The sequence below is a fragment of the Uloborus diversus genome, chromosome 9 (genome assembly GCF_026930045.1).
Source record: "Uloborus diversus isolate 005 chromosome 9, Udiv.v.3.1, whole genome shotgun sequence".
Lineage (NCBI taxonomy): Eukaryota > Metazoa > Arthropoda > Arachnida > Araneae > Uloboridae > Uloborus > Uloborus diversus.
This window is the reverse complement of record NC_072739.1, coordinates 65761815-65833903: the sequence shown is the minus strand read 5'-3', so window position 1 is coordinate 65833903 and position 72089 is coordinate 65761815. Positions and strand designations below refer to the sequence as shown.

At 34.7% G+C, this 72089-nt stretch overlaps 2 protein-coding genes across 2 annotated transcripts; one reads left to right on the top strand and one right to left on the bottom strand.

Annotated features, from left to right (window-relative positions):
* Positions 1 to 46839: 46839 nt before the first annotated feature.
* On the bottom strand, positions 46840 to 47483 carry LOC129230281 (tigger transposable element-derived protein 6-like; the record flags this gene model as incomplete). Its single annotated transcript, XM_054864681.1, is given in 3 exon segments — positions 46840 to 46989; positions 46991 to 47308; positions 47310 to 47483. Coding segments are annotated over 3 exon segments (642 nt in total), but the record flags the coding sequence as incomplete, so codon positions are not given.
* A 2850-nt stretch (positions 47484 to 50333) lies between these two features.
* LOC129230280 (phenylalanine dehydrogenase-like) lies at positions 50334 to 69599 on the top strand. The gene is made up of 6 exons (XM_054864679.1): positions 50334 to 50434; positions 55668 to 55789; positions 59944 to 60069; positions 62727 to 62819; positions 66743 to 66849; positions 69522 to 69599. The coding sequence occupies exons 1-6, from the start codon at positions 50343 to 50345 to the stop codon at positions 69597 to 69599; spliced, it is 618 nt and encodes a 205-aa protein (XP_054720654.1). The 5' UTR covers positions 50334 to 50342.
* The last annotated feature ends 2490 nt before the right edge of the window (positions 69600 to 72089 follow it).

Genomic DNA, 72089 nt, shown 5'->3' with positions numbered 1-72089 from the left:
GGATCAGCGCATAACTCGTACCAGAAGTTTTTAACAATTTGTTATTCCATCTTTACTGTTCATACCATTCGGTGTAAAAGATGGTTTGGGCTTACACATCTTTACAGATAGTAACTACTCTCGCAACAGAAGCTAAAGACATAACTGTTTACCTCCTTTGCAAAGAAATGCCACAAAATTGTTTGCCTTCAATATCCTTTGATGTTACTACCGAACGTTAAAGGTCTCATCGCAACTCATCTTATCATCAGCGAGCAATACCACTACCAACTTGAGAGGGAAGAAACTTCTGGGGCTTTAGAGAAGGATTGTGATTTCCAAAATGAGAGACAAAAAGGTGTAAATATTTAGCATTCTATTGTTGTATTGCTCATTGCTCTCATCAAGACTTGTTCTATCGTTGAATCACTACAGGTTCTAGACCACCTGAATTTGTCACTGCGTTAGAACGTTTGATAGCTGATGTTTTAGCTGATGTTTGATGTGACCAATTTTTTTTTATCGCATAATTTACTCAAAAGTTTGAGATAGTGTTTCAAGTGTATGTCTGCATATTTAGCATAATTCACATAACCAGCTGCGTAAAAGAGAGGTAGCTCGGTGTTTGCCAATGAGAACGGACCAACTGACTTAGAGGGTGCAGAATTGCCCGTCTCACTATTGGCAATTTCGGTTTGTCCCCCCTTACAGTGATGGCAAAAGATCGTAGAAAAGTCGAAGTAAGTTAATCAAGAAGAAGTAGAGAAACTTTGGTCAATTTGGACTTTTTTTTATGCTGCAGAGGAATTGTGTTTTCTAGCGCTCTAAACAGTTTAATAACTCCAATCACAAATAATTTGGTTACTGAGCTCGCTTAGATCTTTTAGAATTATCATTCTGACATTACCATATCATTGTGTGGCATTTTGTACTTCGGAAAAGTTTAAATCAGGGAAATTTTTCGTAAACTTCACTGCAATAGTTGATTTTAGAATCCCCCCCCCCCCCAAAAAAAAGCGATGGCACACCCCTTAAGTGTGACGGAGTATCCATCCAGAATAAAAGCCCTCAAAAAAGAAAGAAATACCCCTTGAAAAAACTGCCTTAAAAATTTCAATGACGCAAAGCTGCTCCATGAACCCCCCCCATTCCCCCCCGCCTGTGCACCCCTGTTAATTAGAATTTTTTTCTGTGAGAGTTTATTATTTTACTATTATAGAGTGGTTTCTGCGAGGTTTGAGAATTTTTTTCAAGTAATAAAAATTATTTTTATTTAAATAGAGGATTATTTCGTTCCCCCCCCCCCTTCCCCCCAAAACCCGACGCGCAAAGTGCTGGGACTTTTTACCCATTCTTGCTGAAAGGGTAAGAAGTAATTTGTAACAGGTTTCACCTTTTCTTTTTTTGATGTTTGGGTTTGGCCATTTTTTGGCCTAATTTTACTGTACTATAAGTCTGATGATACCCGACGCATTCGAATCCCGAATGTTGGGCTCATCAAAGGACGATGGAGAAATAAAACAACATGAGTTGGATTAAAAATATGGAGATGTATTGGATGATTAGTGAAAGGTTTTGTTTTAAAGTAAAAATTTAAAGAAAGTTGGAGACGTCTATTGTTTAGAGATTGTTCATGTGCTAGAATATGAAGGCTATTTATAGGTGAGGTTCGGAAGGCTCCTGTGCAAATGCGCAGTGCCTCATTATATATTGGATCCAGGGCTTTCAGATAGCTCTTAGCCGCAGAGCCATAAATTTGACATCCATAATCAAGTTTTGAGCGTATAAGAGCCCTGTAAATTCTCAACAGACTCTGTATCAGCACCGAAAGATGTGTTTTAAGACTTTCAGGATATTTAGTTTCAATTAACATTTTTTTCTCCGCTCTTGTAAGTGCGGTAAAAATTTGAGTTTTTTATCAAGTATGAGACATAGGAATTTTCCCTGATCCTTTACAGCTATTGGTTGATTATTAAGCTTAAGATTTGGATCAGGATGGAGACCTCTTTTTACGACAAAAATGAATACAGAAGGTTTTTTGAGTAGAGAAAGAGAAGCCATTTTCTTCCGCAGATTGTGATACTCTATTGATGGCTATTTGAAGTTGTCTTTCAATGATACTCATGCTCGATGAAGAAAAAGAAATTTGAAAATCATCAATGAACATGGTACCTTTTACAGCAGGAGGCAGTTGATCAATTAAGCTACTGATTGCGATTATGAAAAGAGTTACGCTTAGCACACTTCCCTGGGGGATGTTGGTTGGTTTAATTAATTTTAATGGCACAAGAGCCCTTGAGGGCTATACTGCGCCAAACGTTTTCTTTATTTAATATTAGTTATATGAAGTCATGATATTGTAAAAGTACTCTTGTTTTGAGGTAAAAGGTATAAAACTTTAAAATAAGTAGTAAAGAACATGTAAATATTAAAAGCATTTAAATGGATAAAACAACAGGTTGACAATAAACTTGTTTAACAAGAAAAGGACAAAATCACATTTTGACGACACAAACACTAAATTAAAAAGGAGAAACCTATCTCCTGGAGGAAAGAGAACAAATTGCGAAGGGGTGGGTCCCCCAGCAACTCCTTCAAAGATGGATTAAAATAATTAAAATATTTAAAACGAACTTGTGGTTAAAATTTGGGCAGCTACTTAAAATGTGCAACACTGTCTGATTTACATTACATGTAATGCATGTTGGAACTGGTTCACGACAAAAGAGGTACTTATGGGGTAAATCTGGTATGACCGATACGTAGCCGATTTAATAAAACTTGTTCTCTCCTGGTAAGCTGCATTGATTTGAAACCTGTAGTCGAGGGCTGGATCAAATGCAATTTGTTTTGTGTTTGAAGATTCCAGTTCTGCTGCCAATGTGTATTAAGACATTCACAAATGGCTTTTTTAATATCCTCAAAAGGGACACTGTCATTGGTTTGGATACTTGCAGCTCTGGCAGCCAAGTCGGCTGCTTCATTGCCGGCAATGCCCCAGTGACCAGGGATGCAACAAAAGATTACGTGAAAATGGTTTTGGATAAGAGTTTTGTATAAATGATATGACTGAATGACTATGGGGTGGCTATTATTATTGCAGTGGGTAATGGCTTCCACTGAACTCTTCGAGTCAGTGTATATTACCCATTTTTGTTGATTAGATTGGGCTGTTGATTGAAGAGATTTAAATATAGCTTTTATTTCTGAGGTAAATACTGAGCAAGATGGGTTTAGTTTTTCTGCGGTAACTTAATCGTTAATTATTGTAGCAAAGCCGACGTCATCGCTTGCTTTTGACCCGTCGGTGAAAATGGAATTGTATTCAGAATACTTGCTTTTTATGTCATAAAATATTTGTTGATTGACTGTATCGACAGTAGTTTGTTTGGAGAATTTAGAGAAGTCACTAATTATCGAGGGTATTACTTCGAACTATGGTTCAATTACTTTTACTGTGCTGCAGTTTTGAAATCTGGTACCTGCAGGTCTGACAGTACCCACCGCATTCGGATCCCAAATGTTGGGGTCATCGAAGGACGATGTAGAAATAAAACATTAGATTTGTGAAAAATATGGAGGTGTAACGGATGATTGCTACAAGATTTTATTTTGAAATAAAAATTTAAAGAAAGTATAAGACGTCTATTGTTCAGATGCGAGATTGTTCAGATGCAAGAATATATAGACTGTTGATAGGTGAGGTCCGGAAGGCTCCTGTGCAGATGCGCAGTGCCTGATTATGTATTGGATCCAGGGCTTTTAGATAGCTTTTCGCTGCAGAACCATAAATTTGACATCCATAATCAAGTTTTGAGCGTATCAGAGCCCTGTATATTCTTAACAGAGACTCAGTATCAGCTCCCCAAGACGTGTTCGCTAAGACTTTAAGGATATTTAATTTTAATGAACATTTCTTTTGTTAACTCTTGCATATGCGGTATAAATTTAAGTTTATTATCAAGTGTGAGACCGAGGAATTTTCCTTGATCTCTTACAGCTATTGGGTGATTATTGAGGAGAAGATTTGGATCAGGATGAAGGCCTCTTTTACGGTAGAAATGAATACAGAATGTTTTTTGAGCAAAGAAAGTGAAGCCATTTTCTTCCGCCCATTGGGTTACTTTATTGATTGCAATTTGAAGTTGTCTTTCAACGATACTCATGCTCGTTGATGAGAAAGAAATTTGAAAATCATCTACGAACATGGTACCTTTTACAGCGGGAGGCAATTGGTCAATTAAGCTATTGATTGCTATAATGAATAGAGTTACGCTTAGTACACTTCCCTGGGGTACTCCTTCTTCTTGAATGAAGGTATCCGACAGAACAGACTTGACGCGTACACGAAAAGAACGATGTTTCAGAAAATTGGAGAGAAAAATGGGTGAATTACCTCGCAACCCATACTCGTGCAGGGTTTTGAGGATCCCATACCTCCAGGTACGGTCGTATGCTTTTTCAATATCGAAAAATACGCTCACAAGATGTTTTCGTTTAAGAAATGCTTCTCTTACTGATGTTTCGAGAAGCATTAGATTGTCTATTGTGCATCTGCCACGCCTAAATCCACTTTGATATGAGGATATGAGATGGTGTGACTCCAGAATGTGCATCAGTCTGGCGTTTACCATCCGTTCCATGACCTTACATAGGCAACTAGTGAGAGCTATAGGTCTATAGCTCTCAGGTTTATCACATTGTTTATTTGGTTTAAGGATAGGGATAACTATTGCTTGACTCCAGGATTTTGGGAATCTATGTTCAAAAAAATTCTATTAAAAAGCTGCAGAATATTTTCTAATGAAGACCTGCTTAGATTTTTTAACATGCTATTGTGTATTTCGTCAGAACCAGGTGATGTGTTTTTTGATTTTTGTAAAGCAATATTTAGTTCATGAAAGGTAAATTTTGTGTTGTATTGATGAATAATGTTTGAATTAAAATCAAGAACTCTTCGTTCTTTATGTGATTTGATAGCTAAAAACTTAGAACAGTAATTATTTGCGCTGGAGACTTCAGCCAAGTGAGTCGCCAGGCAGTCAGCTACCTCTTCGTGATCAGATAAAAGTTGACCATTTTTCTCCAGAATGGGAGCACAAGATATGCTATAGTTTCCAGCGATTTTTTTTATTTTACCCCATACAGTCTTGGAATGGGGTGGACGTCGTGATTGTGCTGACATAGGCCTGCCACGAGTCCCGCTGGCTTTTTCCGTCGAATCCTCCGAGCTTCAGCACGAGCTCGTTTAAGTGTCACAAGATTTTGTGTGGTCGGGTATCGACGAAATGTGTTCCATGCTTTTTTTTTTTCTTCTGAGCTTCTTGGCAAGCAGAGTTCCACCACGGCTTAGGATATTTGATCCTGCCTTTAGAGGTTCTTGGTATAGCAGCGTTCGCTGCGTTTAAGATGATGTCGGTTACTCGCTTTACCGCTACATCAATATCAATGTCAGTCACGTCTTCCGATGTTATTTCTGCCAAATGGGTAAATGCTGCCCAATCAGCTCGATCAATGCGAAGACGGTCTTGCTGATGCTGCTGATAGCTGCAGCGTCCAGTATACAGGGGTCTGTCCAGGATTTTTCACAGGGTCCGTTTTTTGTGAAAAATCAAATAATTTTGTGAAAAATGAATTAATTTTGTGAAAAATCAAATAATTTCGCAATTTTTTTTTTTTTTTTTTGTTAAAACGAAATTTTAGAATGATGGCACAAACTGCATCAATTAAACTTAAAGTTGAGTGTTTTCCTCTTCTATGTCGAGAAAATCATTCTGGAGTGGTCTGATATTTGGCGGGGGGGGGGGGGGACATCGCTCTCTCAAGTATCAATATTTATCTACCATTCTACATTATATTAAATTATACTAGAAATATTTCGGTACAGTATTTAAAATAATTGTAACAAAAAAATAAATTAAAAAAATAAAATTCAGAATAGGGTTCAGCATTTAACTTTTTGACCCAAGACACTCTTAAAAAGCACAGAATTTCGTTTAAAACTTATAAATTCCGTGATTTTAACAAAAATAAAAAGATATTTTAATTGTTTACCTCTTAACAAAGCGTAACAATCATCAAAAATTCTAAAAATCGGATTCCCGTAGCGGATGCAAAGAGATCGCAATTCTCAAAGTGAAGGCATCAAAAGTATAAAAACGGCTTGTGAAAGAAATATTTTTGATAAAATTATTTTAAAATTGCATTTTAGAGTCCTATGATAAACATTTCATTAATATCTGTGGAAACAGTTGAAGCAAAAAAAAAAAAAAATAATAATAATAATAATAAATAAATACATAAATAAATAAAATAAAATAAACCATCTATTCAGCATTTTAATTTTGACTTAATAACAGAAAATGGAATTTTGCTTTAAAAATTTGAAATAAAAGTTCTAACAGAAATAAAAAGACTTTTCATTTATTTGCATCCTAATAAAGCGAAGTCAGCTTGAAAAAAGAACAAAATATGATTCTCATATCGGATGTTAAAAGATTGCATTTTTCAAAATGTAGACTTCTAAAATAAAAAAAAACGGTAATTAAAAGAGTTTATTTAAAGTTAATCATCCTTGTTAGCATCGAAAAATCAAAACCCATATAATTTTCTCCCAAAATAACAATTAAACATCGCACTGCAATCACCGTAAAAACGCAAATATTGACAAGCTGGTAAAATGATGAGAATATTTTCTAATCGAGTCATTATAAAGGTTCAACGCCAGACGCTAAGTGGTGATAATTTTGAAGTTGGTAACCCTATCTGAAGCGATCATATTTTTCCCCACCCTTACTATCCCTTTGCAGTTCTAAGTTCATTTCGCAGATATATATTATTATTGTTTATTAAATCATGAGAGGGGAGAAAAGTGCTTACCAATGCCTTTTCAGAAAAGCTTACAACAGGACCGCTGCTAATTAGCTGTCATAAAACAAACAACCATTATATTTATTTGGCAGTTGCAATTATTTATCGCTTGAAGGAGCATCGCAAGAGTGTCGATTTTTTTTTTTTTTTTTTTTTTAATTTTTCAAAATTAGCCGATTTTGTATAATCTGATCCCTGTAATTTGACTTGAAAAAAGGTTCAAAAAATTATCGGTTTATACACAGAAATATGCGTTATTTTACTTTCAGATTTGCTCTTTCAATAAACAATTTGTGAAAGATTCGATCTTGTTTATCAGAATTTTGTGAAGGGTCCGTTTTGTTTGATCGGGATTTTGTGAAAGGTCCGTTTTGGTTGATCGGATTTTTGTGAAGGTCCGTTAACGGACCCAAATATCCTCTGGCCAGACCCCTGGTATATGTTATTTTGATTGGAAAGTGGTCACTGGTGTAGAGACCACCCTGCACCTGGAAATCCCAAAGTGGTAGGAAGGAAGGTGAGGATATTGCAAGATCGATGGCATGGTAGGTTTGCGTAGGAAGGTGGAAATAGGTATTTTCACCGTCGTTAAGAACACATAGATCGTTGTCTTCAATCAAGTTTTCAATAATTCGACCTCTGCTGTTGGAGTCTGAACTCCCCCCAGAGAGGATTATGGCCATTAAAATCCCTCAAGATGACAAATGGGGGAGGAAGTTGATCAACCAGTGTCTGCAACTCCACGCTTCTCAAGTCGTAAGAAGGTGAACGCGCGCAGCTACTGCTTGCAGGGATGTGTTGATATTAAGCTGGCGAGATGCGCAATCAGTAGAGATTAGCAACGCCACTCCTCCACAACGACGGTCGCCTGAAAAGCTGTCCTCGCGGTATATGTCAAAACCTTTCAACCTCGGTCTATCAACAGGGGACAGAAATGTTTCTTGCAGACAGACTATGGCCGGTTGGTGATATTCGAAAAGATCTTTTATGTCCGTGACATTATGCGAGTAACTCTGACAATTCCAAGAAAGAATGCTCAGGGCCATGAAGAGAAAAGAAAGGAGAAACGGCCGGGAGAAGAGGAAGTCATTCGTGAAGGAAAATGGTCCGTCCATCCTTCATCGTCAGATGGCGGAAGATCTTCGAATTCGACATCCTCATCTTCCTCTTGGGGAGGAGGTTGTTGGTATTTTTCGATTTGGGATTTAGTCAATTTTACTTTCTTGCTAGAAAGTAAAAAGTCCTCTTTTTTAATATTATGAAATTTTGGGGGCCTCTGGCCTACCCCAATTTTTGCGCGCGTTTGGATAATTTTCTTTTTTTCCAATGTTTTCTTTTGCTTTTGCTCGGTTGGTTTGTTGGAATTCAATGTAGCTGAGTAACTTGTACTCGGATTTTGTGCAGTTTGTATTTTAATTTCGCTACGATTTTTTGGTGGTGGCTTAGGAGTATTGAGCTGTTTATTTTTTTGGTTTAGGTGAATTAGTTGATTTAGAGCTGGTTACTGTGTTAATTTTAGGGTCTGTTTGTGGTACTGGTGGAATTGAATACTTTTCTTACTGCTGCAGCATATGAAAGTCCAGATGAAGGTGTACGAGACTGAACTATTTTTGTTGCGTCGGGGTATGATATATTCTGAGTAGTTTTGATTACCTGTATTTCTTTTCAGAGAGCCATTTTGAGCATTTTCTAGAATAAGAGGGGTGGTCTCCTTTGCAGTTGACACATTTAAATTCCTTATTGCATTCATTGCTATCGTGGCCGGCTTCAGCACATCTGGTCACAAGTTTCAGTGCCACGGCATGACAGCTTGGAATGCCCAAAGCGCTGGCACTTAAAGCACCGTAGCGGGTTTGGAATACAGTGGCTCCCAAAAGTCTTCGTACACCTACGACTTTCAACGAAATAGGCCCCAATCAATTGGTTAGAATTAATATTTCGGAATAGGTATTTAATTATAAGATCTATGATCAATTTTTAACAAAACTACATGAAAAGTTTTTAAAAAATATTGAAACTTAATTTTTTAAAAATCAAAAATCAAAAAGTGCCGGAAATTTTATCTCACAAAAGTCTTCGTACACTTTATAAAATGTCTGTATATTATTGAATAATCTAACTTTTGATTAAGTTATTAATTAGTAGAATATCATACAGTATTCATAACACCTTTTAAACGTCTGCGAATAGATTTCATTCTTTTTCTTTCTTTTTTTTGCGTAATTTCTGAGTAAGTGTTCTACCACACTTTGAGTCTTACTGTTTCTAGCTCTATTTTCGTTTTAAAGCCCTATTTTCGTAATCTAACCTCCAGATATCTCTAAATACGTTACATTAAGTTAAAATCTGGAGATTTAGGGGGTATTTTCTAAACTTTAGGACAATTTTCGTGGCACTAGATGCAAATGTTGAAAACCGTGTGCTTCTTATCGTTGTCTTGATAAAAAACAAAGTTGTTTCCAATGACCAAATTTTTGGCTAAGAGTTTAAAATTGGTTTTTAAAATATTTAAAGGAACATAATGATTCATTATTTCATCAAAAAATTACAAACTACCAAGTCCTGATGCTGATATGCACCCTCACACTAGAACACCTCCACCGTCCTGATTAACTGATCCAAATAAGTTCTTAAGATTAAGTGCCTAATTTTTTCTTCTACTTACAGTTATACAACAATTTAACCAAAAATGTTAAATTAATTTTTATCTGTAAGTAAGACGTGATTCTAAAACGTTTTTAGCTTATTTATAATTGATTTTGCGACGAAAAGCGTAAGCTTTCTGTTTTTCGTACGATCAAGAAAATTTCTGCGGGAAGAGGTCCCATTTAATCCAGCTAATCAGAGAACTTGACGAACAATTTTAGGTGAAAATTAAGTGTAATATGTTTCATTTAACTCTGCAGAAACGTTTACAGCACTCAAATGTGTATTTTTCATAATTTTTTTAACTTTAAATCTCCGATCACGTTTTGTTAACTTTGCCGGTTGACCTTTTCTTACCTTGTTTTCGGTCCGATTCCTTTCTTTAAAGCATTTTATCAAGCACTTTACTATACAAACAAATAAATTAACTAATTTAGAGACATTTCAAACCAATTTACCACTACTGTGGGAAAAAAATTCAAATTTTGAATGGTGTTTGCGGTTTTTTACGAATACCAGCCATTTTACACTAATAAGCACAATATTAAGGAATAAATAAACAAAAAATTAAAGCCAAATGACTTAAAAGGATCAACACAATGCAAAAATATTAATAAAACGGCATATGATAATTTTAATCATGAATTTATTCGAAAATATTTGAGTGTACGATGACTTTTGTGGCGTGTTATTTCTCTGTATCTTCGTTTTCTGACTCATTTCAAAAAGAAGATGCGTCAATATTTTGAAAAAACCAATAGGTTGTATTTAGAATGATATAGGAATGATGTGAAAAAATATTGGACTTCATATTCGAATTCAGTTTCGCGTTATTTTGGTTTTACTAAAAAATTTCAAAGTGTACGAACACTTTTGGGAGCCACTGTATATGGTCTAACAGGGTATGAGAGATAACCAGCTTTGACACGTGAAGGGAGGATAGGTGTACTAAAGGTCAGAATGACATGTTTCGTATTCTGCATTACGCCATTGCGTTTAATAGTTATCCTCTTCACTCCACTTACGTGTTGGTCCTTCAATTCTTCTAGAATTTCCTCCTCTGGTGTAAATCTGGCTCCGAAATGATTCCCCGAGAAAAGTTTAATGTTGAGTGTGGCGAAACTGTACAAAGATATGGGCCTAATTGTTTGATATCTAGAATATGCTGAACTTGTTTTGGATGTTTTATTTCTACTAATAATTCACCAGTACGTGTTTTTTTTTACAGATTGAAATTCACCGATAATATTTACTAAAGCTTTGTTTATTAGAAATGGGGAAACAGCAATAAATGTGAGATTTTCGTTTCTTTTAATAACAAAAAATTTAGCGGATGTAAGCGATTCTCTCTGCTCCCCACTGGGGGGGAGAGGTATTCTTTATGTTATCATCCATAAAAAAAAAACCTGAGAATTGAGGGGGAAAACTGGGGTCTAGCCCCTGTGTAGCCCCCCTGCACAGGGGTAAGGCTTTTACACCAGGGTTCGCCTGCTATCCCTGACGTCAACCGTTTGAGGCACCGACTACCCCCGGTACCACGCAGCCACGGGCACGGTAGATACACCTTGGCTTAGGGGGTTCTGTCCGAATTTGGTAAGTGTGATGAGGGAAGGAAGGGGTCAAAAGTCCCTTCCCGTCGATATTGTTTGAGCAACTGGGGGTTCACGACTCCCCCCAAGAGCTCGCCCCGAACTCACCACACCGAAGACATTTATGAGAAAAATTTGAAAAATTAATGTAACCAATTCCAAATTTTTCTCCCGTTTTACTTTCTAATAGTGTTACTTCTTATGATGCACTTTTTTTCTTTTTTTACATTTATGTAGTGGCAGGGTTTGCAAGGTGTTGGACACTATGGTAAAAACCACGGTAAAAACCCTGGTTTTTACCGTTTTGTCCAAAACCCTTGTGTCCAAAACTATATTTTTAGGAAAATTGCATTTTGTAAGAAAACATCAAAAAGTTAATAAAATGTATCAAAGTAATGTTTTATATTGAACAATTATTCAATGTGAACTTTCAACTTATTTATGCAGCTGATTTTAATCTAGTTACATAGAAGTTGAATTCTTGATCATAATTTCAATGTGGTATGCTTGAGTTTATTTATTTAAAAATAGTAACCAAATTTCCCTATGTTTACGCATGTGTGCAAATGAAAGCAGGTTTGCCAAGGTTTTTACCGTCCTGTTGAAAACCCTTGTGTCTGAAAGTGTCCAAAACTTTAAGAAACTATTTTGTGAGAAAATATCAGAAACGGAACAAAATGTGTCAAAATTGTTTTTTTTTTTTTTTTTGACTGTTTAATATATTTATTCAAAGTGAACATTCAAGTATAAATATATATGTAACTTATTGATACAGCTGATTTTAATCTAGTTACATAAATTAAATTCTTCATTAAAAATTTTAATTTGTACGCACCTTTTTTTTCCCCATAAAACAAATTTTTCGACATTTATGCATATGTAAGTAGGGTAATAATGCCTGTTCTGCAACAAGAGGGGCAGCCGAGCAGCTGGCTGCTCCTCCCACCCCTTCCCTCCCCCGCCGCCGTCCCTCCCCACCCCCTGACGATTGCGCCTCGAACTTGAAGAAGGTGACGAGGGTTTTTCCCGCGTCCACGTTTTTGCCCACCCGCGTTTTCGCTCGGCTACGTTTTCGCAACATGAAATATTATGAGGGTTTTTGCGCATTTTTGAATATTTTGGCGCGCTTTTGGACTTGTCGTTTTTTCTTTGTAACCTTATACGATGGTTTTCGAGTGGCAACCTGATTAGGGTATGGCAAAACGTCGCAATTGTTGTCATAACAATGTGCGATACTTTTTGTCATACCATCCCCATAAAGTTGTACAGAGTTATTTCGCGTTTATTTGGACTTTGTCGATTTTAGATGCACCCACCATTATAAATAATGATAGCATATGTATTTCTATTTTATTCTTAAACATGTATTTTCGAAGACAAGGGTTTACTGATTTTTTCTAAAATATTACTCAAACTAACTTCATTAATCATTACAATTTATAAAAAATATTACTCAAACTAACTTCATTAATCATTACAATTTATAAAAAATATTACTCAAACTAACTTCATTAATCATTACAATTTATAAACTTTCAGTTTCACTTACTATTTTTTTTTTTTCATGTAAGCAAATTTCACGCTCAAGTTAGATTTTATCAATACATACACTTTTCAAGAGTTTCATTTAATTTATTACATTTAATTAACTCTAATAATTATTTTTTTTTCATTAGTATTTTACTTAATCATTTTATTGCTTAGTATTTAACTTAGCTATTTTGTTGCTATTATTTTACTCTATCATTATTATTCATACAAGCGCTCTGTTTAGAATAAAACTTTCATGAATTAGATTCACTTTGTCTATTTCATTTTCACAATAATATTTTATTTTAGTTTATCATATGCGTTAATATTTTTATACATTTAGTTTTCCGAAATCAAGTGAATTTATTTTTTTTTCCACACACACACACACACGCGCGCACACACATCTATAAAACTTTGCCAATTATCATTTGTGTTTTCCTTCCATGCATAATCAGTCGTGATTAAATTAGCTTTGCTGTCAAATTATGATTCATTGAATTCACTCATCACAATTCAAAACTGAAATTGATTATTTCTAATCATGTAAAATGTTTTTAAGATTTTTTTTTTCTACTAATAAAAATAAAATCAAAGATTTTTCCCCCCCTAAAACTTATAAAAAATATCATTTTTCAAAAACGCTACTTTTCTTTTCTGACAGTAAGAAAAGAGTTGAACAATTGCAGAGGGGTAGGATTTTCTTCAACAGGACTTGTCATACCTAGAAAAAGTCGCTTTGTTAAACGCTTCCCCCATCCTATTCAAAGCGAAGGGCAAAAATTCGTTCATTCTACAAAATTGTTCCGAAATAAAGAAAACAATCGCGTGTTCATGTTTCGATCATTATTTTGGAATTCCATCTGAAATAAAGAAAATTCGTTCATTCTACAAAATTGTTCTGAAATAAAGAAAACAATCGCGTGTTCATGTTTCGATCATTATTTTGGGATTCCATCTGAAATAAAGAAAATTCATTCATTCTACAAAATTGTTCTGAAATAATGAAATCAATCATGTTTTCATGTTTTGATCATTATTCTTTTTTTTTTCCTACTGCAATAAAAGATCGCTTTATGCAATTTAACTGAAAAACCCTTACATTATATTCATCAAAAATAAATAATTGATATATCAAACTTTTTTTTTTCCTTCTACGATAAATAAAACACTCTCTCATTCATGTTTTTGATTATAATTGTGTTCACATTTCCATCATAAATATTAAATTTGATAATTAAAAATAAAATTAACCTTCTCAAGTTCTCAAATTAATTTTAATTAAAAATAATATTAAAAAAATTTGCTGTTTATACAATATATTAACTAATATTCATTAAAAACTATTTACAATATGGAAAAAAATAATAATGCAATATGGGAAAAATGATGTTTAATAATAATTCATTAAAAAAACTATTTACAATATGGGAAAAAAATCATACAACGTGGAAAAAATAATATATAATATCTTATAATAACAACATTTTTAAAATATTACGATAATTACAATTATCGTTTATGATTCTATCTATGAAATGTAAATATGCCGTATGATACACAAAGTGCGCATGCTCATATTCACACTCTCCAAGTTCAAATCACTTAATCATACGAATCATTCGCCGTGTGCTGAATGTAATCAAATAACACTTGCACATTTTTTTCATGTATGCAATATATTGGTGATAGTCCCCACTAAATTCATGTCTGCACATCGGGCATGTGGGATTCGTCACACCCCAAAGTAATAAACACGAATCGTGGATGATATGCCCACATTCTAACTTAGTGTATGTCTGACCATCATGCTCCAGGCATACACTGCAGCAGTCATTCTCATCACTGCATACATATCTCATGTGGTTCTCACAATAGTTTCCAGCATTGGATTCATCTTGAACTGTTCCAATTTTCCAAATAATGTAATCCATCTTACTTAATACGTTAGTAATTCTATCGAAGCAGGAACGATCAGTAATATTTGCTGCTTCAACGCAAACATCAATAAAAAGTTGATATACACTCTCCATGGTAGATGCAAAATTTTTCCCTCTCTCACTACAACACCTTGCACACTCAAACTTAAAATCTTCTTTCCCAAAGCATAGGGGTAAATCCTACATTGCGAACTGGTTTCGTATCTCATAGATAAGAAAAGAGTGACAATTAGTGAATCACTCTCTCCCAGTCATACAACAACAAACTTCGCTCATCTCCCCACCCCCCTCGTCGAAAAATCTCAACCCCTTTCACTATCAGTAAAAGAGTTCACGCTTCAATGAATTAATTCTCTTTGAAACTTCTGTATTTTTCTAACTAAAATTTCTACGTCTCGTGATATATATTTTTTAAAAAGAAATCCGACATATTATATACTGCATTCCAATAATAAATATTTTAACACAATTATTTCCAAAAAAAATTTTACTTTAACATTTCTAATTTATTGGAATGACTGCAAAGTTCATTCTAAACGATATTTGTAGTTAATGCATATAAAAATCATTATAGTGTGAATTGAGTGAAGTTATTCGAGTTAAGAAAAATAAGTATGATAAGAAGTGAATAAGTTTACACATCTAACATCTGTGAAAATAGTAAATTACCAATGATTATGTAAAATGATAATGAAAAAAAAAAAAGAATTAATTGTAATGAATAACTAAAATTAATTACTAAATTGATGAATTTAATTAAACTCTCGATGCAAAACATTGATAGTGTGACGAATAAATGAAATCGTAATAAATGCATGAAAATACTAAAATGACAATGTAAACGATTAATAATGTCGTTAAAATCTAACTCATGAAAATGTATAAATCATATTGAATATTAAAGCTAATTGATCTAACTTGTTGAATCATGCGTAGTGTCATTTAATACATGCAAAATGAAAACATGGAAATTAAACTAAAAATACATTTATTTAAATAGACACAATTACTAAAAATAAAAAAATATATACAAAAAAGTACTCACAAATCGAACATTCTGGATTTCAAATATTCTATGGTGAGTCCATCAATTTGCGAATCGTTCAAATGAACGGTCTTTGAAATTTTAATACACAGTTCAAAAAAGTTCATACTGATGAAAATAAATTCGTTTTCGCATAATAGGGTATATTTCTCTTTTACTGTTAACGACATGCATTCATGTCTTCTTTCCGAGGGATGATCTACCTTACATCCACCACACTCAAAGTTTTTTAATACTGTTCTAAGCATTTCTTCAATGAAGCAATCGTGCACAAGTTCAGATGCTTCAACTTGATCAATCATTGGAGCTTGAATCTTTTTTCGTTCAACACGAACCATTTCGCGAAATATGATGAAAATTACACGGAGGACCTCTCCTAGAATAGTGTCATCTTCTTTCAAAAATTTTCTAACATCGTCACGGAGTAAAATCGGATTCTTTTTTAGTACCAATTTGTTATCGTCGTTCTCCAGTTGGTATACTTCACACAGCTTTTCTCTAGTAATAACTACGGCATCCGTTCCAACCACAAAGTTGCTGCTCGCATAGTGAGAATTAAAGTCCCACATTTTTGTTAAAAAATGTAGCCAACTTAATGGATAAAAATTTACCTCTGCATTCGGTACAACGCTTTTTAACTGAATTATAATTTTCCCACTTTCAGATAAGCACACATTGATGTTAAGATCTGTAGGAAGAGTCCGAACGTTTTTCTCTTCACAGTGGGTGTTCTGAAACAATTTCTCGAACCAGTCCTCACTAGGGAGTACGGAATCTTCGTCGTCAACACTATGGAGGGAAACAATTGAGGAGGGGTCAGCTGACACGTTACGAGCGCAGTCGCTTGACAAAGTCTCTTTCAATTCAATGGGCAGCTTGAGAATGCGCGGCTTGAGACAAAGAGGTGGAAGCTCTTGTTCAAAAAATTCCATGGAGGGTTCACGCGATCTTGCACGCTTTCGCGGGGGCTCTTCAGATCCGCTGGGTGTTGACACATCCACTTCTTCGCGTTTCTCGTCGTTGACGGGGCGCGATTGTTGAAGTGAATCGTGTTGAGGGAGCGGGTCGGAAAGGGCGCTCATCTCAGGCTGTGGGGATACGTCAGGTGTAGACTGCAGGGGGTCCAGCTGTTCTTCGGGTGCACTGTAGCGGAAGGAGACACTCACCCGCGATTCTTTAATGGTTCTATCAGGACGGATTCCATGGTAGTAGAGATCATTCGTCGGCGGCATCATCTGGTACAAGTCACCATGTCCACTGTTAATCCACTGGTTAGGATATCCGCTGCGTGTACAAGTCACTCTTCTTGAGGCTCCGAAAGCAATCGTTGTCACTCCGACACTTTTGTCGATAGATGATTCAGAGTCTTTATGCATTCCGATCGCACACGATCCGTCTTTGTAGAAGTTCACTAATGCATAGTTGAAACACTTTCCAGTTGCAGCTTCCACGTCCTGTTTCATTTGTAGCATCATCGGCGTCCAAGGATGGGCTAGGTTTGATGTCCCTGAATATCTATAATTCACACCATCATCTCCAAACGCATATGACTTACGTTTTGGAGTATATGATCGTCCATAAACGATAACATTAATGTCCTCGAACGGGATTTCAAGCAGTTCCCGTAAAATGTCATCAGCCTCGCTCGCACTGTAGAATTTTTCGATTATGTGAACATTCAACTCGTTCGCATTTAGTGAGTAATTCATGCTTGATGAGAGGGAGCAACTGAACACTACAAAAATCTGAGCGAGAATGAAAATTTTATCTAGATAACCTCACTTGCGGTCGTGGCGCTGCAATCGAGCTGATTAATAATCACATGATAGTTAATCATTAACCACACATGTCCAGTGGAATGGATGTCGCTTATCAGATGATATCATGATTCGAATGTTCGCGAGTGATGATTCACATGCGCGTGATTACACTGAGGTCGAAAGGTGGAATCATATGATTCAGCTTTGATATCGGATTTTGCACACGACACACTCTAAACCTAAACTAATTTTGATCGATAAGGTGAGATCATTAAGTTCGACGTCATATCTAGAATCTACGATTGGTTCGAGACAGTGGCATCATATCTAAGGTCCTTTATTGGTCAGATTTCTTATGATGTCATCTACGTCGCACAGACTTGATTAATGAATTTAAGTTCATTAGCTGATTAAATTGACGTCACTTCTTCCATACTCCTAACAAAATTTCGAAAAATTAGTCACTTCTGAGTTTTATTTCATACAGACCAGACGTGTGCTTTTTTGCCTTCCAGCTCTTAATTTCCAGTATTCTACTTTTGTAGTTTTATACTAATTTACTAATGGAATTTACAATGGAAAACAATACCTCAACTTCCTCCTCTTCTTCCGTAAGTATATTTTGATCCTTAATTTAATTTTACAATTCTAAATTTTTCCAATTAATTCATTATTTAACTTTACAATTGATTTTCAATTCTTAATTCATTTCGGCTTTTTAAATGTTCTTCACTTATTGACAATGTATTCTTTTCACAGTTCATTGACTTCGGTTTGGCCGAATCCGAATGGGACGCTTTAATCGCATCTGTCCCGGAATCGGCCTTTGGAAATGCTGTAGCACCACCTCCAGGATTCACACCAATTGTAAGTACTATTCCTTATTAATTATTGTCATCATATATGTAACCGTATTTTTGTTGAATATGTATTTATTATTTTTATTACTTTTGGAAACAGGCTGGACCTAGTGGAGTCTCACGACCAAGTGACGGACCATCTCCTCCAGTTACAATGGCCACCCCCGCTGTGCAGCCAGTGACTTCGTTACCCCCTGCCCCCTCTTCCGTTGACTCCTCCAGGTCGAAACCTGCGCATGTAAGTACAATTTTACATTTCAATGATATTACATTTCAGACATTAACTGCTTTTAATTGATCATTACATGTAAAAATATTTTTTAATTGTTTATAAATATATGTGAAATAGAAAAAAAAAATTCGTAACAGATTAAAATCTTTTTGGATGTTTATAAGTGTTGTTAAATAGAAAAGAAAAAAAAACTACCGCTTTTAGTTTATCGTAACAAGTACATGTGTATTATTATGTCTGAAACATAGTATTATTCTTTAAAAATCGCTCTCTCTTACAATTGTTAATTTTTAAAATCAAGAGAGAGGGATCCATTTTGGATGGGAAATGTATTTATGTGTTTTCAGGTGCGCGAATGGGAAATTGTCATAAGATTGAAAAAATTGTATATGTTTACTAGTTTGAGAAATTGACGAGAGGAAAAATTTGTTTAATTACAAGTACTTTGAAAATTTATATTTGTAACTTTTTACGATTCGGAAAAAAGAATTTTGTGATAGTGAAAGAAAAAACTTTTACATGATGGAAAAAATTTTACATAGGAAAATTTTTTTACCTGCTAGATGAAATTTATTTACCATTTGAAAAAAAAAATAATTGAATTGATTACTTTCTGAAAGTTTGAAAGAAAAATTGTATATGTTTACTAGTTAGTGAAATTGTTAAGAGGAAAATTTGTTTAACTACAAGTAGTTGAAAAAAAAAAAACTGTATGTGTGATTACACTGCTTTTGATAGAAATCCTCACAAGTTTAAGAAAAATTGTTTAAGGAAAATTTATATTTACAATTCGAAAAAATTATTTATGTTATAAAAAAATTTAAATGAGTTTAAATTTATTAATGTTACAAAAATTTTCCATGTTGGAAAACATTTGTGAGGAAAAATTATTTGCTTTGGAAGAAAAAAAAAACTTTTGTTTAGATAGATTTTCTTTTCAAAAACTCCTTTCTCGTTGAGTGTTGATACAATGAGGAAATTCGCCCTTCGACACACTGCGAAAGTTAGACTCCCTACTGCTTCCTCGTTTGACGCATTGAGTGTAACTAACTTCTCTGTTTACTTTGGTGCTCAATGAAGTGTAAATTTCTCCTCTCGTCTTTTTTCGCTGATAAGACGAAAGGGAGAGTGAAAGTACTTTGTGCAGAATTACATAACATGTTTTGGAAGGGGGAAAATTGTATTTATGTGTTTTCAGACTCGCGTGGGGATTTATTGTTTTTTGGAAAATTGTATTTATGTGTTTTTAGATTCGCGATTACGTATTTTGGTTTTGGAAAGTGGGAAGAAATGTATTTTCAGATTCGCGATTGAGTATTGTTTTTCAAATGATTGTTAGGATTTACCGGTTCATGTTTTGATAAGTCGAGTATTTGTGAGGATGTGATTTTGTCTCCTTAAAGAGATATCTGTCGAGAATAGGTTTTCGTAGAGACCGAATTTCGTTATAAACTTTGAGAATAGTTCCGTTAGTCAAACGTAGAGAATAGCTTCGATGAGGAGTAAAAACTTGCTTTTTGTGCTTTTCTCCAATTCTAAAAGACATTTTGTCTTGAAGTAAGTCCAACTTACTCAACATGTGAGAGTGTCCATAGTTGCCCAGAAATGAAACGCAAGGCTACAGATTAGGGTCCCACCCCACCAAAAAAGATTCGGAAAATCACGAAAAAACAGCTCTTAGGTGTTTTCGCCTCAGAATTCTGACACCATCTCAAGAAAATGCAGAAGATTTAAAATGTGCTTCGGGGAACTGCGACCAAATTGTCATCTCCTCGTCGAAGAAAGGAGAAGCACGCCATCAAGTGGCGAATTGTCATGAAGGCAGCAGCTCGCGTCTGCTCGAAAATGGGGAGAGGCAGACCATCACTCACTACTTCGGCAGTGTGACTCAAATTGAGTTGGTGGAGCACACGGTTCCAGAGCATTTGGAAGAGGCGATCACCAAGGTGGAAAATAGTTTCGAAGAATTTTTGAAGCTTGGTTCGGGGTGGACTCTCGATCATATTATCAGTGTTGAAGTACAGTGCGCGAAATACGCACCACTAGCAGGCCGCAGCTACATTCCGCTCACTAAAAAGATGCAGGCAAAAAAAGCGGTACTAAACATCCAAAATGAAGATGCTAAATGTTTGGTGTGGTGTTTGTTGGCACACAAGATGGACATTCATCGGGAAGATCAACCCCATCGTGTGTCGCACTACACACCACATGAGGACACTATCAAGGTGGAAGGGGTGGAATTTCCCGTCCCCCTCACAAAAGTTCCATCCATCGAGAAGATGAACAATCAACGCATAAATGTTTTCGGATGTGACAATGATGAAGTTTTCCCGTTATACATCTCAAAACGGGAGGATGAAGATGTGGTAAACTTGCTGCTGATTGCAAATGATGAGAGGCAACATTATTGTCTCATCCGAGACATGTCACGTCTTGTGGCAAATTTTTCCAAACATGAGCATAAATGCTTCATTTGCTACCGCTGCCTGCATCGTTTTTCCAGTGAACGTCTGTTAAAAGACCATCACGAGTTCTGCAAAGACCTGAGTCCGCAGAGGGTAAACTTACCCAAGGAGGGGGAGAATATTTTAAAGTTCGAAAATATTCACTTTCAACACCCCCTCCCCTATGCCATCTACGCGGACTTTGAGTCGATTATCGTCCGCTGCATTCGGCAACACCCGAAGATAGCACATCCTACATGGAAAATGTAGCTCGCCATGAAGCCTGTGGATACGCCTATGTGGTCGTCGGCCCCGACGGAAAAGCAGTCAAGCCTGTTACAGTTTACCGGGGTCCCGGCGCTGCGGTCCAGTTTCGTGGAAAATTTGTTGGGTGAGTGGGCCGAAATTGCAGAGCAGATGATGGATGTGAAGCCGATGTCCCTTTCCCCTCAGGAAGAACACAACTTCAAAGCAGCATCACAATGCCATATTTGTCATGAAAGTCTTGGAGCTGACAGAGTGAGAGACCATGATCACCTCTCCGGGAAATATCGTGGTGCTGCACACAATCAGTGTAATTTGAAGTTCCGTTTGCGGAAAATGATCCCCGTACTGTTTCATAACCTTAAAAATTATGATGCTCATCACATCGTTAAAACCTTAGGCGCCTTTAAGGATTATGAATACGAGGCGATTCCGACAAACATGGAAAAATACATCTCCTTCTCGATTGCGCCTAGAGGGGAGAAACGAGGGGAAAAGGTGAAGCTCGTCTTTCTTGACAGCTATCAGTTTCTGCCGACGTCACTGGAGAAATTAGTGAGCAATATGCTGCCTGCGGATTTCAAGCTCTTGAAGAATAGTATACCGCACGATAAGATCCACCTCCTATTTAGAAAAGGGGTCTACCCCTATGAATATATGGATTCTTTCCTGAAGTTTGAAGAAACATCGTTGCCACCAATAACGGCATTTTTCAGCACACTGTCTAATTGTGGTATTTCTTCCGAGGACTATCAACATGCTCAAAAAGTTAGGAAGGAATTTAACTTGAAGTCGCTCGGAGAGTATCACGATTTATACGTGAAAAGTGACGTCCTCCAACTTGGAGATATATTCCAAAGCTTCAGGGAATTATGCCAAAAATATTATTCAATCGACTGCCTGAACCTGTTCACTGTCCCAGCCTTGTCATGGCAAGCTTGTTTGAAGATGACTCAACAGCCATTGGAGTTATTTACAGACATCGACAAGCATCTTTTCATCGAACGTGGGATTCGCGGAGGGATATCCATCATCACCAAAAGACATGCCTCCGCGAATAACAAATACATGGAAAATTTCGATCCCACGAAGCCTTCCAACTACATCGTTTACTTGGACGCAAATAATTTGTATGGATGGGCGATGAGCCAATCGTTGCCCTATGGCGATTTTCGATGGGAAGATGTGAGCCATGTGACAGAAGAATGGCTTGCAACAATTGGCAATGACAGTGACAGGGGCTATATTTTTGAGGTGGATTTGATCTATGATGAAAGTCTGCATGATCTGCATAATTTTTACCCTCTCGCAGCGGAGAAACTACAAATCCAGGAAGACATGCTGTCACCCGCTGCCCAAGAAATTCTCAACCGACTTCACAGCGATCGAAAATTTAAAGGATGTGAAAAACTTGTTCCTAACCTCAGGGACAAGAAAAACTACATTGTACACTATAGAAACCTGCAGTTATACATTTCCCTAGGATTGAAGTTGGGAAAAGTGCACAAAGTTCTAAGTTTTCGTCAGAAAGCCTGGTTAAAACCATACATTGAGTTTAATACAGAAAAAAGGAAAAATGCATAGAATTCCTTTGAGAAAGATTTTTTCAAGTTGCTAAATAACTCAGTGTATGGTAAAACCATGGAAAACATGAGAAACCGGGCTGACATACAACTGGTGCCCGAAGATCGCAGAGCCAAGAAGCTTGTTGCAGCACCTAGCTTCAAGTCTTTTAAAATTTTCACTGAAGAGTTGGTTGGAGTTGAGAGGGTAAAAACATCTATTCTTCTGAATAGGCCTCTGTACGTGGGCTATACAATCCTGGAACTGAGCAAGGTTCTGATGACAGACTTTCACTACAATCATATCGTGCAGGTATAAGGGGAGAGGGCTGAGCTTTTGTTCAGCGACACAGATTCCCTTACGTATAATATTTATACAGAAGATTTTTATCAAGATATGAAGATGAACCAACACCTATACGACACCTCTGATTATCCTCCTGCTCATCCACTCTATTCTACGGAGAATAAGAAGAAGATCGGGTGCTTCAAGGATGAGATGAATGGTTGTATCATTGAAGAGTTCGTCGGCTTGCGTGCAAAAATGTACTCCATAAAATCTGAAGGAGGAAATGAGAAGAAAACAGCTAAAGGAGTTGCACGTCAAGTCGTCGCACAGAAAATGAAGCACGCCGACTATCTGAGGTGTCTGAAGGAAGGACGTTTGACTAGGGAAAAAATGATGAAAATTGGAAGCGATTGCCATCAGCTGTATACGCAGAAACTTAGTAAAATTGCTCTCTCCCGATTCGACGACAAGAGATACCTCTTGGAAGATTGCATCCATTCGTATGCCTATGGGCATTATCGAATCCCGAAGAGATGAGAACATATTGTAAATAATTTTTGTAAATAGTCAACTCACCATTTGTAAATATTCATTTGTATATAATTCATCTGTATATAACTCATCACCTGTACATAATTTCGATTTGTGAATAAATATTTGAACCGCAACACTTCTAGGGTCCATCTTTGATTTTTTCATGTTTCATTTCAGAAAATTTTATTTCAGAAAATTTTATTTCAGAAAATTTTATTTCAGGAAATTTTGTTTTGGCATATTCTAAATTAGCTGCATTGGTATGCATCGGCTGATGAAAAAAAAAAAAAAAAGTTGATGGGGTGTATTTGATACACCGGGCTGGTTGGTGGGACCATCAACTTAAAACAAAAGTTTATTTTGTGAAAAATGATAATTTACAATCACTAAAAAAAATTTCCAAGTTCAAAAATTCGTGAAAAATCTTCAAAGTCTCAATAGATGGCGATACGAGCATTTACCTCATGTGAAAATTATATTGGGATGACAATTAGTGTATAGACATGTAGGTCTTCGTAGCCGTGGTTAGCGCGTGTGCTAATATCCTCGACTATGAAGACCTTTTGGTGAACGCGTGTTCGATTCCCAACTTCAACACTCTGTAAAATAAAAATAATTAAATTCGCAGAAATATTCAAAAGTCCGGAAATAAAAATCAACCTCTCAATAGATGGCGCCACGAACGTTCTTAAAAGTTGCCATCCAAAAGTTAAAGCATAGCAACAAGTGTTGCCAACTGAAAACTAAAAACTCTGGTTGTCATAACAACCAAAAACTTTGACGTTGCCATTCAAAAAGTGAAAACCTCCTAGTCTTCTATGACTAAAAACGACAAGTCCAAAAACGCGGAAAATATTCAAAAACACGCGAAAATACCCTCGTCATCTTCTTCAAGATTCAGGCGCAACCCGGAGAGGCGGTGGGAGGAGCAGCCAGCTGCTCCGGCTGCCCTCTTGCAGAACTGCATTATTACCCTACTTATGTACAAAAGATAGTGTGTTTAAAATATAGTGCCGTGACTTAATGCAATATACTTACTGCTTATATGACTTGAATGAGATAAATTGTGATTTTGATTTTTTGTAGTTTGTTGTATTAAAAATATGAACTAAAAAAAGAATAGCATAAGTTTTAAAACACGAGTGCATCTTTTTCCTCATTAATTGTCTTTAATCTATGATTTAAAAAATAATTTTCATTAATACATGCTATAAAACATATTTGCAAAAAATCATTAAAAAAATTAAGCTTTTTTTTTTTTTTTTTTTGCACTTAAATATTTTGCATTTAATAGTATTCCTTTGAGTTTATAAATGGAACTGAAATTAGTTGTCTTGATGGTGTGTATTTTCTTTCATAACTCTACCAACTGTTACATAAGGAAGATTTTATGTAATAGAGTCAAAATGGCAATTTGTTTAAGTAAAGTATTTTTTAAATGAACAATTGAGAAAAATATTATCAAATACTAAATAATTAAACCTCATTAATGTCTATATTTAGGCTTTGTGGCTGTTGCAGTTAATACGATTCCATTAGATTATACCCTTTTAGCTTTATCATATTTTTGAACAGTTTAAACCAGTTTCGGGCAGTCCAAAACCCAACCCTGCGTAGTGGTACATGCAGAAAGTATGCAATGAAATTGTGCTATGATGTTGTTCAAGTAGGGGAGATTAGGGATCGATGGGACACTGGGATGGATGGGACTCCTTCAATTATTCTTTAAATAAACATTGTTTTTAATTTCTGACTCTACCATTAGATGGAGCAACCATAAAATCATGTTTATTGCTATAAATCATTTTAGTTGCAGAGTTCTATGGATGTATGCCAGAAAAAGCTATTTTACAACACCAAAAGTAAATACAGTCGATTCCGGATAATAGGACCACATCGGGACGGGGCCATTTTGGTCCTACTAACCGGCGGGTCCGATTAAGCGAAGTTACCTCGGTAGTGAAAAGGATGGGACATGTCCCATCCCTCCCTTTTAATATCTGCAGCTAAATAATTATACTGATAGTCCAAATTTTTTAATATTTTTGTCATACTAACTTGGTTTGGAATTGAATTGCAGAACAAAAAGCCATTGAAATTATCAACTTGATATATAAGAACTGTATCAACCTCTAAAATTTTTTTCGAAACTAATTTCTTTACATTGAAATTTTACAGCAGTATGACAAGTTTTCCTTACTCCTGTAATATTTAACAATGTCATTATTACTTTTACGTACTATAAAATATACTTTCAATTAATTGGTTAGCTGTACTTATTTTTAAGAAGTATAACAGTGGTTTCAAAGCACATTTTGTGAAGAAAAAACAAATTGTTTGGGAAAATGTAGTATATTTTTGTAAAATGAAATTTTATAATGGAAAATAACATCCAGTTACTCAAATATAAACCATAAAATAAGTACCTTTTTAATGACTCTTGTTAAAGTTTCAGACTAATTAATTTTGGTTTTCTGATTAGACATTTTAAAACATTAATAAATAAAAATAATTGATGAATGTATTTTGTGAATTGAATCGGGCCTTGATTAATAGAACTCTTAAGAATTTCAATTTTGGTAGTCAATGGACTATTTAATGTAGTGCTTTAAAAAAAAATTTGTTTTCAACGTAGTGTGCTAAAGTTATTGATTTTTTTCTTGTGCAGAAAATGCCACGTAAATGGAAGAAAGCCCAACATGGTTGAAAAGTTTCAACTAACGAGCTCATGTCACAGGCTATGCAGATGGTTGTGAAAGAAAAGTATCAGAGAAGTGGCATTAGCAATGAATATTTCCAAATCAGTTCTGGCAAGGAATGTGATAAAGTTTAAAAACTGTGAGAATAAAGATAATATAATTTATAGATCTGATTTAACATGTAGAATGATTTTTTCAAAAGATGAAGAAAAGATGCTTGAAAACTACCTACTTACTGCAAGTTGTATGAACTATGGTCTAACCAGAAAACAGGTTCTTTCACTGGCATATGAGTTTGGGGATGCCTTAAAACAAAGTTTACCTGCTGCATGGATCACTAACAATCGTGCTGGGAATGACTGGTACTATGGCTTCATGGATTACCATCCAGGTCTTTCTTTGAGAACACCCGAAGCTACAAGTGAAGGGAGATCCACGAGTTTCAACAAAGTTAACGTTGACTTATTTTTGAAAAACTTAAAAAGTCTTTATGAGCGTTACAACTTCAGTCCTGACCGTCTTTATAATAATGATGAAACTCGAATAACTACTACCCACAAACCGCCAAAAGTAGTAGCTGCTAAAGGAAAAAAACAAATTGGACAGGCTACTTCTGCTGAGCGTGGGAAGTTGGTGAGTTTGTTGTTAACCATAAATGCAATCGGAAACACAATTCTTCCAGTATTTGTTTATCCCAGAGTACATTCAGGGCCGTCGGCAAGGGGTGGGGGGGGGGTTACACCCCTCCACTTTTTTGGAGAATGGGGCCGCCGATTTTAGGTTATTTTTAATTTCTAATGCAAGGAATAAAAGCGCAAAATGGAAAAAAATGCGGAACAAACATTACGAACAATATCAGTAAACCTGAAATCTAAAACATCCTGTACTTGTCAGCTATCGCGGCCCTAATAGCCAAACAAACAAACAATAAATGGGGCCGGGAAAAACAGCTAAGAATCGTTGCGGAAAATACAGATATTAATCGCCGAGTGGAGCCACATGAACGATTATATATCGGTCGTATCTTGTTAGAAAAAAAAAAGTACTGTGTAAACACGTGCGAGAACTTTAAAAGTTGCGCCAACATTTTCAGTAAAATCTGTTCAGTGGAGAAGGCATGAATCAATTCTATATGCAGAAGTATTACATTAAAGTTTCAAACTGCGGCACGGTTCTTTGAAATTTAGAAGAAAAATAAAATAACTGAAACATAACTAGCAATATCAGTAAACCTGAAATCTAAAACATCCGGTACTTTTCAGCTATCAAAAAACTATCAATGGGGCCGCGAAAGACAGATGAGATTTTTTCGGGCGGCATTCGATGCGGAAAATACGAATATTAATCGCTTAGTGGGGCCGCGTGAACGGGATATTACAAATCGGTCATCCCGTGTTTGAAAAAAGAGGACTGCATAAATACGTGCAACATTTTCAGATTTTCAGTAAAATCTCAAAATGTTGATGAAAAAACGTGGAGAAGACATGACACATGAATCAATTCTGTATGCAGTAGTATTACATTAATCTGATTCAAATTGCACCGAAGTAGGGACAGTATTTTGTATTAAATTTAAAAAAAAAAAAACAGAAGACTTGAAATAAACAAGGGTCACTGCCACATTTGTTTCATGTAGTAAATTTAAAAGAAAGAAGAAAAGAAATGTTTATAATATGAAAATTAAAAAAAAGCGGTATTGCCCTCGTGGTAGAGGGTATAGCCCCCCCCCCTCCCCCGCCTTAGAGCTACAAAGAGTAAAAGAGTAAATGCTCTTACATGTAGGTAAATATTGTGCACACTGCCACAGTGGTGAAGCAATAAACTTTCCTTGGGAGAAAAGGAAAAAAGGGGGGTTGATATAAAATGTTTCGAAATTATAGGTCGGATAGTGCAATTTAGGCACTTGTAGTGTGTTCATACAAATAATTTTTTGCTATATGCGGGGGGGGGGGGGTAACTCCCTATTATACCACTTGGCTACGCCACTGCACTGCACGGCCACGCGGAATAAGTCGCTATTATGAGAGTTAGCCAAAAGCCAAAGACACTTTTTCTTAATAACAGTCAAATGACGGAGCCTTTTCCCTTTTTTTTTGGGGGGGGGGAAACAAAAACAAGGGATACAACTGTCGTTGTATAAACTGTTTCGCTGAAAAAAGACGCTATTTTGTGTCGAAAATCGAAGGAAATAATTGCTTTATAGCCCGCGGATCTGTAGTTCCTCGTCACGTCCGGTTGTCATTTGATAGTACATCGGACGGCTCAACAGTGTTTGTAGCCCTGTGTGGTACGGGCACTTTGTTCTCATCACGTGTTTTAGCAGAATTCTGTCTGGTACATGAGGGGTTTTTGTTCTGTGTGTGACCTTGGGAGCCCAAAGAGAGCAATGCAGAAAGAGAGGGAGTTGCTGATACGTTTCCGAGAAAACGTCTGATACTATTTTCTTACTCGTCCGCTGTCAGTTTAGTGCTGACAGAATTTTTTCCTATTATCAATTAGAACTTATGCTCAAAATCAAAGATTACTGAAGGAACTGTAGCTGCATAGAAAAGCTGCTTTATTCAGAAACAATAAGTAAGTAGTTATAAGTTTTTTGAACGAACTCTGGTGTAGTCCATAATGAACTGTTGAAAGCGGCGTGGAGCTCTACTTTTTCCATTTCTCGTTTTTAACTTATATTATTTATATTTGCTCCTCATAAAAGCACTCTTATACTCCCCTCGACTCCTCCCAACCTTCGCGTGTAACTGTACTTTTTACTTACTTTTTCTTCTATTTTTTCAGTGAGAAAAAAAGAAAAAAAACTTCTACAACTATAATAATCTATAATTGCCTTATATAACTGATTTTTGCAACCATTAAATGATAATCTTGTGTATGAGGTCATTGTAATACCTTTATAAATAAGATTTGTTTTACACAGTGGTGCCCACCTAGGGGTTATCGTGGGGCACATTGCGCTATTGAAGTTTTTAGGGGGAAGTTTTAAGGGGTATGTTTCTCTTTTTGGGGGGACACCCGAGTTGGGAGGTTCTTTGTGATATTGGGAGAGGAGAGGATTTGATCTTGCTCTTGGGGGAGATGGGCACCCCTGTCTTGCAAGTGAAAATTTATCCCATTGAAGAGATTCAGTATAATTTTAAATTACTAGAGGCTCCACCCCCTGCTCGCTGACGCTCAGTAACCTCCAAAGATTCTTGCTCAATTTCATTTGGATCGCGAAGATTTATGTCTTTTAGGAAGAATCAGATTAAAATAATTGCTACGAATAGAAAAAATGAAAGTTCTGTTCCCCTCCCCTAAAAAAATAAAATTTAAGTAACGAGCTCAATTTATTTCAAACAATATTAAACTCCAGCTCCCTCACGAAGAAAAAATAACTTGATTAAAATATATTTAGCAAAACTATTAATGAACTATTTAAAACCCAAACTCTTAATGTATCGCATCACATAAATCGTTTGAGGTGCTTGATATCAGATGTCTTAGATTTCTCATTGCAAGCTTAGACGTTATCATTTTTTCAGAATCCTTGCAAATATGTAAATGGAGAGCACCCCATGCTCTTTTACATTAAAGTTAATTGTTTGATCAATTATTTTATTCCAATTGTTTTAAGCTAATTTATACTTATTTTGTAGTAAGTTACCGCCCTAAGCTTAGGGCGGTAACTTACTACAAAATACCATGCTCTGCCATCAATCTTTGAGTTGAACCGCACCATTGCTACGGTACGCTCATCTGGTTTGCTAATTCTGCATTAGCTACCAGTTTGTTCGGCTCTCTTGGCTCCCTTAAGAGGTTTTTCGCCTCCAGCTCATGTGATTCCTATTCCGGGCTAATGAGTGCTAAAAAGCACGAAACTGCAGTCCTCGGATGGAATAACTGAGCTGGTGGTGTATTATTATACTTAGCTGTGGCGCTGTGGAACATCCTCTCCCTGCTGAATGTACTTAATATTAAAAGATTATTTTTTACTTTTTAGTTCATTCATGTACAAGAGCGTGTTTATTAGTTTTTTAAACTATTAATTTATTAATATTTCACTTAACGGTTTGTAAGAATCATTGCTTTAAATGCGTTAAAAAATATAGATATTTAAGCATAGCCGACGAGAAGCCATGCCAGCGAAGTCGAAAATGGAGGAGCCGGCCCCTTGGGGGGAGGGGGGTTCAGAGTCACAGTAGTATAAATCCTATAAGTGTCATAGAGAGGGGGGGGGGCTGGCAAGGGGCCGTTGGCTCTCGGTGGTCCCGTATTTAAGGCTGGAAGATCTGACTTTTTAACCTATGTCCTTCTTGCAGGCAAGCCCCCGTCACCTCTCCAGATATTTCCTAGCGCAGTTTAAAAACTAAAAAATCGTCGTGCAACAGTATATCCGGGGGGAGGGGGGCATAATGAAGCGCTTAAATGATTTTTTTTTTCTTTTCTGGTGGAAAATTTAAATTCAATTTTAAAAAAAATCATGTGTAGAGAAAATTTTACGAGATAGTACTTTTTCACCCACAACTCCCTACTGTACCTACCTTTCAGCCCGAATCCTTAGAATCGTCATATATTACAAGAGAAGTAGTAAACTATTGCCATGACCCATGACCCATGCCCGAGTTCGAACCCAGTTCGTCTCGATGAAAAACAACTGCTCTATCCATTAGAGTTCGATCACTTGTGACACAAGTGACTGTTCCTGAGAGACATTTTGGCTGTTGACTGCACTGTAAAAAATCTCGGAAAACTCTCTGAATATACAAAAAAGTTTTCCGTAATACACAGATTCGTACGCCCTCCGCAGTTTTCTGCTATAATCAAAAACGTTTCCCGTTTAGCAAGAAAGTAAGAGTCGACGCATGCGCAGCTCCACGGCAATTTTATAGTCCAGCAACAAATCTAAACTGAAACTTTCGAAAGCACGCAATGAAAACAAGTGCTGACTCATGTATGCGAAGTAACACTCATCAAGGGGATTAGTAGAAGTTTTGTTCCTCGCATGAATTCACTGAAGATAATTTTAAAGTCTTATATTTTCTTGCTTATGTATCGTCATGAGATTGAATTTGAAGCTATGTCACTTATTTTTAAGTACGAAGTGCAAATTCTCGACGCATGCTCGCGGAAGGAATACAAACTGAAATTAAAAACCAAATAACTGCCGAGAGGACGCCATGTAAATTCATTGCGTCGCATAACTTGTGTAGGTAATTTACTTTTTCTTGGATACTTTTCTTCTTTCTACCAAATGGGTAATTTTTGTTGGCAGAATTTTATTCTGTCATAAAAATCACCTTTTTGGTGACCAAAGCCTGCAAAAGACCACCACCGACGAATAGGTAAGTCGCTTTGCAACTCTATTACTTTAAAGAGATTTAGTTCATATAAATCTCGTTAAAAAAAACTATTTTCTTCAGTATCATTTTTTCGTTGTGAACTATTGCAATTTGAAAATATTTTACATTACATAGAACACATATTTAAAGTGCAAGTGTGTCTAGTTTTATTCTGTAAAATTTATGAATTGAAGATTATAAAAAACTTTAAATAAGTGTTATTGTGTGCTTTGTTTTTATGTGTCAATCTCAGTTAATATTTGGCTGAACATTTATGTATCAAGCATTATGAATTAAATGTTATAATATGCAAATTGTCAGGTTTGATAGTTCGTCTTTAAGGTTGCATGTTTCCATTCTCTTGTAAACAGTGTAGCTAGATTGTATGAAGTAAAAAAAAAACTATCTCTTGTAATTAGGAACATAGTGCTTCAGTATTATCTAAATGACGATATCTCTTTAAATATTTGCATTTTAACGAAACGCTTTAAATTAGTTAAATGTGTATTAATTTCTTTAACATATAGATACATATATGTATTTAAAAGTGTCTTCATTTTTTTCGTTTTACGAGCCTCAATTTTACCAAAAGCAAAAAAAAAAAAGACTTAATAAAATAATTTTGTATTTTTACACCATATTAAAGTATTTGACTTATAATTTATATGATACTTTGATTTATAATGTATATGATACTTTGATTTATAATGTATATGATGTTGCTTTTTCAAGGGGGGGGGGCGCTTCATAGCATTTTATGGTGCACCATCACTCTTATGGTGGGGGGGGGGGGGTATTCTCGTATATATGAAATGGAATAATCATGTAATAGAGTTCAATGTTTTAATAAATAAAATATATAATGCATTTGCGCACACTGTAAAAATAAAATCAGTAACCTATTTTGAATAAGTATTTATATTTGTGATGAGCTGGAAAGGGCAAGAACAGAAGAATCAACCCGAATGGTTCCAGCAGGGGGACTTGGTGTCATATTTAAATTCATCAATTTCTCTGTTGGTACTTTTCGGTACACTTTGCTCGTCAGAGAAATTGACTTGGGGTGAACGAATTCCGGAACGCGAAGGGTAGGTAAGTCCTGTCAAATTTTATCCGAAGATAAAAGCTATCAAGTTTGATACAAGATATGTTTTTAAGTTCTGCATTAAAAATACAATATGTTGATAGTTTTGTCTTGAAAATATTGAGAGAAAACTGAAGTTTAAGATTGTTTAACAAACAATCCCCACTTTTCAGAAGGTACCCCCACTCCATTTCCCCGACGATTTTGTGATTAGGAATGAAACTACTAGATTATTTCATAATTTTTCAAAAATTTATAACTGTGCATATGTTATGCTGTTAACCATGCTATTTGTCATTAGAAATTCCAAAAAAAAAAAAAAAAAATCCACGAATGATTCTAAAATTGCTTGTATTATTGCTCTTAGATATGAAAGAATTGAAACTGATATGGTATGCAATACTATAATAAAGAATTATATTTTAGAAAAAATCACGGAAAAAGGATTCCGAAATTCTCGGAAACGTTTTTGAAAATTGTTTGGAGAATTCCGAAATACTCGGAAACGTTTTCGAAACTTTCATGAACCACAGCTGCACAGAATACTCAGAAACTTTTCTGGAAATTACGGAAAGAGGATTGAAATACTCAGAAACGTTTCTGAAAATTACAGAAAGAGGATTCCGAAATACTCAGACACGTTTCTGGACATTACAGAAAGAGGATTCCGAAATACTCAGACACGTTTCTGGACATTACAGAAAGAGGATTCCGAAATACTCAGAAACGTTTTTGAAACTTTCATGAACCACAGCTGCACGATATACTCAGAAACGTTTCCGGATTTTTTTTACAGTGTGGAGACTGTTCTGACAAAAGTTTGCTCTGTATTGAAATAAGATGTATTCAGCTGGTAATTAATGGATAGTGGCGGCTCCAGAGCCGTGCAGTCTGAGCAGCCGCACAGGGCCCCGCGGCTAGATGACTCCGCGCTGACTTACAGTAAAACTCTTGGAATGAGAAATCTACAGTTTTTGAAAAAGCAAAAATTTAAAACAGAAGTTTCTTACAAGCTTAGAACAACTTGGTAAAACGATACAATGAAGTATTAAAATGTTAGAGACTGGAAGGTTCTTTAAATAAGTTTAATTGTTCTACAGTTTTTTTAAATAATTAAATAAGTCTTTGAGTGTACTTGAAAAGTGCTTCAATTTTATTTCTTATTTAAACTGTTTGAATGTCAAGGATTTACTCTCTTGTTACCGTTTTCCGAATCTCCACACTATTTCTTTTAAGAGTTTTTTTTTTTTTTTACTAGTTATTTTGTTTGTCGTTTGGTTTGGGGATGATCAAAAATTTACTCTATCAAATGCTGATGTGAGCAAGTGATGATGCGTTTTCCACTCTCGTCTCTCTGTCGATCAATGTCGACAATTTGTAGAACTAAAAATAAATTATTTTGCATTTTCTTAATTTGCAAAAAAGGTGTGAAACTTGTAAAAAGTTTTGGTTTGCCTTTATTTTTACTGATATTTTTCTAGTTCAAATTATGCCGGATAAGGCCTTAAAACCCAGGATTTTACATCTATTTTTCCAAATTTCTCACGGGGGAGAAACCCCCGGACCCCCTTAAACTGAGTATTCTTTATGGCACGTACTCTCAATAAAAGATTTTTAAAAAAAAAGGATTGAATAAAAATTGCTGTCTCACGATTGTCGATGTTGATTAGTCTAGGTTCTAGGATATAGTTAGGACAAAACGCCAAAGGGTAAGACTTTAACTAACAGATACTAATTTTTGAACTTATTGCATTTATATGATACTTGTACAAACGGTTCTTCATTTTAGTTCACATTTTTTAGCATATACTTAAAAACAGTAGAGCTGTTTGGGGCCGCCCAGCCTACCAGTTTAAATTTTTCCAGGATTGGGACAAAGGGTCTAAATGAAAATTTTATCGGAAAGAACGAAAACCACACCCACTTATGTGTAAAAATATTAATTTTTCAATTCCTGGAAGAAGGGGGGTGCAATAGACCCTTTTAAATGATCGACGGGGGCTGCCAATTGTCAAACACCCCCCCCCCCCCAGATATTTTAGCTAGCGACGGCCCTGGACATGCATGTCCTTTGGAATGTGCTTTTTCAATACATATAAAATTTTAAACCTTTTAACAAGTTTTGTTACTGACACCCTTATGTTACAAATACCGTGAAATGCCCCTTACACGTTCATAATCTCTTTATTATGATGCAGTTCATCAGCTTTTGTGAGAAGCGCCTTACAATAAAATTTTGATCTATTTTCCTTAAATTTAATTCTTTTTTAACTGCAGAAGCCAATGATTTATAAACAGGAACGACGAGAGACCAAGTCAGCCTAGTCACAAACTAGGGACCCGTCTCTTGAGGGGGCCCGGCTCGGAATAGCGGTTGTATAAATTTGAAGTAATGCATCTACATTTGAACTGTCATTAAGCCTGGAACTTGGTTTGTGTAAAAATTTCCTGCAGCTGAAAATACTACTGTTTTTTTTTTTTTGAAGTCACGCTGGTCGATGGTACTGTAGTACCATCACTGTAAAAAAGAATATTCGGAGGTGGGGGCTCTCGTTTTCGGGGGGGGGGAGGGTGTGGGCACCCCTGCAGAAGCTTTCCTAGCTAAAAACATAGTGAAACTATGTTTGGCAATGTAAGATGGAGAGAAGAGAAAGTTTCCTATCGAAAATTTAATTACATTTTACATTGACATTTAATTACATAATTCCTATCTCTTTGATGCCCTTAGGGGGGGGGGGGCAAGTGGGAACTCAAGACCCCTCCCTTAAAAATTAGGACTTCCTTGCTTTTCGTCCTTTTTTCTTGTAAAAATGTAAAAACGTTTCTTCTGCAGCCGTTAATGAACAAGTTATCAAAAATGTCACATTTTAATAACTCCAATCTGTACTGAAATCAGTTTCCATTGGGTGGAAAATTGGGTATATTTTTAACATGGTTCAGCCTGCTGAACCATGTTAAAAACATTTGAGACCCTCCCTCCCCACTCCCTTAAAATTTTCCATAAAACTCGAATTTATGGCTTTTTGGTCTCCAACAGGGCCTCAAGTCTGGTCTCCAAAGAAGGATTGTGCATTCTATGGGTACACGATAGAACACCAGACTTGAGCCGAGTCCTTTGAGTTTATCCTCAATTGCTACTCCCAGGGTCACATAAATTTTGGGGCCCGTCACAAATGACTTTTTAGGGCCCCTCCATATTGTTTACCCTTATATTTCATGCCTAGTTTTAAAAATATAGGCCCCTTCAGGCTCGGGCCCGAATCAACAGGTGTCCCTACTCCCCCCTCCCCACCCCCGCCGTGCACGTCCTAGCTTGCCACTGGCCAAGCTATTGAATATTTCAGCGCCCAGGAAGTAAAACTACATTCAGCGCGTAAACTCGCCTCCAGAACTCGAATACGCTACCTTGCGCTGATTAACAATACTAAAGAAAAAGGTAAAACATTCCATTCCACGTGTTTTCTTTGGGGTAATTTACAGGCTTCAAACAGTTTGTGGTGTAATGTAATTTCAGAAGAATAGAAAAGAAAGCTTCCCACAAACACGATGAAAAATTACTGTCGTTCACTAAGCGTCAAAGCAAGTTATAAGTTACGGCATGCGTTTGGTTTACCTTTTTCATCCACCATTAGACAGTGGCAGCAGCGTCCCCTGTAGTTTATTGGAGTTGCGAATGGGACAGCTCCGGAAGTCGCATTTCTTTCGCAGAAGATAGATCGCAAATAATAATGATCTTTAAAGCAAACGATTCATGAAGCATAAAACTAAACTGTCTGGTATGAGCAAGCTAACAGATAAAGCACAATTTGTCTTATAAATTAATAGTTATTACAATAAAGAATAAACTAGCACGCATAACAATGTATTTTAGCCTTCAATATACACTTCATTTCTTTTTCCTATCTGGTGCTGCAGTACAACTCAACTTTTTAGTTTTTGTTTTGGCGTCTTAATGGCGTTTAAAAAAGCATGTTTTGCGAACTTTTCCAATTCTATACTCACATTTCCATGTAAAACTCGAAGTGTTTCATTAGCTTACCGCCCTAAACTTTACATTGATGATACTTTCGCTTCTCCAACTTACGCAAGAAAATATTCCTCATGGGTGAAGTTAGTTTGCTCGGGTTCCCCAAACATACTTGAGAAAAAACTTGACGTTACTAGGCAAGGTTTTAAAAGTAATTTTTTTCCTAGAAAAGTGTCAATAGGAAGTCTAAATTGTGCTCGTCATAAAAGTACTGAGGCAAATGAATTGTTGTCGCTGAGTCCTGATAAATTTTGTGAATTTTTAAAGAGTAAAAAAATATCCCGTTGCTTTTTTGCTTGGAGTGAGTCGGAACAAAAAATTCTTGCTTCTCATCCTGAATTGAAAGAAATAGAAAATTGGTTCAACGATCCACAGAATCCTCATTATAAGCAACATGAAGCTGTGTTTATCACCGTGGGCATGCGAAGCAACTGCTTGCTTGGTGCTTTTTTGTGGAAAGTTGAAAGAGGACAAGCAGTAAGGGAAAATGGTTACATTTTAGATTCACTTTGATTGTTAATTTTTAATGTGCAAATTTTTTTGATTTTTTTTTCTGTGCTCAATTTTCATAACACTTAGTTTGTTTCACTCTCCCCCAGACAGGTCTGGATGATGAATGCCCCCCCCCCCTCATGGGCGGATTTATGGGGGGGGGGGCAATGCCCCCCCAGTTTTGGGAGAACTTTACGTAGCAATAACACATTTTCCAAAAATAAAAAAAATCATTATTTTTCTTTTTTGAATAGTTTAGAAGAGCATGGGTGGATTTATAGGGGGGGCATAAGGGCAATACCCCCCAGTTTTGAGAGGACTTTATATAGTAACAACACATCTTCCAAAATCTTAAAACAAAAAAATCATGACTTTTTTCTTTTTTGAATAGTTTAGTGAAAATGAAGAGAATAGCTGATGGGAGAAAAGAAAAGGACAAAAAAAAAAAAAACTAACATTAAATACAAATAGTGCAGCTGTCACTGGGGTGCTGAAAATGTGTCTAAATTCACTATTTTGGACTGAAAACCATTTGGGCAAGTGTATGAAAATATAGACTAAACAAGCTATACATAAGCTGCAACACTCAATAATAGTTGACGATTATTTTAACAAATTAGAACCTAAAGCAAATGGGGGGAGGACCTCCCCCCCCCATTCACGCTAACAGAACGATCTACTCGTTATGATTTGTGTCCATATTTAAAGCGGATTTGTGCATAATATTTATGTTCTTAGTAGATTAATTGGCTTTTTGAGAGATTCTAAAAAATAGTTCCCCCCGCCTTTTTTTTTGAGAGAGAGAAATTTAATTCTAACACAAACTGAATAAATTTCAGTTATCTGAGTGTTCTGATTAATTGAATCTTTTTACTTAGTGGGAAAGTACTATTTTACTTACTTTATAAATACTGTTTAAAAAGTAAGGTAAGTCATAATCATCTAAGTCTAAGTGAGTCAGTCCTTGTCATTATTGAAATCTAAATAATTGAGTCATCAAAAGTTTTGGAAAATTTGTGTAAAATTTTATAAAAATCTAAAAAAACCTAACAAATAGAGACGTACCGAGTACTCGGTAACTACTCGGTACTCGGCCTACTCGGCCAATTTGCCGAGTACTCGGTACTTGGCCAAATTCTGATCAGATACTCGGCCAATACCGAGTAGTTGCAAAAAATTGAATATTGTCCAAGACAGATACTAAAATTTATAAAAAAAAAAAGCAAGCATTATATTCTTCAATTATTTACAGTTAAAATTTATAAGTCAAATTTAAATTTTGAGAATAATGAAGTTTGTGGAATAAATCTTTATTTTAATGTCCCCAAAGTTAATAAAACTTATTTATTAAAAATTATGCCAAAAAGGTATGCAGGGTTGGCAAAAACCCGGGTTTTTTTAAAAAAGCCCATGGACCCAGGGTTTTTTGGGTTTTTTTAAATAAAACCCAAAAAAACCCAACTAAAGTTGGGTTTTTTATAAGAAATGTGGGTTTTTTTTTGTCTTTTTTTAGGGAAAATGTGGGGTACTTGTAGAATATTGGAGTGTAAGTATATGGACAAAGTGCAAAAATTGTCTTCGGGTAAAAAAAGCTGGAAAACTAGTTGAAATTCAGCGTTTTCTGGAGAAAAATATAAAAGACGAAAAAACCCAAGAATGGTGAAGTTTCAGATTTTTTAATTTTCATTATTACCAACAGTTAAGGTAAAGTTACTTCTCGAGTGATAAAATCTATTGTACGTTTTTAATTACTACATTTTTTTTTGCATCTTACTTAATACATTTTACTTAAATGTATTTTATTTTGTTATGTAAAACTACTGTAGAACCTCAAGTAGTTTGAATCCCTTTTTACTGAATTCCAGCTTAATCAAGATATTTCTTTGAACTTTATGTTGCATGTTTTTCTATTTCTATGTACAGAGTAAGAAATATTAAACTTTTTCGTAAGATAATGAAAATACTGTACCTGTTCTGTTTTCTGTCGACCGTTTGAAAAATCTGTTTATTTCTAAAAAATATACCTTGTGTTTATTCGAGATTTGTGACGTGTTGGTTAGCAGAAAATAATTCACATGAAAGCCTTTTAACTAGATTAGTTTCCTCTGTACAATTTACAAATATTGAGAAAATCAGACTGACAGGACTTGGTCAATATAATTTGAGTTATTTATTGACCAGTTAAAGAAAAAAGTTAAATACATTTATTTAAAATCTGAAGTATTTTTTTAATGCCGTTAAGAGTTAAGAAGTACTATTCAAGTTCAAAATTCATTTTTTATGTTCATTGTCTGTGGTGAAGAACAAATAAAAAAGAAGTTTAAATTGTAAAAGTATTTAAATTAATTAATTTTTTTAAAAACTTCTCAGAAAATTAAAAAAACCCAAAAGTGGATTAAATAATGGGTTTTTTTTTAATGGGTTTTTTCAAAAAAACCCATTGGGTCCAACCCAATTGGGTCCAATTCGGCCAACCCTGAAGGTATGTATAGAAAATATGGAATTTTTATATTAAAAATTGATTTTTGCTACAAACAAAAATTAGTTATAAAAAATATAAATTACCTTTGCTTAAAAAATAAAAGGAAATAAAACAACGTTAAAAGCACACTGCAGGAACACTGCAGACACGTGTTTTGGCATTACAAGAAATTTCATTTTCAATGCACAAAATGGGAGCTCGTGGATTTAAAGGCATCCGACAAAAGTAGGATTTTTTTGTCGTATGTCTTTACATTCTTTAGCTCACATGTTATGCACTGAAAAAGACGTTCCTTGTAACGGGGGGTCAGAAACACGTGTCTGCAGTGTTCCTGCACATTTGTTTTATCTGCTTTTAAAAATTATTTATGTTTGGCAGACTAGAACTATAATTGATTGGTATACAGTAAAACCCCTCCTAACGGGCACCCCTCTTATGCGGACAGTTTTTAATTCCCCAGTTCCAATGCAAATAACATTATTAAACCCCTGTCCTGCGGACACCTCTCTATTGTGGACAAAAAAAAATTGTCCTGTTAGTGTCTGCATTAGAGGGATTTCACTGTAATTTGTTTTAATTCCAACTTGATTAATCATACCTTTTATTTATTTATTTTGAATTTTAAAAATAATTTTTTTGTAAAATTTTTGACACAAACAAAATTGTTTATATAATGTGTAATTAAATTTCAGCAGGAATTTAGTTTTAAAACTATTATATGGACAAGGAGGTTTATACTACTATTCCAATAAGTTCAAAATTCATCACATGTGTGTCGGTGGTTCTTCTTAAAACATAATTGGTACTTGGTAACTCGGCCGAGTAGTGAAAGGCCGAGTACTCGGTAACTCGGTACTCGGCCGAGTAGTGAAAGGCCGAGTACTCGGTACTCGGCTACTCGGCCAAAGTGCTACTCGGTACGTCTCTACTAACAAAGATTGGTAAAATCGTAAAAATCCTTTAATTGTGAAAACTGGGGAATTTTTGTAAAAATTACAAGAAAATCAAGCAAAAATCTGCAGGTAAGAGTGAATTACAAACAGGGCTGAATTTGCCTATAAGATAAACAAGCTATTGCTTAGGGCCCATGCTTTGAAGTGGGTCCCTAACCAGTGGCGTAGCTAGACCCGACTTTCGGGGGGGGGTTACTTCTTTTTATATATATATATATATATATATATATATATATATATATATATATATATATATAATATATATATATATATATATATACATATATAATATATATATATATATATATATATATATATATATATGTATGTATGTATGTATGTATAATCGCTTGGAATTTTTTCCTTTTCTTCCTTTTTTTTCTTTCTCTTCTCTCTTCTTTTTCTCTTTTTTTTTTTTTTTTTTTTGAGACTAACTTTTCGGGGGGGGGTTTTGTCCCCAAAACCCCCCCCTTAGCTACGCCCCTGTCCCTAACTCCCAAAAACAAATTGCATGATTCGTTCCTTAAAAAATGAAAATTGGTTGAAAAAACTAATTTTATTTTCAAGTGCTTGAACACTTTGAATGTTTGGAAACATGTGGCTACAAATCTTAAATTTTAAAATTTCTAACAAATGGTAGAGGAAGATGAATGCCAAAATTTGTCAAATTCAGCTCCTTGCCACATCCTGCATTAAAAATGTAAAAATCATGGTTCTTGCGTTTGTGACATAATATTCGAAATAAATTTTTGTGATTCACATGTTTCATATCTTGCTATATATTCAATCCCTAATACAGTATTTTGGAAATTCTTTAGCATTGATTGCTTTTATCTTACTTCTACTGCATATTGTTAATCTGTTTAGCCCGAAAAAAAAAATCATACACTACCTCTATTCCTTTTCATTTTCTGCATTTCTTATAATTAAAAAAAGGTTGTTGTAATGAGAAATCTATAGTTTATTTTTTCTTTCAAACTTAAAATGGCTGTTTCTTGCAAAGTTTGAACAATACTGTACAACTGTGTAATCTAGTTATCACTTTCTTTGTCTGTCCCATTAACCTTTATAAGGCTTCAAAATGCAGAATTTTATATCCATTTTACAAAATTTCTTCCGGGGGAGAAACCCCCGGGACCTCTAAAATTAGAGATATTCTATTTCCCACTTAAAAGGGAGCCCTGCATGGGTGCAAGACCTTCCATCTCAGGACGGATTTCCGTCTTGACAAAATTTCCGAGACGCAGGTCGGGACGGAAAGAAATTCAATGACTTTCTTTTAATTTTTAATGAAAAAAGAAAAATTGAGTGTTTGAAAAATATGCTTTAATATTACTGGACCGTTCCATAACCACGAATTTACATCGACATTCTCTCTTGTTTTCCGCCATGTGCTTGTTTTGTTTGCAACGTGCTTTTGGAGGAGTGGCTTTTCGGCTCGCGCCGTTTGACTTTTTTTAGGTATAGCTTTGTTATTTCCAACTCACTGCATTGCAGGCCGAGGAGTTGCTCGCTATTCTGCCTGATTTTTCGAAGCAATTGGCTCTAATTGAAAATTTAGCCTTTTCTCATGATATTTTCGATCATCCTTTCGTTTTTTTCATTTGTGTTTTTTTTTTTTTTGCAAACTTTACACGCATAAATGAAAATTATGTACGCTCTTAAAATGCCTTAAGAGTTGAATCTGCATCACCGTTTGAGGAGTGATTGCTGACAAGATGAAATATTTTTGCCTCAGCAAAGGGCGTCCACATACCAGGTAAAACAAAAACTATCAAGGATTTTGAAGATTTTAATGAAAATGGGAATTTTGGAAATAATCGGGGGGGGGGGGATTTCAAGCTGGTTGGAAACACCGATGGGCAAACCGTTCCTGCATTTTTGACAAAGACTTGAGGTATCACTAAATTCTAATGTCATTGAATCGAACACTCGCTAGAATGGAAACATGGGTGTGGGGGGGGGGGGGGAGAGAAAGGAAAGGAGGAAAAAGTAACGTTTGTAAGTAAAGTTTGCAACGTTGTCTTAAAACGTTGATATCTTGGACAATCTAAGGAGGGGGGGGGGGGTTACTCACGGGTTACAGTATAAAATATCGAAAAACTGAATTGAAAATATTTTTGAAGCTAGGAGTGGTTCGATATTTCTCCACTGCAAACTCTTAAAAATTTAAAAGTCAAAAAGTTTTAGGCTGTCTCTAATGATGTAAAAGTGGGTTTTAAAAAAGAATCGAAGTCTGGAGTCTTAAAAACACTAATTTAGGCAATCTTTGGTGAATTTATGAGAGATGGTTTTGGTGTTCTAACATGAAAATGTTTTGTAGCTGATGTATTAAAAACTATTTGAGGCTATACTTAAATGACTTAAGTTAAAGGGCATTTGCGACCCTCTCCCGAAAAGTGTTTGTAATTGAAGTCTTAAATCTTTTAGGCTGTCTTTGGCAATGTCAAGAGGGAGGGAGGGGTCTCTATTTAGGTGAAATTCCGAAACTGGAGTCTTAAAAGCGCAACTTTGGACCGTCTTGGGGTTTGGGGTTCTCCTTTCCCAAAAAATATTCAAAGCTGAAGCATTCAGAACTGAGCTTTAGGTAATCTTTGGAGGACTTAAGAAGAGGGAATTCGAAAGCTTTCTCTCAATACGTTTTAGAATTTAAATTCTTAAATCTTCGGTGATGAAAAGGGGAAACCGCAAATTTAAGTAAAATTTAGTGAACTTAGAGGAAAGAGTTCGGGGGGGGGGGGGGCGGTCTCTCTCCCCGAAGTATTAAAATGCTATTTTGGCTATTTTTGAGTGAGTTAAGAGTTAGGGAATTCAGGGGTCTTTCTCGAAACATTTTCGAAATTGAAGTCTTAAAACTTTGGGTTGTCTTTGGCGATGTGTGGAAGGGAGGTGCTCTCTCAATCGAAAAATAAATCTTAAACAAAAACTTACACTGCGTTTAGTAAACACAATGAAAGGGAGGCGGGGTATTCCGCACCCCCAGCCCGAAATATTTTAGTTTCTGAAATTTTAAGAGCTTTGTTTTGTGCTATCTTTGGATGACTTAAGGGGGAAGAGTGTAGGAAGATTTTTTCAAAAAGTTTCCAAAATTAAAGTATTAAAATTTTTAGGCTATCATAAGTCATGTTTATAGGTAAGAGGGGTACCATTCCTACAAAACAATTTAGAAACTGAAGCATTAAAAATTGAAATTTTGGACATTTGTGGTGAACTCAGAGGAAGGGGTTCGGGAGTTCTCCAAAAATTCTTTGATGCTGAAATATTTAAAGCGCCACTTTTGGCTATATTTGAGTGCCTTAAGAGGGATGTGATTCGGGAACCCTGCCTGGAGTTAGGATTCAGTTCCCCTATTTATTTTTTTAATTAATGAATGTTGGAAAGGTACCCTGTTTAAAAAATATATTTACTTCACTGAAGCGATTTTTTATTGCTAATTTCACCACCTGCTATCTTATAAAAGAATTCTTTTTCAAATGAAGACTGTGGGGGAATGGTGACAGTTCATTATCATTAGTCGGCCTTACCCTTCCTCCACCTTTCCTTCTTTTCTAGTTTGTTGGCGCTACCTTGGGTAGACTTTTGAATCAGAACTGATTTATGTTGCAAAAGTGAAAATCGTATGTCCTAAGCAATTTTATTGCTACAACAAAAATGTTTAGGATCGGCAAAAAACTGATGGTGGTGTGCTGCAAACGCTTTTACCCCTTACATTATCCAACATCGTCTAAAATTGCGTTTTTGAAACTTCAATTTCGAAATATTGCCGAAGGAGGGTTCCTGAACTCCATCCCTTCAATAGTGCATTCAAAAAGCGTATAAACGTTATGAAATTTAAATTACAATTTCGTTTTTAAATCTTCGATTTTGGGAAAGCCCATAGCGTCCCCTCCCCCCCCCCCTCTTTCTTTAATATTTTTTGAAGGTTGCCCAATATTGTGATTTTTGGACTATCAGTTTGAAATAACTGATGTAAGAGTCCCTGAACTCCTCCTTTCCCTGAACTTTACCAAAATGGCCTACCACAGCGCTTTTTAGACTTCAATTTGAAAAAATTTCTGGGAGAGAGCTCCCAGACCCTTCTCCCCCCCCCCTCCCCCTATTGCCGGATTTTAGATTTTTTGGACTTATGATGTCAAAACACTTAAATATTACAATTTTAAGGCTTAAAATTTAAATCAAACAGATTGCAAAACTGACATTGTTAAAATCTGCAACATTTATACATACAAATTTTTCCTTAAGCCCGCATGCGGGCGGTGTTGGAGGGGGGGGGGGGCTGAAAATATTTTCCGTCTTGAACACATAACCAAACTTGCACCCATGGAGCCCTGTGTCACTCTCTTGATATCAGCCCCCTCTCTTAAGGTCAATTCAAAAAGGACAACATGAAAACACACATTAATAAAAACAACACAAAAAAGTAAAGCATAGAAAAAAACATGGGAGTGGGGGGGGGGGGGGAGTTATAAAAATGTTGCTCAAAAAAAAAAAATCCTGCCCCCCCCCCCAGGAACTTAGTCCTAAATCCGCCTATGCCCCCCCCCTTCCCCGTGCTTTGGGAAAGTGATGTATTTAGATGAAAGTGGGTGTGGTGTTTTTTTTTTTTTTTTTTTGGTTCCACTTACATTCAGCATATATCTTTTGCCCTCCCTCTGGAAAAATTTCGAATGACTGGCCTGCCCCCAGATAAAAAAAAAGGGGGTATAGGGTGCTTCCAGACAAAATAACACTTTGAAAAAGAAGATTTTCATATTTTAACTTTTCACATCACACATTCAAATCAAATTTAAAATCTTAACGTATTTCTCTGCAATATATTTTTTTTAATTTAGGCAGTTTGAACACAAAATTTTGCAGCCATTTAAAGTAAGAGTTCTAAACTGTCCCAAAGTACAGTAAAACATGTGTAAGTTGACCACTTGGGGTGCATTACTTTAGTGGTCAACTTAAATAGGTGTTTGAATTACATAGGTTGATTTATATGAGAAGGGCTAATTCCTTGCTTGAAAAAAGCAGTCAACTTAGACAGGTAGTTATACAGTAAAACCTCGCTATAACGATATTTTGGGGACCAAAGAAATATATTGTTGTAGAGGGATATATTGTTATATCGAGGGTCTATATATTTTGATAATACAATAGGTTTTTTTTTATTTAAATGTTATAGTATATGCATTACCTAGGTGTAAATGTTTTTATATATAATATATTTGTAATACATTTATTGGCAAGGTGTTAATTATGATTAAATATTACTATCAGTTGAAATAAATTTCGAAAATAAGCTCGTAAACATACCTTAAATCCGTTTTATTGAAAAAAAATCCAATATTTTTGTTTGTTTGGCCGCTTTTTTGACTGTTAAGTCAACCAACAAGGTATACATTGAGTCCAAAGCACGAAAATGATCCTCGTTTGTGGATGGAAGACTTGAAAAAAATTTCCGCAGAGATCTGACTGATTGAAGTGCTTCCTGGGTCGACAATAAGAATTGTGATGAACTCGTATTATCATCATCATAATCATCTTCCTCCTCATCGTCTTCTTCTCCACTATGTTCCATCTTACCAGTAATTTCAGAGAGAAATTCTTCATCAGTAACTCCTGCGAAAACAGTAAGATCGTTATCCGCTGTCAAATAATCCTCCACGTTCACTCCATATTTTTTGCCCGTTTTTTCCTCGAGTTGAGACACAGATGTTTGGAGATTCAAAACTATTTCCTGATCATATAAAATATCACAGTCTGAGGAATTTTCATCACAATCAGATAACATTTTATCTTCTAAGACACCTAAACCGGCCTTTTTCCAACAATTCAGAATGGTTTTCTCTGTTACTGCCCACCAACTTCCAGCAATAAAGTCACATGCGTCCTTAACATTTACAGCTTTAAAAGGGTCTTCCACTTTATTTTCAATCCCCAGAAATATCGATTCTACCAAACGTTTCCTATAGTATCCTTTAAAACATTTAATTATGCCCATGTCGAGTGGCTGCAATATGGAAGTGCAGTTGGCCGGAAAAAAAAAACAATTTCAACGCATTGTAGTTTTGGAATTGAGGTGTGAGCGGAGCAATTATCATTCAACAATGCAATTTTTTTCTTCCTCTTCTTCATTTCCTTATCTAACTTCAGCAACCATTCAGAAAAAAAATTTAGACGTCATCCAAGCCTTTTTATTGGCTTTATATTCCACAGGAAGACTTCTCACATTCTTGAAGCACCTTGGCTTCAAAGATTTGCCGATAACAAGAGGTTGAATTTTATGTGTTCCTGTACTATAGGCACACAGAAGAACAGTCGATCTTTGTTTTGATTTCTTTCCGCCGTGACACTTTTCGCCCTTAAGCGCCAATGTTCTATCAGGGAGGAGTTGAAAAAACAGCTCAGCTTCATCAGCGTTATGAATGTCTTCTGGTGCATACTTTTGAAGAATATCTTTCATCTTCTCTTGTCTCCAGGCATTTGCCTCATTCATCGGAGCAGATTTTTTCTCTCCGTGGATTTCCTGGAAAGTGATTCCGTGGCGATCCCGAAAACGCATTATCCAACCATTGCTAGCTTTAAAAGTTTCGTTCCCTAGCATTGCTGCATATTTCCGTGCTTGTGCATATAACAAAGGTCCATTTATTGGGACATTTGTTGCCCTCATCTCTTGAAACCACTTCAGGATGGCAGCATCAATGTTTTCATTAGTCGCGAACTTTTAGTCGTTTTCGCTTGGGATTAACTGAATTTGATCTCATAGCATCTTCAATATGTTTCCTCTTCTTGAGGAACTTTGCAACTGTAGATTGAGATAATCCATATTTCTTAGCTGCATCAACCTGCTTCATTCCATCATCAATATCGCTGATGACATTGAGTTTATCTTGAAATAGTGAATAAAATCAAGTCTTTCATTTTCGTCGATCATGTGACAGTGATGACGCAATCAGATGGGAATGTTACACCTTTTCGGATCATCTTCATTTGCCACTGACTCAAAAAAAAATTGGAACTTTTTCTGTTTTTTTACTTGGCAATCATTTTTAGATGTTTAGTTTCCCTCTCCATGTGCATGTTTTCTTTTCCCAAAAAAGAAAAAAAAACACTGTGGTTTAAACAAAATAAAAGAACAATCTCAGGTAGGGGGAAGAAGGACGGTTTCAGCTCTTTATTCCTTTGGTCTAGACTCCTTTTGATACAAGGGCGCCTTTTCTTTTTGTTCATATGTGTTGCAAAAGAAATTTATACGATTGTACTGCTTTTTTATTTATTTTGGAAGGTGCATTTTTGTTTTGACTTGTAAAAATAAACTATCTCCAGCGCGACACCATTTTGGAAACGCATTGTTTAAAATGTAGCGCGAAACTTAGAGCTAACCATTTTTAAAGAAAAAATAAAGTTTTAAGTTTTTTTTTTGAAAATAGGAGGGGTTACCATAGGTGCAAAACCTTCCGTCTCAGGACGGATTTCCGTCTTGGACAAAATTTCCAAGACGGAGGTTGGGACGGAAAGAAATTCTATTACTTTCCTTCAGTTTTTACTAAAAAAAGAAAAATTGAGTGTTCGAAAAATATGCTTTAATTGCAGGATCTTTCCATAACCACGAATTTACATGGACATTCTCTTGATTTTCCGCCATGAGCTTATTTTGTTTACAACGTGCTTTTGGAGGTGTGTGTCCTTTCGTTTTTTTTTTTCTCATTTGCCAGTTCATTAATCGCCCATACCCTTCCCCCACCTTTCATTCTTTTCTGGTTTGTTCGCGCTATCTTGGGGAGACTTTCCGATCAAAACTGGTTTATGTTGCAAAAGTGAAAATCTTATGTCAAATGCGATTTTATTGCTGCAATAAAAAGATTTAAGATTGGCAGAAAAACTAATGGCTTGGAGCCCCGATTACTTTTACGCCTAAAATTGCGTTTTTGGAACTTCAATTTCGAAATATTGCCGAAGGAAAGTTCTTGAACTCCGTCCCTTCAAAAATGCATTCAAAAACTGTGTAAATGTTATGAAAGAGGGAGTACAATTTCGTTTTTAAAGCTTCAATTTCGGGGAGAGCCAGCTATAATATTTTTGAAGATCACCCAATATTGTGATTTAATACCCTGAACCTCCCCTTTCCCTGAACTTTACCAAAATGGCCTATCATTGTGCTTTTTAGACTTCAATTTAAAAAAATTGAAGTTTTTGAATTCGGGGAGAGCCCCCAGACCCCCAATTATTGGTGTTTTTTGGAACTACGATATCAAAACTCTTAAATATTACAATTAAAACTATTAGGTTCATATTGTTAGAAAAGTCAAAAGTGAAAAATTCAAAGTAAACACAGATTCCAAAACTGCCATACTCAAAATCTACAACATTTATGATCGTAAATTTTTCCTTAAGCACGCATGTGTGTATGGGGGGGGGGGACTCAAAATATTTTCCGTCTTGAACACATCCCCAAACTTGCACCCACGGGGGTTACTTTCAGGATTTTACTGTACTTGAAAACCAAATTATCGTAATAAAGAGGGGTTGAAAACTTAAAAAAAACATCGCTTTACAGGGGTTTATTGCTGTAGAGAATATCGCAATATTGGGAGGAGGATAACATTGATTCCTATGCGAGTTCACCGGGGCTACGAAATATTATCGTTGTAGAGGGATTTATTGTTGTATCGAATAGCATTGTAGCGAGGTTTTACTGTAGTACAATAGACCTGTGGTCTCAGTGCTCGCGCTGGTTTCAAGCATCCCCCTTTTCACTTCATAGACAGGTGATCAACTTTACAGATTTTACTGTACAACCAAAGAGCCGGAATAAAAATGGAGAGAGCAAGTCCAATCATTAGCTTATCAAAAGCTGACCTAAAGACTCCCAAGTCACGTGACTCACCAACGACGAATGGTTGGCACGTTTTGCGTGAAACAGGCAAGGGAAACCTGATTTCTTCCAATGCTTTGCTTTAAAATCTATCACATGACTTGGGGTCTTGGTTTCATTGATGAAAGTCTTACTCCCTCCATTTTATCTCTTCTCAATGGGTACAACCTCCTATTGTACCTTGAGGCACATCCTATTGTACTATGGGAACCCTTCATGACTCAAAAAACAGCCATATACTTGGATCAATTTTGAACCGAAAAACAAAAAAAAAATTTTTTTTCATGGTGATGAATTAAATTATCAATGATGAATCATAAATAATGAATTATTATTTAACATTTATTGTGGTTAAAAGATTACATCAGATTAGAACATTTTTCCATGTTCCTAAACATATTTTAAGAACCCTTGGGACGTGTAAAAATGTACAATATGTTTGGCTGTCGCGAAGTGCAATCACCACATTGTTTAAGAAAAACCAAAATGGTGATCAATCTAGATGCCTAGTTACCATTAAATCGAGGAGAGAGAGAGCACACACACATAGGCATACAATGCAGTCAAATCCGTACCAGTGAAATATATCTGGATTTTGTATTCTGACTCGAAAAATAGTGAAAACTCTCCTGTCTTGTAGTATTTGTTTTTCATGGTTTCATCAACAATTTTGAACTTTTGAAACTGAAAAAGAAAAAAAATATTTTGATTTTTTTTTTTTTTTTTAATTATTATTATTTTTAAATATTTGAAGAAAAAAGTTCGGGATTCTGAAATTGGAGTGTTATACTGTACTTATATATGTAAATGGCTGCTATATCAATAAATATGCTTAATGTTCTTACCTTTTTCCTTGAAACAGTGTGGGGGCATTAGGATGGTTCCATTCAATTCCATGGAACATTACATATCTGAAGGTTTGCGTCTTTCAAGACGATTAGGCGTCAAATCTGCGTTAGCTGGTTTATGGTAAGTTTAATTTATTTCATTCAAATTGTGACCCTGTCGTTCTTTTGCCAGTTTTGCCATTCTTTTGTTTGTGAAAATTTTAAATTTTAGTTCTCAATGTGTGTTTACAAATTCTGATGCTGCTTATAGTGCTTTAAAAGAAGACCTATTGTTGTTACATATGACTTTGTTGTAATAATGAATCAATGCAATTAAAATAGCTTGAGTATCACACAGTAGTGTAACTATGGGGTGTAGCGCCCCTAGCAAACTAAAGAATTTGCCCCCCCCCCCCCCCCCCCCCAGAGTCGCCCAAGTGAGAAGTCACCAGAGGTCATTGTGACCTCCAATTTCTTTTTTTGAACTTTTTGATTAGTTGATTCGACAAATAGAAGGCCGCATTGTAATTTTTTTTTTTCTTATTTTCTTTTTCGGAATTGTTTACAATGTTTCTTTTCAGTAGATGTTATGTATGTGCCTCTATGGCTCTTTTTCTTACAAGTTTTTTTTTTTTTTTTTTCATTTTTTTTAAAAGCATTTTTCAATTTCTATGGTCAAAAAAAAAAAACTTTTACAAAAATTTTTATTAAACAGTTGAAATGCCGCCCCCTGGCTGCTACGCCCCTGGCAAGAGCCACTCCTGCAACCCCTAGTTACCCTACTGGTATCACATAAGAGTTATGTAGGATAGCAAAATAAAAAACACAGGATCATTCTACGTCAAATCAACACAATTTGAAACAATTTTAGGAACAGACCCACACAGATTTTCATGAAACTTGGTGGTGTCAAAAAAATATAACCTAGTTATTAATGAATTTTTTTTTACTCCTTTAGAAATAAAAGAATTTTTCATTGAAAAATGCTACAGGTAGAATCCATCTCAATTCAACAAGTGGTGTAACATGATGGTCTCAGATTTTTTCGAATTCAACATATGTTAAATTCATAAAATAAGAAATAATGTTTTCTTTTTTTGTTTTGCCAAAAAAAATTCCTAAGCCAAGATACAGGCCACCAAAGATGGCGGTCCCGTCATGATTTCTCAGGTGGGATTTTCATCAAAATCTTTAAAGTACATTATATCAAGTATGGTAGAACATATTTTGTTGCGGTGTGTTTTACTTAAGAGGATATTTTTTATGGTTAAAAAAATATGCAACATTTTGAAAAATGTGTTTTTTTATCCAAGAGTTTTATTTTTTATGAAAACAAGAACGCAGTGTCCTGCCGATTGGCTGCATTTCCCCACGCAACCTTTCAGCGTAGCGCCAAAAGAATCGTTAAGCACAATGCCATTTTGTTCTCACTAAATTCAATGTCCTGAACAAAATGGCGACTCAAAATGAAAATTTGACTACATAACTTAATCAAAAGCATTTTCTGACCACTTGTTGCAATTTTTTTTTTTTTTTTTTGAATTTTCAGGTCTTGCATTGCGTAAAGAGTTCCTTAAAAAACCCAATTTTTTCAAATGTCTCTAAAATCTCTCAAACGAAAAAGTGGAAGTTCTCTTTTCAGGTAAAATAGTGCTCAGTAGTACTAATAAACTGTAAAAAATATTTTAAGCTTTTTTTTTTTTCAAAAGACCGTGGAAAACAAACTAAAGCACATATTTCAAAATATTACATATTTTTTTAAACAAGAAAAAATTTCCTTTTAAATAAAACCAGGGGTGATTGTGTTCCGGTATTTTACCGGATTTCCGGTATTTACATCTTGGTTTCCGGTATCTTCATCTTCGAAAATACCGGAACCATCCTATATTTTCAGAAAAACCCACTTTTGTAAAATTTAGGTCGATGTTTAATGAAACGCTGAAAGTCCAAGTTGAAGACGTTTCGTTTGGTATAAAGCGTAAGCTACCGTCATGTTTTGCAATCTCTATGGTAATTATTGAAGAACAGCTGGGGTGAGAGATGGAATAAAGGCTGGATAAGAAGAGAAAGGAGCGTTACTTGATATTTTTCCCCTTAATATTTTCTTTTCAAGATGTCTAATATCGTTTCTCTGTTGCATATCTTAATATGCAGGTGATGTAATTAGGGTTACCCATTCCCCCCGACTGGGATGGCACCCCTCAATTTTACCAAGCCCCCTTTTCCCTCAAGAATCGCCACCCACTAATAAAAAGACTTAAATTCTTCTAAATTAATTTCTCCAAAAGTTTCTGTGGTATAATCTGCTTCATAACCCCCCCCCCCCCCTCCCGACAGAAACACATGAAAATCCTTGCTGTAACTATATTATTAGATTAAATTGCTAAAATATTTATTCACCAAGATGGCCTATGGCTTTTCTCTGTTGTAGATGCTTATGTAATAGGTTTTACAGTCCCCCCCCCCCCCCCCCCCATTAAATGTTGAATTTAACGACTTTTATGTATCGAAAATATCGATATTTGGAAAGCGATATATCGTGGCATTAAAATTCGGATATCGCCTAGCCCTATTGCGCAGTGATCATAATACATTCTGCCCCTTTTGCCCCAAACTTATTTAATTCTGAAATATTTATGCACTTTTAGAAAATGAATGTAATAAATGGTTAAGGATTCAGATACAATGGAGGAAAATAAAACATTCTTTGAAAAATTTTTAGAAATCAGAAAAATTAAAAGAATTTAATTCTCTTCATGCACATGGACATATTAAGTCCAGTTAAAACTTCGAGTTTTAGCCCCAACAAATAATTATGTATATAAATAATGTGCGCATACACGTAATGTGTATATGTATGCCTATCAAAGCACTTTTTCTTCTTGGAAAAAAGTTCAGGTATTTTTTCATGGAGTCACAATCACCCCTGTAAAACAAACCGCAACAAAAACCGTTCCTGAGATAATGTACTTTAAAGATTTTGACGAAAATCCCAAGTGAGAAATCATGACAGGACCGCAATCTTTGGCAGCCTGTATCTCGGCCCAGGAATTTTTTTGGGCCAAAAAAAAAAACATATTTCTTAATTTATTATGAATTCTGTTGGCCTTCAGGTAGACCAACAGATGTGGAATGGTAAGTTCGTGAGAAATGAAGCAATGGAAACTGAATTTCAATTTAAATAACAATTTATTCAAAACATGTGTAAAATGTAAATAGGCAAAAACAATCAAACATTTATAAAGCATATCCCCTATTAACAATTCAAATATAATTATACCCCCTCCCCCCCCAACAAACAAATATCACAAGATTCAGTTACTTAAAAAAACCATCAACAGTTCTAAAATGTTCCTAATATTTTTTAAGATTTACCCTACGCCATGCCACAATGATGGTAGCTGTCCAGAAAACTATTTAAAGATTCATACCACTGGAAGTCCATACTTTAAACTTGGCACACATAACAACGAAGGCAACATCCATCTGTCTGATGTTCAGACGAGTTGAAAACGTCCACTGGTGGACAGCAGATCAAAATCCATGGTCAATCAATCCCAGGCACACCCATGCCACAGAAGAGGCAGCACAGGAAAATATTTGCCCAGCTTCAAGCAAAACAGGAACCTTCCATTAGCAGAGGCAGCCTCACCATATAGTGGATTCAATCCAGTAACTAGCGACTCCATAATCGGGTATATGCCAGACGAATCTTCCAGCCCTGTTAGGCCTAATACTTAAAAAAACATCAACTCTTCAAATTTATATTCCTAAAAAAAACTCCTTCATTACGTGTAGGGTGCTGTTTTAGAACATCCTGCACTTTTAGCAGGCTATCGAATCTTGTTACTACATATCTCAAAACCTCCACGTCCTCTGCCTGGATAAATCAATCTATTGAGCACACATGCTCAAATCAAAACACACCGTCTGCAGAATGGAACCAAATCATAAGAGGACGATTGATTGATTTACTTTCTATTTAAACCATCTCTGTTACCCCCAAGCAATGACGTGACGTCGTCAAAATTTACATCTGTTGCATCTCAAAGCAACTCACAGTTAATCCTTTTAACTGTTGCTATTTCTTAAATTTACTTTCTTGACTGCTACTAGCAGAAAGATCCTCAACTCTTGAGGCCTGACGTCTCATCCGCCGATGGGCGAAACACGTGATTGGCTTGTTGGGTGTTTAGTCACTGGGGATTTCTATACACTCTGGGTTTACGCACGCCGGTCTTTCAACGACATTTAAAACAGGAATGTGTTTCTAGGATGGTTTGAGTGAACAAGTAAGTTTTAAACAATTAAAATACATTCAAGCTTTTTATGAAATTGCTCTAAGAACAAAAAAAAATATAGGCTTATGCCAACAAATTCTAACACATGTTAAATTCAAAAAAATTGGAGACCATCATGTTATGCCCCTTGTAATTGAGATGGATTCTACCTACAGTTTGATATGGCTAATCATTATTTTCTCATAACTAAAAAAGATAAGAGTCTTGGTTTAAAGTTCTTTTAATGTGCTTTTTAGTTTGATGTGCAAATCAATAAAATAAAAAATTCTGCCATTCCAGAGTGGAGGGCCAAAAATCTGCACAATTTGGAAGAAATGGTTGTGTGGAATTCAGGCTGTAAACAAATTAGCTTTAAGCTTGCGTTTGACGAGCTCGGCCGGTAGCGACCGGTCGGTTGACCACATGACAGCTAATGACATCAACACAATGCTAAAGCATTTGAGCTCAAGTCATTTTTTGTCATGTGATCAACCACCGGTAAGCTACCGGTCAATCAACAAATGCAAGCTAAGTGATACCTTAAAATACAAAAATAAAACAGTAATTAAAATCTTTGAAATATTTATGTAATATTTCATAGGCAAATTAAATTTTTTATAATCATAATAAATATAATCATGTAAAATGTCCAAAATCATTCACATTTGGCTTTTACATGCTGGATCCTTTGTATTTTTTTCTTATTGTTTTGTTTTTTTCTTTCTTTTTTTTTTTTTTTTTGATGCTACATGTCAATAATAGCATTTTGCTGTAACTCTGCAGCAATATTTTAGCATCTTCTTTTGGTTTACAATATTTCTGATGATTTCTTCATTAGTACACAATATAATCAAATGAGAAGCCACAGTGTTTTTCCCAGAATTACTAACTTCTGCTTACCTTTAGTTATTACTCTCAATGTAAATAATGTTGTGAACCATTCGTTATATTGCAATATATGAAGTTGTTAAGGTTTTAAAAATTAAGTTCAATAACATAGAAAAATTGAATGTTCTTACATTTCATTACACTGCAGGAGAGATGGTTAAAGTAAGATTTTGAGTATGTTAAGGCTAAACTTTTTTTTCTGTTTAGGGTCAGCGGTGGGAAAGGTCTGATATCTGAGCCAGTTAGTCGTCTACATATACAACCAGAATTTCGGCAGAAAATATTTTATGATTATGGCGACTTTTTGTCATCGTTAAATGGATGCTTCAGTAAGTATTGTTTATTTTTGTAATCTAATATATACAGTGCAATGTAGTGTGGTGTACACTACATTGTTAAAAGCATCAATTTTTGGTAAATATTACTAAAACAGATTAAACTCTCTTTCGTAGGTAATAACTTTTTATCATCTTTCTCAAAAAAGAATATTTTTTGCAGTATTATAAGTGACATAACATATGGCTGTGTATTTTAAAAATTCATTAACTGTTCTGACCCATGAATTTAAAGGATTTATTTATTCATTATACAGTGAAACTTTCGTAAGTTGAACTTCAATGAGCCCAAAACTTCTACAAACCGAAGTGAACCTTGATTCCCGTTCAACTGAATGGAGAATAAATGTTGTATATTTTCAATAAGCCCAATTTCATTGAGTCGAAATATTCGATAAGCCAAATTTTATTTCGTTGCTTGCGCAACTCCATAAGTCAATTTTTTCTCTCCAAAATAGTATAAACGAAAAGAAAGAAATTGGTGCCATTGTATCACAAAGTGTCGAGACGAAGTGAATCTAAAAAATCTATGACATTGATTTACAAAATGAGTGGAGCTTTTTACTATAGAAAGAGCTCTTACTAGGCACTATGCTTTTTACAAAATAAAATCCAACACAGATTTTATGGATTTTTTTCCAGTTGATGATGGAATTTAAGTCACGAAATACTTGACTGATGAAGATATTTTGTCATGTATGAGAGAAAATAGCGACAGACTCGGTGAGAGGCCATGTCAGCCTAGTCGGAAATTAGGGGCCCGGGTCTTAAGGGTGTCCTGCAACACCGATGTCAGAAGAAAAGAGAGAGAAAGAAAAATAGGAAAATGAAAAAAGAAAGAGAAAAAAATACAAAGGAAGGAAAAGGGGAGAAACAAACAAACAAAAAAAAACTCCGATCGAAAATAATAAAACTTATTTTTCGCCTGAGTGTTCGCAAATAAACAAATGTTCTATTCTCACTGATGATTCGGAAGGTGAAAATGTATGGTGAAATGAACGTCGATAGTTCCATGCATGCAACCTTTTGTAGATAAATGAAAACAGATTCGCCCCACACCCCCGTGCCAAAAAAGAACGATCATAAGCAATCATGAGAGGGTGTTGAATTGAGCATTGCAAATAGTATTACTGACATCAGAGACAAGTTTACACTCTTATAGGCCCGTCACAATGTATTTTCGCCCATCTCCCTGTCTATCTCTAAAATAAATTGCTATACTTTTAAAAATGAACTTTTCATAACTTTGATCGTTAATAAAAGAAAGGAAGATCGAAGATTCTTCAAAGTGTTGTCCTCAGACGTTAGACATAGCATTGTAAAAAAAACATTTTACGTACTTGCCAACTCTACTGTTTTTAACGGGAGATTCCCGTTTTTTGCTTCCATCTTCGGATGTCCCGTTTTTTCAGTCAATCATCAAAAAGTTTCACCTTCTTCTCAATAGATGCCCCCCTTTTCTGGTCTACCAATGACAGGGAATAAGAAGTTTTCCAATTAATAACTCATTTAGTAAAAATAGAGTAACAGATTTTGTTTCAGTGATAAAATAAGTAGTTCATTGTATTCAGAAACAAAAAATATTTTCATTTGAACTTTTCTTTTTATCTGCAAAGTCCGGTTGAAGTGTTATAGCCTGTTTATGCTTCCTTTCCGTCAGAAAAAATTGAATATTTTTAGTTTTACAAAGAAAAGTTTTAACTATATTTAATCTAGTTTTAAATGCTATTCATTATTCATGATAACTACCACTCAATGCTGATCTTGTAGCTTTTAATCATATTTGTAACTATATTCAGTAAGTTACCGCCCATTAGCCAGGGCTAAGGCAGAAATACATGAAATACACCGCCAGCTCAGTCAATTTCAGCTGAGAGGACTCAATTTAGTCCTCTGGAATTGATTGAGCTGGCGGTGTATTTCATGTATTTCTGCCTTAGCCCTGGCTAATGGGCGGTAACTTACTGAATATACCTGCAGGGCCAGCTCTAGTAGTTCTGCCACCCTATGCAATATTGACAAATGCCGCTCCTCCTCCCATTGAGTAATAAAAATAAGGATATTTTAATAAAATAAGAATGATAGTGAAATGTTTACAATTAAAGGGAGTTTCTAATTAAATTCCAAACTGGGTTTTTCATATCCAAGCACTGGTACGTACTTTAAATTATATTTTTAAATCATTATAGTAGTGCATCTTATGGCGCCAAAACAGATATTAATATTTTAAAAGGATTTTTAAATTGCGCATTTTGCCACCTCTGAAAGTAAATTAAATTTCTAGTTAAATTCCGAATTTTGTTTTGCATATCCAAGCACTGGTACACTCTAAGTTATTATTATTCATATTTTTTTAGCATTGAAGCAGTGAATCTTATGACACTGAAACAGATATTCATACTCTTAAAAAAATTTAAATTTTGAAATCTGCCGCCCTAGGCGGCCGCCTAGGTGGCCTACCCCAAGAGCCAGGCCTGTATGCCTCCGCATACAGGCCTGGCTCTTGGGCCTGTATGCCAGGCCTGTATGCCTTGCCTTCAATCTTCGAGTTGAATCGAACCATTGCTTCAATCACTCATCTTTTCAGTGCTAATTCTGTATTAGCTACCAGTTTGTTTGGTACTCGAGGCTTCCTTAAGAGGTTTTCCACCTCCAAGCTAAGTCACTTCCTATGCCGGGTTGATGAGTGCTAATAAGTACGAAACTGCAGTCCTCGACTGGAATTGATTGAGCTGGTGGTGTATTTCATGTTTGCAACTGTTTATCATGTATTTTATTTCACAAAGATGTTTTATTTACTTACAGTAAACTCCTGATTATCCGCAAAATAGGGTGGCACAGTTGCGGCGGATAATCCAAATAATAGGTTAAAAAAATTATGCAATTATATACAATAGCTAAAAAATATGAATAACACTTATACAAACATCAGGCCCAGCTCCTGGAGTAGGCGACCTTTAGGGGCGGCAATTTTCGAAATTGAAACGTTTTTTTAAAGTATGAATGTCTGTTTCAGCGCTATAAGATTCACTGCTTCAATGTTAAAAAACAAATAAAATTTATGGTCCTTATTTATTTATTTTTTATGGGGTAAAGCACTGTAGCCTGTTAGTGCTTCCCCTCCCTCAAAAAAATATGAATATTTTTAGTTTTACAAAGAAAAATTTGAAATACATTTAATCTAGTTTTTTCTAATGCTGTTTAGTATTCATGATAATTGTCACTCAATGCTGATATTATAGCTTTTAACCATGTTTGTAGCTGTTTATCATATATTTTATTTCTTAAAGGTGTTTTATTTATTCATTTATTTATATTGTGGGAACGCCAAAATTTCCTCATTGTTTTATTAAACTTCATATGTATTTTGGAAATTGGGTTGTTTTGTGGAAAAAAAAACTTATTTTGTTTTATCGTAGAATTTATTCATCATTATTTTACAGTTTCCTAATTTTTGTGCATATAATTTCTGTTTTAAATTAATACTATAGTAGAACCTCAGTTATCCGGGTCTTCAGTTAATCCGAATTAACTTTGTAGAGTTGTTAACAAGTTTTATGTTCACATAAATATTAATTTTAGTTATAATAGCTGAACTATGTATAAGTGTGCCAAACATTCTCCTCTAGATTAAATATACAACTTCTGTGCAGATTGTGCCCAAAATTATAAGGTCATTCCACTGTATTTGACTAAAATGTCTCATACTTACTGCTAAACTTTGAAATATTTATATTTTTTAAACTAAAACTACAAGTAGCAAAGTTTTCTATAATTTTTGGCTCGCATTTATATTTTTACAGGAGAAAAATATAACTTTTTAACATTATGTACTGATAATTTCATAGCCAAACATTGTAATCTGCTTGGTAATCTTGGAGGGTCAGTACGACACCACAGCTGCTTAATTGTAAATTATAAAGTGTTTGTGCCAAACAATCCTATGTAATTTTTTTGCAAACATTGTTTTTTACTATAGTAAAAGATACAGCTGCTTATTTAAGAATTTGTTTTGTTTATTACCCATATTATTCGGATTTTCATTTATCCGTATTGCCTTTGGTCCCAGTTAGTTCGGCCAAACAAGATTGTTATGTACATATATTTTGTAAATAATATTGTGAAACCTATTTAATCTATCTCTTCAGTTGCAGGAATGGATACAGGTGTTAACACTTTTGATCTTTTTAATGCTCATACTCATTCAAGGTGGATTGTATCAGGACCAGAAGATATTGGTGGTTCTGGAAATGCAGCTAATTTACTTGCAAAAGGTTAATATTAATTTTAATGAATATTACCATTTGCCTTTGAATTCTTTCTTTATAAAATGCTTTTCCTTATTATTTTATTTTTCCATGCTAAATTTAAAATTTCCATGAATGTGATTTCAAAAGTTAATTTACCTCATTGTACTCTGAAAAGCATATCATAGCAAAATAAAATTGACTGCAAAAAAGAAATATTTAAGCATAAAACTTATCTGGCACATTTGTTTTCTATAACAGTGCGCTGTAGACTCTTGCTACAAAGTGATTTGACTTATGCGAAATGGCTGTAACGCGATTTTTTCATGAGTAACAAATTTTAGGACTAATTCAAATTCCTTGCCCTGGACTAAAAGATTTTTCGAAGGGAATTGCAGTACTAAAGTAGCTTCGTTATTCCTTTCAAAGTATTGGTTTCAAGAGTGGACTTTCCTCCGTTCAACAATACTGACAGTGGATGTTCCCACATCGTACTAATCTTAACATTGCTTAGTTAAGTGCATTGAGTTTCAGTTACCATTCTGCATTTTTCATTAATTTTTTCATTTTTAACGTGAAAGGTGATGAAATGTAACAGCACCTAAGCATGCTATTTTATCTAAAATTCGTGAAGAATAAACCATCATCATCTTCATTTTTTAAAGTATAAATATAAATAGTCTACCTTCTGTACAGTTCTAATATAGTGCAGCATTTATTACTACTGCATACTGAACTTACCTTACTGTTTTCTTTGTGCTCCTCCCTCTTGTTGATTTTGTACATCATAATAATATTTTATGTTGAATAATACAGCTTTTTAAAAAATATTGTAAAAATTCTGTTCCTTATGTAATAAACGGTAATATGTACTTAAACTGGTGTAAAAGGGTTTTTGCAAATGTCAAAAATTATTTAGCATGTTAATACAAAAATTTGTATACATAACTTTTACACTACATGAAGTTTTGACTTTTTCTGGGAGTTTTGGGATGCATCCCTCATGTAAGTCGAGACTCTAGTAGCTATTTTGCTTTTTGTTGATTCACATAAAACTGGTAACTCTAAATAGAACACTGTCCCTTATTATATAGTTTATTGTCTCTATTGAGCCTAAATGCTGAATAAGTTTGTGAGGGAATGTCAAAATAACAGAGATTCCTTTCAGTCTATCACTTACTGAATTATTTTGATAAAATTTTATCTGCATGCAGAAAAATTGCACTGATATAAAAGTCAAAACTGGTGTATCGAACTAATTGAACTCCGCTATTGTAATCATAGTGATGTCAGAGCCTCTGACGTCACTGCGGAAAATATCCTCTCAGAACAGAGCAGATTTGAACGGACTCCGGAGATGTTCACATTGGCAACACATTCTGTATTATGTATATAGTCAATGTATTAATTAGAACAGTAAAGTCTAGTATTATAATGTCTGAATGATCAATAACCCATTACATGTCCCAGCAAGCATAGGTTCCATAAAAGAAACCATAACGAAAACTATATTTTAAATAATGGCGCTATAAAAGAATTTTCAAAAAACGGAAATTAGGACGACTGAGAATTACTGTATTAACATACTTCGTTAAGCAGGTTTGAGATAGGGTAATAATTGATGAGAAAGTCACCACCTTAAGCCAGGGGCTTGCATGAAAAGTAACAATGGCTTCAGATCTTTATATTAATAAACATATCTATTTAACATACCTTAAAATCTAAGTACTTCAATTTTATTTTTATTTTTTACAGTTTGGTAGATGAATTTTAAATATCTTGCAGATCACTAATGTTTGTTTGTTATTTAACAGAAAGTTTTTACTGCTTCTAGCTGTAGTTGTCAGTTCCGAAATTCTCAAAAACTTAGTAATTAATTACAAAAATTTAAAAACAATAGGCACAGAGAGAAAAAGACGAGACACATAAAATTCTTTTAGATCTATTAATATTTTAATGTAAATAAATTTATATGTCTTGTCTTTTTCTCTCTGTGCATATTGGTTTTTCAACCTCAACTTAATCAACTTAAACATTTTTAATGTATTGAATCTCAATGTTTGAAGACTCAACTGTATTTTGTAAGGAAATATTTAAAAATATTATGTTTGGGGAATGACTAAATTCTCTCTAAAATGTTATGTCACAAGTATCTATGCAAAACTTTCAGAACGTCTCTGAAAAGCAATACTAAGCATGACCTTAGGGGCTTACTCCCTCGATTCCCTTTGAGAGATTTCAAAATATACTTTCGCCAGAAATCCTTAATCAAGCATAGCAATTATCAGGAAATTTCTGAAAAGAGTTTTTGTTTTAATTAGGAAGTAATTCAGAAAAATTCATCTTTCTCTGGTTCAGTAGTGCAGACAGGATTTACCTTCTGGGAGGGGGGGGGGGATCAACAAGTACTTAATAAACTATTAACATAACATACTACATGAACATAAATTATGTTCATGTCTACTATACATGAACATAAATTACTGTACTAAGATTGGCAATATATGTTAAAACTAAGGGCTTTGGAGCGTTTGCCCCTCCCATTTGCTGTTCTGTCCCACTTATTATGCAAAAATTGCATGCTAATTTAGGTATTTATTTGAGTATTCAGTGAGCTATATATCAATATGCTCCATTTTTTAAAGTTTTCCTCTTATAATGTTGTCTTTTTTGTAATTTCAAAGGTTTATTGTGTGCAATGGAAGCTGCTTTAAATTACCTTGGAGCAGGCAATCTCAATGGCTTGAAAGTTGCTGTTCAAGGAGCTGGCGGAATAGGTTATTTGAATATTTTTTATGCAGATTTGAATGAAAAACTTCTTTATTTTTAAACTCTTAAATAATGTAAATTATATGTGCATGACATTGAAAAAGTTCTTAACTTTTGTAGGTAATGGATTAAAATGACCTTAATATTTTCATTAAAAGTACCAAAATGAATGATGAAATAGGGTGTGATGAATCTCATTTTCATGCCTTTATGTGCCCCATGTTTTTTTATTTCATCCACTTCCTTGATTCATTCAATTCCCCTTTCGTAAAAATTAATTCCAAGTGTAATTGCAAATGTATTTGCTCCGAGAAATGTATTCCAACCTAACTGCTGACCGCAAATGCGAATCAACGAACGCAATAAGTAAACAAAATGGCGGTAGCTCATAACGCTGGGAAAATTCATCATATGATTATCTGTTATTTTATTGACATTTTGAATAAAGTATTTTTTAGTTGTGACAAAAAATCGACATCTAAAACAGCAATTTTTTAATTAATAGTTCTTCAATGTTCTAATATTTGGGTATTTCTGTTCTTTGCAGAAAAATCGCCAAGCAAACCTCTATTGGCGACAACTCACAGCATACGATAAGCAAAGAGTTACTAGCGGGGAATTCCCCTTTTGCCAACTGCCTTAGTTTTGGCGACTTTATCAACTTGTTGGCAAAATAGACAGGTTTTCTTCGCATTCTGCAAAACCATAACAAAATTTTATTTGAAGACCAGTATATAAAGCCATTCAAGTACTTCATTAATCCTCTCTATTTTCAATTGTAAAATTTAAAAGAGAAATAAAATTTTTGTTGGAAAAGTTCGAAAATTGCGAAATTTACATTATGGCGATGTCCAAAATCTGTTACCTGCCAGACCGATTATTAAATTTGCTAATTAATATTTTTTATACTTGCTGTCTTTTAATGTTTATATATGATATCCTAGATGTACATACTATGCAATAAAAACAAAATTGATGTCAAATCTGAAAATTGACAAAATTCTTCAGAATTAACTTTTGCTTCCACCTTATGAGAGCTACTCCTTGTATAACAGGAACTATTTTCTTTGATTGTATGTGTGTGTAAGTAGGCCCGAGTTGATGCAAATCAATCTCTAATTGCATCACTACATTTTTTTTTTATGAATTCTAATGACTTGTTTTTATTGCAGTTACAAACCTATTCAGCTTGTGTGTGTGTGTGTGTGTGTGTGTGTGTGTGTTTGTTTGTTTAGGCTGTTCTGTTTTATCCATTAGTTGTTAATCATCTTTGAAAATTCCTTTTAGTAACTAAAGATAACAGCCCTGTTAGAACTTAATTTTTTGGCCAAAATATAGAATTGATTTCTTTGAAATTTAAAAATTCTGAAATGTTTACCAATATTTTCTAGAAAAGAGGATTTGCTTTTTTTATAGTTCTATTGCCTTACTAATAGGCGTTGACAGGGGAGAGATGGATGAATGTTTAATGAACAAGCTTGAAAAAACCACTAATAAATGACTATGTCCAGTTGCTTATGTGATGAACTTTTTATTATGTTTATTAGCCATTACCACTGCCCTAGCCAACAGAAAAATGCATTATTCTAAAATACAATATAACCAAGGTTATTAAAAATAATGACTCTTCTAACTTCCAATTAACTGATGTGTGCCTAATGTAAGAGATAAACTAAATATTTCCATGTGTGTATGTTTGTGTGTGTGTGTGGTTTTTTTTCTTTTGATGGTGAAAAAGGAATAAAAACAAAAACTAAAAGTTAGTGTTTTTTGTATCTTGAACATGTATGTTGAACAAATCTACAGTGAGTATAAAATCTATTTAAAACTTTTTACCTGTTGCATGGACTTGAATTAATTACTTTTTGAAAAAGACAAAGTAACAATTGAGGCAGTGAAAAGTAAAGGGATGTAAGTGCCAAAAATTAAAAATTTGGAGATAACCATTGCAAAGGAAAGGTGAACCTCTCTTCTGTTTTGGTGCAAGTTGTACTACTAGTAGCCCAGGTAGGTGGTGCTGTACAGAATCATTCAGAAAAAAAATCCAATGAAAGCCTACCTAGAAACTTGAAACGGGTTTTTTCTCAAGACTTGAAAATGTTCACTTACGTCCCTTTGTTTCTCATTTCCTCAATTGAGAAAATTTTACTTTTTAATCAACAGTTTCCAATGAAGTTTATTTCCACAAAGGTTACAAATAAGTAGATTCGTATACTCAAAATCTCATCTAAATGGCAAATGCTATACTGGCTTTGCTTTTGGAGAAAAATGTTTACTTTAATAAGAGTAAGCTGAAAAAGTATTAACATTATATACAATGATGTTGCTGAATGCACAAAACCAAATTGCTTGCCTACATATTCAACTCTACACAAGCAAAAAGTAAAATTAAATTTTAAAGTAGTATAGTGAGCGCTGGGTAGTTGAACTGGTGGTTTATTGAATCAGCCACTTTAAAGAGTCAAGGCCTCGAAAACAGAACAAAATCTAACTTTGACGTTAATAAAGTGCTGGATATTTGAATCAAACAATCCATTGAAATGAATCAAGGGTATGTGCTAACCATTTCTCATTTGACTAACCATTTGTTAATATTGGAGCAGGGAGGTGTGAATTCAGTACTATGGGTAGTTTCATGACAATGAAGAAAGAGTGACTAACTTAACTACTACCTGTTTTTAGCATTCAACGGCAAATACATTTTTAGAAGAAAATAAGTAATAATTTGAATTTTGTAATTGCTTTTTCATGCTGTTTTATGAAAAAAATCCTTAAGTAACCAAAGTGAATGTTCTTGTTGTCGTGTATGGCAAAGTGCAAGGTGAGAAAAAAAAAAAAAAGGAAGATAAAATTTAAATATTGCCAAAGGCATGAATCACAGCCTTGGCAATTTCAACGGCTTTATCTGAGTACAAAGTGTCCATGTTGCAGTCATTGTCTATTTTGAAAAGGACACGAACAATGGAAGGGCAGATAAAGAGGTGTTTGGGATCCAGTTGTGTGCTTGCATTCCTCATATGTCCTGCAACCGTCAAACAGGATCTTCATGCCCCTTAAAGTGCATTACCCTCAGTCTTGTTATTGTTGTTGTAATTTCTTTGCTTTAATTCAATTCTGGCAGCAAAAGTTTTTTTTTTGGGGGGGGGGGGCATGGGAAGAGCTTTTGTTTTGCGATTGTGTTGGCATCAAAAACCGAACATTACAGGCTGGGCTGGAGTGTTCTGGCTTCATTGGCAAGAGAATTTGCCACCTCATTCCCCTTCGATGTCAACAAGGAATCAAAGTAAATGTTTTGAGTAATTGGCATACTTTTAAGGATACTTTAATCTAGTATCCTTAATTGTTAAAGGAATGTTTAATTTTACTTTAATCTAGCATCCTAAATTTTTCTTTAATCTAGTATCCTTTATTCAGTTCTCTTATATGCAATTTCACATTTAAAAAAAAAAAAAAAACTACACTTTTTTGCTTTATTGAATCAGTTTCTTTTTTGAATCGAAACTGTTTAAAACAAACATGATTCAAATAATTAGCAGTCACTGTACTTTGTTTTTGTTAGTCATTGCACAGTGTTATCAGATCACAAAATTTATAACTTACATCAGTGGATTAAGAAGTATTTTGATAAACTGTTTTGTGAAATTAATAACCTGTGGCACAACTTCTTGATCACACATTGTTTGTTGTCAGACGATATATATTATTTTTTCATCATAATTACTAATTAGTAAAAATATTGCTCAATAAAAGGCATTTTGCAGATATGCTATTTATTTCTATTTGCAAATGTTGTACCTCTTAGCTTCAAAATGTTCTTTCCTTTGTTATTCATTATTTATTAAGAAATATAATTTACTGTTTTGAATTTTATAACTCAGATTAATACAAATTATGTCTCGGAATAAATGTGCTAAATTATCTTTTATTTCAGGTTTAGCCCTTACGTCAGGTTTGCTTGAAAGGGGTGTAACTCATGTTTACGTTACTGATACTAGTAAAAAAAGTATTGATGATCTTCATGATGCTTTAGTTTCTAAGGTGAGCTGTGTTTGAAATGTTTTTAAATCACTTGTAAATAGCACCATGTGAAGTTTCATGGCTCAAAAGAATTACGTGATCTAGTTTGAATAATGAAAATGATGTATTTATGTTTTTGTCTGTTTTTGTCTCTGTCTTGTACTTGTTCATATGATAAATTAGCAATTATAGTGTGACTGTCTCAAAATGGCATTTGGTCACACCTCGTTTCAGAAAAGACCATTTTCATAACGAGCTAGGGGGAAATGAAGAATGAAGAATGAAATGCAAAATTGGAATTTTAATAAGGAACTCAAAGCTTAATTTTTACTCTTGCACCAATTAAAAGCAGTTATTGCAGCACTTTAAACATTTCAGTAATAACTAACCATAACAAAAACATATTAGCAGTACAACTTCTTTCATTGAACTCCTTCTTAAAATCTTAAGTATTAATCATCAAAGTTACATATGTTAATTCTTTATGACAATGATGAACATCAACAGACCTGAATCAGCAAGTGATGAATTAAAACTTAAGTTATCTCACTCGAGGTATTTAATGCAATTTCAACTGAGTCAAGTATATGAAGCAATAAAAGCAACTGTAAATTTTGTATGGTTCACTAAAGCGCCTCGTTTCAATACTTTGTATAGTCAAAATGTTGAAAAAGTCTTAAGGATAGCAAATATCCTTTCTTTTCACAATAGGAAAATATGTTTCATAATCTAAGATGACAGAAGCATAATTTCTTTTCAAAGGCTTGTTTAAAAAAGGCATTTGTTATGATTTGCCAAAATATCTTTAGACTCATATGTATGGTAATGTACTCTATCAATTTTAATGTAATGATTTTTTTTTCTGCCTACGTCACAGATGGTTGGCAGGCGCCAAGTTGTCACAGTCGCACTATACCAGCTACAACCTTTGACTCTTAGGTTTTACTTTTTTTCTTTTCACTTGATATGCAGTTGTCCAAAAAAGATCTTTACCATTAGAACATTAGTAACCAGGAATGTGCCAGCTGTGCCAATTGAGTCAAACTGCTCCAAAAGACCGCTAAATGGGCTTCTGCGCCAAAGTTGGACAAACTTGCGCCAAAAATGCGATTTTGCGTGTAATGTTGCAGTTTCTTCAACATATTTGGCAGTTTTTACAAATTGTCATCAAGTTTGTGCATTTGTAGCTCCTTTTTACGATTTTTTTTTTTTTTTTTTTGACTTAGTTTCGATTTTTTGCGCATTTCAAAATCCGATTTCATCTGCTTTTAAAAAACTCGATCTTTTTAATTTATTATGTAAAACTAAACTATTTCTTTGACTTTGGAAATTTTGTATTGACTGTTAATTTTAACCATTCTTATCTTTTGATTTTAGAAGAAGTGGACTTGTAAGTTCGTCTTCTTACCATGCCCACTCGAAAATGTCAATTCAGTTGCATCCAAATTGATTTAAGCCAATGCCATCTGTAAAAAATAATTTTGTACACCAGTTTTAAATCTACGGTTTCTTAAGATTTTAGTACAGAAAGTTGCTCTCTAATTTTGGTTAGAGACACTTAACATAGCAAAAATCAGAGAATTTTAATGCTCTGGTAATGAGTATGCAAATATTTCAAGTTGTTTGGATTCAGGCATTTTTTTCCCATATATTCTTAGCTTCTCTTAACATTTTTATTTATTTATGTATTTTTTTTTTTTTTTTTTCAAAGTTTTCATGTATTTTTCACATGTATTGTAAAATTCCTTTTCTTATGACATCATTTCTCAAAATCTTTTTTTTTTTTCATTGTAATTTCATTATTAATTTTGTGATCAAATATCAAACTGTTAAAAATAAAAGGTTTTAATGTTGCCTTTGCTTAATCTTTAGATTTGTTAATCAAGTTGTTCATTATATAAAATGTATGCCCCTATATATATATATATATATATGTGTATATATATATATATATATATATATATATATAAGTATATATATATATATATATATATATACAAAATACAAAAGTGACGACCAGCAACAGGCTCTGGGCCCAGCTAGACTGGTCCTAGTCAATTTACAATCCCCAGTGAAGATGAATGGCCTTCTTAAAAGTGTCTACTCCCATGCTCATTACCACCTCTTCCGGTAAGCTGTTCCAAGGTTCCACAACCCTGTTAAAATAATAATTTTTCCTAATATCCATGTTAGCCTGAGATTTAAGTAGCTTAAAACAATGACCCCTTGTTCTGTTTTCAGTGCTAAACTTCAGCCCCGTAACATCTTTCATTTTAATAAATTTAAACAGCTGAATCATGTCCCCTTGGTCTCTTCTTTGCTCAAGACTGTACATTTTAAGCCTTCTAAGCCTGGAATCATAATCTAAGTGGGAAAGTCCACTTATTAGCCTTGTAGCCCGCCTTTGAACCCTTTCCAATACATTAATGTCTTTCTTAAGATAAGGAGACCAAAACTGAACAGCATACTCCAAATGGGGTCTTACCAAACTTATATATATATATATATATATAAGGCCAAATGTAATTAAATAACTTACAAAACCAAAAAAACAAAAGAAAAACAAAAAGATTATTTTATAACTGAGGTAAAGTTTTTAAATTTAACCATTCTTTTTGCTTTTTTCTAAATATTTTTTTAGCCTTTTTGAATATGCTTTTGAGTTTTATAAAGCAAACAAATTTTAAAAATAGGTATCAAAGCACTATAAAACTCCATGGTGCCTGAGGGTGCCAAACCCCATCAAAAATATTCTTGAGGGGGCAGGATAGAGCTCCCCCCCCCCTCCCCCAATAAATCAAGAAAATTATTAGTTATGTTATGCTTTCTAAACTCAGAAATTTATCTTTTATTTTCCTTGTTTGAAAATAGTTTACCTTGTAAAATACATTCGGTCATGAATTAAAACAAATAATTATTACAGTAGTAAGCAGATTAACTGAAAACGAGTGGTGTGAATAAAATGATAGTGTTACATTGCTGCAAGCACACTTACAATTTGTCCAAGTGTGCGAACTTGCAGGTAAGTCTGCTAGTCCAGGATCTGAAGGGGGTTGAGCATACATGGAAAGGCTGACGCAATATTATTTCTGATTATTGTTACAGGCACGATGGTGATTATGAAACCACATGTCGTCGCCCCCCTGGGTGGTCGACAACCCAGGGGGAGGGGGAAAGCAGTGGGGGGAGCCGTTTGTTAAAACACTCATAACTCGCGAACTATTTGAGATAAAACACTGAAAAAAGTGTCAATCGACGCAACAAAACAAGGGCTTCATAAAAGCTAAATATGATTATGGACCTATCTTTGTTGGTTTCTGAGTAAAATTCCATTTTTCGCAAACAAGCTAATTTTTGAATAAAATGTGCAAAACAAACTTTTTTTGACCAAAATAAATTTCAAATCAAAATTGTTTGATTTTTTTTTTCAAATAAAGTCCTAAATATCATTATTCAGTTTGTTAAAACTATTTAAGTACTGTTAACGGGTTGAAAAACAAAATGACAGTAGCAAGCTCGAACACTATCCGTATTAGAGTTCAAGATCTGAAGGGGGGTTTTGAGCATGCATGGAAGACCTGATGCAAAATTATTTTTGATTATTGTTACAGGCACTATAGTGATTATGAAAACACATGTCATCGTCCCCCCCCTCGGCGGTCGACATCCCCGGGGGAGGGGGAAAGCAGTAGGGGGACGCAGTTTACTAAAACACTCATAACTCGCGAACCGTAGGAGGTAAAGCACTAAAAATGTGGCAACAGTTGCAACAGAACAAGGGCTTGAAAAACCTAAATATGTTTATAGTTCTATCTTTGTTGCTTTATAAGTAAAATTCCTTTTTTAGCAGCCATGAAAAAAATTGGAATAAAATACGAAAAGCTTTTTTTCCAAAGATAAGTTATTTTTTAAAATTATTTAACCGTTTAGGGAATCAAGAAAATCTGAAACTTCATCATTCAGTTTGTTTAAAACTACTTAATTATTACCAACGTGAGCGTTAAAAAGCGAAATAGAAAATGCAAGCCTGCCTAAGTTAGCGCATTGAATAAAACGGCAGTATGCTAAGGAGAAAAAAATAGCCTTATTATCCTTATGACGAACTATTCATTCTTCAGTTTACAAACTTATCCTAATTGCAAAGTATTCAATTATGGCTTTAATTTTGTTACATACTGCTTTAAATTTGAGAGGAACTAGGGAACCAGGCCCACAGTAGTTTCAATTCAAATGTAATTTTTATTTATTTCTATTAATTTATACTTCAATTTGCACAAAAGAGTATTGCGGGTATTGTTTTGCGGATATTGTTTTTTATAATTTACTCAACAAAGAACAATGATACAAGAAATAATATGTTCTAAATAAATATAAAAAAATGAGAAGCATCTTTGAGCTTTTATGGGAACGAATATGAATATATAATTATGCACAAGAGTTCTAAAAAACTAATTAAATAAAATTAGTAAAATAATGTGTATTACAAAATAATTGCAGAATATCAATATGCATACATAAAGCATTGATATATCAGAAATTCTGAAAGCTAGATGATACACTTTTTGTTGACTTGTAATTGTTCTGTTGAATCGTTCTCTTCCGAGTATTTTGTAGTTCATGGGTTTTTGCTTTAGTCTTAATAGCACAGTATTTACAGCAAGATGAATTATTAATAAAACATTTACAAGATTATTTACAGTTCTTGCCTGCGCAGAGTGGAATTAAACTCTGTGGTAACACTGGCTGCATCATAAGGTGTGGGAATTCGTTTTATTTTTATTCAAGTGAAACCCAAACTTGGTTACATCTAAAGGCACTGCTAAGGTACAGGGGAATTGATTCAATAGTACAGTTGAGCAATACTTCTTAGCGCATGTTGGAAAGAATTGCAGGAGCATGGTAGAGAGCTGATATCATATTTATTTCTGATAAAATGACAAGAAATTATTGTGTGTAATGGTTGCATTCGCAAAGAAATACCTATTTTCTTGACAATTGTTTTTATATTACAGCTTCTAACAGTTTAAATTCTGAAGCTCTCAGATATTGTTTTAATGACAACTCTAGTGTACAAAAAACAGTTTCCGACTTTTTTGGTAAAGAGAAAGCATACTTTTTTGTTCCTATTTTACTTGTTGAATCGCAGTTGGAAAATGCATCAGAAGCTTGTTAAATTTTAGATGTTTTTTTTCGTAAGTGCTCCTGAAGATAGATGCCATCCTAAAGCTCTTTTCCTATCCACAACACCAGCACATGAAATG

Coding starts and splice junctions, on each gene's coding strand:
- LOC129230280 (XM_054864679.1), top strand. CDS start 50,343: ATGGTTCCATTCAATTCCATGGAACATTACATATCTGAAGGTTTGCGT. Junction 60,070..62,726: donor AGCTAATTTACTTGCAAAAG/GTTAATATTAAT, acceptor GTAATTTCAAAG/GTTTATTGTGTGCAATGGAA. Junction 66,850..69,521: donor ATGATGCTTTAGTTTCTAAG/GTGAGCTGTGTT, acceptor TTTTAAAAATAG/GTATCAAAGCACTATAAAAC.